This window comes from Camelus bactrianus, chromosome 2 (genome assembly GCF_048773025.1).
Source record: "Camelus bactrianus isolate YW-2024 breed Bactrian camel chromosome 2, ASM4877302v1, whole genome shotgun sequence".
NCBI classification, from domain to species: Eukaryota; Metazoa; Chordata; class Mammalia; order Artiodactyla; family Camelidae; genus Camelus; species Camelus bactrianus.
Genome location: NC_133540.1, coordinates 119,966,693 through 120,038,781, shown reverse-complemented (window position 1 = coordinate 120,038,781; position 72,089 = coordinate 119,966,693). Strand labels below are relative to the sequence as shown.

General features: G+C 37.9%; 1 long non-coding RNA gene across 1 annotated transcript; it reads right to left on the bottom strand.

The window, feature by feature from the left end:
• Positions 1–39,108: 39,108 nt before the first annotated feature.
• On the bottom strand, positions 39,109–56,104 carry LOC123619163 (uncharacterized). The gene is made up of 3 exons (XR_006727708.2): positions 56,026–56,104; positions 42,985–43,095; positions 39,109–39,982 (listed from the first exon to the last, which is right to left on the bottom strand). It is a non-coding gene; the product is annotated as an uncharacterized LOC123619163 (long non-coding RNA).
• Between the last annotated feature and the right edge of the window lie 15,985 nt (positions 56,105–72,089).

Here is a 72,089-nt window from a genome sequence, read left to right as displayed (position 1 = left end):
GGTTTTATATTTAAGCCTGTGGTCTATTTTTAATTTCTGTATATGGTGCAAACTATGGACTGAAGTTCATTTTGGGGTCATGTAAATATCCATGTCCAGCACAGCTTTTTTTAAAAAAGTATATTTTTCCCTTTTTGGGGAAATACATTGCCTATATATATGTAGACATATATATATGTCTATATCTGAACTTTCTATTTTGTTCCATTAATTTATCTTTATATCAATACTAAACTATCTCAATCACTATAGTTTTATAACAAATCTTGACACCTTCCCTTTCAAAGTTGTTTTGGCTATTTTAGGCCTTTTACATGGAGTCAGAACTTTAGAATTATCTCATCAATTTCTACAATATAGCCTGTTGAGATTTTGATTGAAATTATATTGACTCTATCATTCAATTCAGGGAAGATTGACATTGTAATAATATCGAGTCTTCAGAACCATGAGCATAGCAAATCTTTTATTTAGGTAACTGTATCTCACCAATGTTTTGCAACTACCATGTACAGTTACTGCATGTAATTTGCAGATTTTCTCCTATTTTCTCCTATGTAATATGTTTTCACATTATTCCAAATAGTATTCATTTTTAAATTTAAAGTTTTGATTGTGTATACATATATATATATATATATATATATATATATGCACAAATACAATTGTTGTTCTTGAATGTATATACTGCACCATGTTAAACTCACTTATTAGTTCTGCCATTTTGTGGTGGATTCAATAGTATTTTCTACATAGATCATCATGCCAACTGGGAGTAAAACTTCCTTTCCACTCTGAATGTTTCTATTTATTTATTTAGTCTTACCTTGCCATTATACTGGCTCAGACCACAGTAATACATTGAGTAGAAAGTGAATACCCTGCCTGTTCTAATCGTAGAGGTAAAAATCTCTAGTTTTTCAGTGTTTGTTGCGATGTTAACTAGAGATTTTTATTGGATGTCCATTAACAGATTCAAGAAGTCCCTTTCACGGTTGAAAGTTGTGTTGTTGTTCTTATTGTTTTAAATCAATAATGAATGGTGGAACCTATCAAATGATTTTTTTCCTGTATTGATATGATTGTGTGGTTTTAAATTTTTGCTTTGTTAAATGGTGATTTACACTGATTTTCAAATCATAAGCCAATCTTTGGATTTCTTGGGTAAGTCCCGCTTTGTGGTGATATAATATCCTTTTGATAATTTGTTGAATTCTATTTTTAAAAGAATTTTAAAGAATTTTTGCACCAATATTCACTGAAGATATTGGTCTCCAGTTTTGTTTTCCTCTAATGTCTTGTCTGGCTTTTGAACTAGGATAGAGTTCAAATCAGTTGGGAAGTATCCCCTCATCTTCAATTTTTGGAAGAGTTTATGGCAAACTGCTGGGTTTTTTCCTTCAATACTTAGAAGAATTCACCAGTGAAGCTATCTGGGCCAGGATTTCTTTTCATAACTACGAGTTTATAATTTAAGCAGATACAGCTTTGCTCAAGCTGTTTCTTCTTGACTGAGACTGGTAGTTTATATCTCTTAAATAATTTGCTCATTTTGCCTAAGTTAGTAAACTTATTGGTATAAAATTGTTCAAATCATTCATTGTAATTTTAATATCTGTTGAATCTGTAGTAATGTCATCTTATTTCTGATATAGTAGATTTAAGTTTTCTCTCTTTTATCCTGCTCAGTCTGCCTAAATGTTTATCCATTTTATCGGTCTCAAACAACCAGCTTTCGGTTTTATGATTTTGCTTTTATATATGCTGCATTTTTTATACCACAGTTAATTAATTCTTAAAAATAATGACTTTTAATAAGATATAAATCATAAAAATAATAACCTTATATATTTACCCAAGTGGCTACCATTTCTAGTGTTATTTTCTGGTGTAGATCTGTATTTCTATCTAGTCTCCTTTTTTTCTGCTTGAAGTACTTCCTTTAACATTTCTTACCAACAGGGCCTGCTTTTATTTCAGCTTTTGTATGACTGAAAATTTCTCTATTCTATATTTACTTTTCAAAGGTGTAGAATTTTAATTCTATTCTCTACTTATTTCTTAAAATGTAGAATTTTAGGTTGACATTAATATATTAAAGATTGTTTTCTGGTTCTCTCAATTACATTGTTTCTGGAAAAAATATCTGCCATTATTTTTATTTGTATACTTCTGTACATACTTTTTTTAAAAAAAGAAATTTTTTAAAATTTTATATTTACCAAAAAAAATGCTGAAATAGTACAAGAAGTTTCCACATACTGCGTGCATTCAGTTTCTTCTATTATTTACATCTTAGATTAGTATGGTACATTTGTTGCAGCTATTGAACTGATATTGAAACATTCTTGTTAACTAAAGTCAGTATTTTATTCAAAGTTCCTTAGTTTCACTTAATCTTTTAAATTTTTTTTCTGTTTGAGGATTCTGTCCAAGATACAGCATTGTATTTAGTTTTTATTTTTTCTTAGGTTGCTCTTGGCTCTGATACTTCACATGTATATTTTTCCCTCTCTAGCTGATTTTAAAATGTCTCTTTACTGCTGGTTTTGAGCAATTTGATTATTATGTGTTTTGGTGATGTTTTCTTCAAGTTTTTATTATTACAATTTTTTTTTAACTTAGGGGTGTGTTGAGCTTCATGGATATGTTGCTTTATAGTTATCTTTAAATTTGGAAAATTTGAAAAATCATTATTACCACAAATTATTTTTCTGTGCCCTCCTCCCTCTTTCAGTGAGGGTTCTTTCAAGTGAGAGCATATCTGGCTGATTAATGTTCATTTTTTCGTTCTTTTTTCTTTTTGTGTTTTCTTGAATAGTTTTTACTTATATATCTTTAAGTTCATTATTTTTTTCTTTTGCAAGATCTAATTTTCCATTAATTTCATAAAATATATTTTTAATCTCACATATTGTAGTTTTTATCTCTAGAGTTTAACATGGGTCTTTTAAAATATATATTCTATATCTCTGCTTAACATGTTCAGTTTTTCCTGTAGCTTTGTGAATATATGGAGTACAGTGATAACACTTGTTTTATTATCCTTCCCCACTAATTCTAACATCTGTGTCACATCTGTATCAGTTTCAATTGACCAGTTTTTCTCTTTATTAAGGTCATGTTTTTTCTGATTATTTACATGCTTTCTAATTTTTGATTGGGTGCCAGACATGACGGATTTTATTTTGATGGGTGCTGAATTTGTGTGTGTGTGTATTTCTATAAATATTCTTGAGCTCTGTATTAGGACACTATTTATTTGGAAGCACTATAACCCGTTAGTATTTCTTTTAAGTTTTTCCTAGGCAGGACCAGAGCGGCATTTGGTCCAAGACAAACTTCTGAGCACTCCACCCAATGCCCTGTGCATTATGTGTTTTTTTTTTTCTTTTCTCTTTCAATCTATTTGTTAGAAATAGGCACTATTTCCAGCCTCTTGAGAGTGCCAGGCGCTCTTCCTTCTAATTCTCTCAGATGGGTTCTTTCTTTAGACTTTGTTGGTTTCCTCATGAGTGTATTGTGATTATTTCCCTGTCGAACACCTGAGACTGCATGTGCCCTCTGCACATAACCAGAGTTTTCTCTCTGAAATGCTCTCCTCTTTGATATTCTTCAGTGTAAATTCTTGCCACCTGTTTTCTCTTTGAACTCTAAGCTATATCTTCTTAACTCAGGTTGTCCACCAAGGTGACCTGGGTTTCACTCCTTGTGCCATGGCCAGGAAACTCTCATTTACCATATTCGGGTCCCTTCATCTGCCTAATCTCTTAGTACTGGAGGAACCCAGAGATCTCTTCTCTTTTCTTTGCATGATTCACTTCCTTGTTGTTATCACTTGTTTTCATCTATATGCTAATAACTACTAAATTTATATCTCTAGCTTGGAGATCTTCTCTAAAATACATTTTTTAAATGTTTAACATACGGCTTAAATAGGTATCTTAAGCCTAATGTATTAAGATAATATATCCAAATCTGAGTCATGATCCTTTTTCCTCTTCTCAGAAACCTGCTTGAAGTCTTTCTCATCTCAATTAATGGTAACACCATCCTTCCAGTTTCTCATCATGAAAACCATAGAGAAATCTTTGAATCGGCGTTTTCTCTCGTACCCTCTAATGCTTCAACAAATATGCTGATTTTATCTTCAAACTATATCCATGAACTAACCATTTTTCACCGCTTCCTTTGCAATCAACATTGTCTCTTATCTAGATATTATCTGCCTGAAGTCTCAATGTTATCTGTGTATAATATAAGATTACTTTTTATAACTTCTTTAAACAGAAATGTTACAAATAAATTAATTTTAATGGTGAGCATGTGTAACAACAAAATCTGACAATTTTTAAAGCACAGAGCAGTCACAAGAACCACATATTGTAAGATCCAGAGACTTAACAAACTTTGTTTCCACAAGAATGTTTTCTTCAAACAGTTTGAATAAACTTTTTACTTTGGAATAATTTTAGATTTACAGAAAAGTTGCAAAGATAGTTTGAATTATACCTTTATACTACTTACCCAATTTTAGTTTCTTCTAATGTTATTTTACATTATCATCTTACATTTGTGAAAAGTAAGAAACCAACACTGATATATTACACTTTAACTAAACTCCGGGAGTTAAGAGTTTCACCGGTTTTTAACATTTTTCTCTTGTTTCTGTTCTAAGACCCAGTCCAGAATCCTGCCTGCATTTCGGTGTCATGTCTCCTGGTTTTATCTGCTCTGTGACATTCTCTCAGTCTTTCCTAGTTTTTCATGACCTTCACAGTTTTGAGCTCCACTGGTCGAATATTCTTCCTTAAATGTGGTTTATCTGATATAGTCTCATGATTAGAATGAGGTTATGGGTTTTGGGAAGAAACACCACAGAGGTGAGTGCCCTTCTTATGATACCACATCAGAGAGTACATGCCATCCGTATGAGATCATTGATAATATTGATTTGCCCACAGGTAGTGCTTGCTGGGATTCTCCACTCCAAAGTTATTATTTCTTTTTATACTCTGTAGGTTGGAAATAAGCCACTAAGTCCAATCTACACTGAAAACTTAGAGTGTATCAACATTCTGCAAGGAAGACTTGTCTATTCTCCTCCATTTATTTATTTGATCATTCATTTGTATCCATATGATATGTGTATATTTACACCTTGGGTTATAATTAAATACTATATCATTTATTTCATTGTTCAAATTATTCTTGCTTTGGTCATTGGGCGCTCTCTCAGGGTACCTTCTATGTCCATTTGATATGGCCCCTTACTTGTTATTTTGGCCACTTCCTATCGAGTATTTTCAAATTTTTTACTTTCCAAGAGTGAAAAAAAAAGTAATAACAGCTGAAAGATGTTTAGGTTTTTCTAACACTATGCCCTTTATGAAAGCAGAACATTTGTCATTGGTTTCAATTACTTACTACAGCAAAGACGCCTGGGGATAGCTATTTAATTGGGTTAAGATGCTCTGTTAAAGTGTTTCTTTTCAGTCTAGCTCAAGGCTGTCAGATGCTTCTGAATTTCCCAAGGCCAATCTACATAATTTCTTTGAATTCCTTATTCTATTATAGACACCACCGGTATCTGCTGCAAAACAAGCAGATGTATCTAAACATGCCCTCCCCTGCATGAATGTGCACATCTATCTTCGACTTTTTTTTTTTTTTTTTACATTTAGTTGTACTATTCTTTAGGGAAACTATAGTTCCTCGAAATATTTTCTTTTAGTCAATTATAGATGGGTAGAATATGAGGCACATATGAAGGATAAGTTGTCTGTTACAATGGATGATGGAAATCTTCAAAATGAATTAAACAGTAAAAGTATATATGGTCAATATTTGCACATTTGCATCCTCTCTAGTGTTCTCATGGTTCATAATAGATGAAGATGCCAAGCCATGAGCCTATGTATATATTTTCATATTATAAAGACCCATATATATATATATATACATATATATATATTTCTATATTTTTCTATATGTGGATCTTTGCAATGGATCTTCATAATATGGATTTTATATGAATAAGGTCTCTCACATATGTGACTCAAAAAATATGATTTAATATTTAAAATTAAACTAAGTTAAAAATCAAGATTGGTCACAATCATTGGTAACTATTGATTATTTTTTATACATACTTAGAAGGTTTTCCATTAAACTCTATAGTTAACCTATGTTAACATCAGACAATAAATTTTCAGAACGGACCTCTCTCCCATAACATTTTATTTAGTCAGATGCTTTGGTTAATATTAACATTAAGCAATTCCAGATGTCAACAATTAAGTTTAGCGCAACACAACATTTAGCCAGGCACTTTCCTCAGACTGAGAATCAGAAGACTTTACATAAACATGTGTAGTGGATTTTGAGTCTATCTTAAGATAAAATAGTTGTGTTTAGTGACTAAACATATCATTACACAGATGCCTGATCCCCTTTAGCAGCTGTTCTTGCTGTTTGGTTCTCCGTAGCCCCTCTGCCTGTCTTTCTTGCGGCTCTCACTTAGTGTTTGCACCACTGGGGGGGGGGGGGGGGGAATCTGCAGACGAGGGGTTCTGGCTGATTTTGTAATGTGCCTGCAGAAAGCTAAGCTTGCATTGTAATGAGGTCAGATTTCATTTCTAAGCAAGGTCACGCTCCAGGATTGGTAGAACTCCAAGGAAAATCAAAGTGCTGACAGAAACATCTAAAAGGTGGTGATTCAGTAGGTGGCACTCTTTCCTCCCTGCAAATCCTGTTATCAAAGCTCAGGTTCAGTCAGCCTTTCAGGGTAGATTGACAACATAGTCTCTTTCCGACCATTAGGGAATCTAGTACAAAATAGCCTGCTTGGGAGGTGTGTGTGTGTGTGTGTGTGTGTGTGTTGGGGTAGGGGGATGTTGGTGTGTAGTTTTTTTTTAGAAAACAAAGAAGTTACCTTTAATCCCAGTGTCCTATATATACATGAGCTCTGTATTTTTGTTTTCCTTTACCTAGAATTTCAACTTGATGAGCTGGGTTAACTCTACAGGCATATATGCTGCTGGAAAACTTTATTCTGCTTGGAAAACATTTTCTTATCTGTGTATGAGTTTTCTCCTTTCTGATTATTTATGAAATTCTCATTTAGTTTCCAGAGTTACACAGACCACAAAATTAGCCTGCCTTGTAGAAGCTTCAAATTTTAATGACTACCAAAAATTACAAATACTGATTTCTCTGATCTTTCTTCATGAGCTTGAGAAATAGTGCTTTTAACTTTTATTACACTGAATGGCAACTAAGATCCAGAAGATAGATTTATTAATGAATTAGACTTCCTTCCAAAACTCTCCTTTTCCTCAAATGGAAAAATAAAACAAATAATGGAGCTGGTACTTTATCATAACAAAAGTCAGAATGAGGCACTTATAAGGACCCTTTATAATGAAAACCCTAAAATTTCTTTAAGAAACCACTCATGATGTTTTATTTGGACTGAAGATCAGAGATGGAGAAATTGGAATTCCATCCCCACCCAATCACACAAAAGACAGTGCTAAACAAGTAAAAATAATCTAATGTTAGCTGAAAAATTGTAGTTTCTCCTATCAGATTATCACAATTTCTTACCAAAATTTTTTTTCTTTTTCTTTCTCTGCTTACATTAGACTTTCACTTATCATGTGACTTGGTTTTTGTTAAAGTGTATAAAGAATGTCAGGTGTGAGTGAACTCAGGACTTAAAAGGAATGTAAGTAAATTCATTTGAGGTTCCATTAGTTCAGCCTTAGAAGGTTGCCTGGATGTGGTGGTTTGACATTTACTCAGTACTCACAGAGTGTTGTGCAGAAAAAAAATTCACAGGCACATGTGTCCACACAGATACATGTGTGCACACACACACACACACACACACACACACGCTGCAGGGGTCCATTGAGTCAGATCAACTTGATCAGGTCCAAAGAGATATGAAAGATACAAATTTCCCAAGAATGTGATTAAATATACAAATCATTTCCTCCCTCGAGCAATGTTGTTTGAACCCCTTAAATAACTTCATCTGGACCCCCTCAAATCCTCCCGCTAATTAAGTTTTGACACACCAGCCAGTGCCAGCCATAAACTCTAGTCACAAAACTATATGATCTGCAAATCTCCCTAAACTCCTTTGGCTCCTATTCCTAGAACAATACTGTGCCATACATAGTATTAATTGCTTCTGATGACAGGGATAATTTTAGAGAGGACTTGGCTGGCTTCTCCGATCTCCTTATTTGCACTTCTTTGTGACAAGTTCTAGAAGAAGCCGGGCATAGACGCTGTGAATTCCCTATAAAGCTAACTCACAGTACTGAGGTAACATGCCTTCATGGGAATCCTGCATTCTTTTTTCTTATTTAAACAGGTCAGAAAATGGAAAGCAAGCTTAACTGGCATCGTTTTGTGCTTGACTTTATATAGCTTCAATCATCTTCTTTGGATCTTATGATATAGAGATTTCTGAACAAATCTTGACTGCAAATAAGAAATAGCCACAACTCTGGGGGGCTTGCAGAGATGAAAGCTCATGTGTATGCAGTGAGACCCATCATGTCAGAGTGTGTTGAGCCGTCTCCTCCATGTTCTCTTGAAATTTATATTCTAGCAAATCTTCACATATGTTTCAAGCTTTTATACATTCTTTCCTTTCTCACCAAAATGCTTTCCCCAAATCCTTCCCTAATCCACTTTGCCTACCAGCAAACTTTTATTCTTTTTTCAAAATCCAGTGCAGATATCAACTCATTGGAGAAGCTTAGTTTACTCCCCACCCATGCAACTGAGTTCATCTCTTTATTCCCTGATCAATGACTGGGCTTCATTAATTGAGTCTCCTGGGCCATAAAAATCCACATTACTAGAGGGTGATGATTAGCACTCTATTCTATACGGATGGGGCCTTTGAAGTTTGCAGAGAGGCAGACCTTGCCTAGGAACTATCGCAACGCCTGCCACGTAGAACCTCCTCAGTAGTTGTGGATCGAACTGAATTTGTCTAATGTAAAACCGAGAACTTCAGCCACGAATATGCTGCAATTGAAAAGGACTTTAGATGTAATCTGGTTCAAATCACTCAGTTTGTAGATAAGTGAATGACATTCAAAGCTATGAGTTGACGGACTCATTTCTGCACTGCTAGGTAGTGGCAGACTGACTTGGATTAGAACCCAGTTCTTATGTTTTCATCCTTTCCGCAGCAGCAGGCTGCCTCGCAAATTGCTGAAATGAAAAGGTACTATTCCAACGGGGAAATATTGATATTATAAAATCTTGCCCTTGGAAAGCATCCCCGCGGAGAGATTCATGTTTCTTCCAGTGTGTTGGATGACTGTGGTTCTAACTAAATTGAGCAATCGCCTCATCCATTTTTTGTTCTCAGGTTGGATAGTGCTTTGCACTCCTCTCCCTGTAAGATCACAGCGTTCTCTACAGGTACTAATTAGGCCACATGACACTCCCCTGTGGAAATGATCTTATTATTATGACTAAAACGGTACTGCAGATATTTAAAGTGTTTAGCCTACAAGTGAAAGAAAGGCATTAGCAGTCCAACCCCTGGCTCGTGGTGCTAAATCAGAGCACACCAATGCCAAGAGCCTGACATGCGGCCTGTCTGTTGGGCAAAACTTCAGAGGGACCATCGGTGTTACTAGTCATGGCCCTTCAGTGTAACAGAACCAACAGGTTATTAGGACGTACACGGATCCATATGTGTATATATGTGTGCGTGCGCGCATGTATGTATATTGCACATATACATGCATATACATACCTACTTAAACGTGTATGTATGTATACATATATATATTTTGAGAGAGAGAGATTTTGAGAAACTGGTTCATATAATTATGAAGACTGGGAAGTTCCACGATCTGCCTAGGGACCCAGGAATGCCAGTGACATAATTCAGTCTGAGTCTGAAAGCTTGAAAACCAAGGGAACCAACAGTGTAAATCCCAGTCCGAGTGCAGAAGAAGATGAGCTGAGAGGTCCCAGCTCCAACAGTGAGCGAAGGAAAAGGCAAACTCCTCTCTCCTCCACCTTTGGTCTGTTCAAGTCCTCAGTGCGTTGGAGGATGCCCACCCACCTTGGTGAGGTCAACCTGCTACTCTGTCTACCAATTCAAGTGCTAGTCTCATCTAGAAAAACCCTTCCAAGACAACCCAGAAATAATGTTTAACCTGGACACTGTGACCAGTCACGCTGTCACATAAAATTAAGCAGAGCACATTTCCCCTGCACCCAACCTTGTTTACCCCTTCCTCCCTTCACCACTGCAGGTTTACATTCTTTGGACATTCTTCCAGCTCCCCTTTTACTCTTTAAACCTCCAGTTTGGAAATTCCTTTGATAACCTGATGTCTAACCCTGACAATTGGCTGCTTAAGACTGCCATGCCTTAGGTAGGTATCCTTTCTTTAAACAACTGTTTTGTTTTGCCGTTTATTCAATGGCACAGGGTGAAAATATATATGCTGTATCTATCATTGAGCCAAACCAACTGTAATGTATTCTAAGCACCTATCCATCCATACTGCCTGGAAATTGATTCTGAATCATTTAGGGGTTTTTCTTTGCCACCCAGGGCACTGCATTAATGCAAAAGTTCTGTTGTGGAGGGGATGTTGCATGCAATTAAGAGGATTCAGAGAGAACCCTCAACTTTGATCCACTTTATCTTTGCTGATATGGTCATTGGCTAATTCCTCTGAGTTTCTTGAAGGTGGAGGACATCTTGCCTCTGAGCCTCCCTTGGACATGGTAGGACTTGCTAAGGTAGGGAAAGGAAGGCCTTGACCCTGCCTCCTGAGACACCCCACACAGCTCTTGGCCTCTGAGGTCATTTCGCCTCAGGAGGATGTTAGAAGTAACTCTGGGAATGTTCCCACGCATTGCCAAACCTGTGCCTTTTACAGTCTTTTGGGAACCCCTCCTCACCTTCTTCTAGAATTCAGTTGCTTCTGCCTTCCCAAACCAAGCCTTCCCCCCATTCCCTTTCCCTGGGCACACCCTGAACAAACCTCTCTGAATGTGCCTTTAAAAATAGAACTCAGTCCTTTTCTTCTTCTGGGAAGAGATGGAAAATAAGACCATCAATGAAAGTGTTTTCACTTATTCGCTATTTTCCTTCCTTCCTTCCTTCCTTCCTTCCTTCCTTCCTTCCTTCCTTCCTTCCTTCCTTTCTTTTCTTCTTTCCTTCCCTTCTGACATAGCTCCTCTTTATATCCTCCACTTAACTTTTATCAAACCTAGCTTCTGTATTGCTCTATGCAATTCTGTTTCAAACTTCTTTGTGTGTTTTCATTTTCCTAAACTTGCTTTTCTTACTATTTGATCAGCAAACTCCTATCACTGTGACAAAGCCCAGCTCAGAGGTCACTTCATTCAGTCTTAAAATAAGTATTTAGTATTTACAGAATGATTCCAAGCTCAACATATATTTTAGTGAAAACAAAAGGCAAGCTTCTGCTTTCACGTGGTTGTCTCGCTTGTGAGGCAAACTCTGGCGTCTCCCAGTGCTGACGTGTATCTTCTGGGTTGATTCTCAGCCCAGGTTTATCACTGCTATCATTGTGATGTATTTTAATGATTGGTTTTCATTAAGGCCCTTTCAAGGCCCTACTTGTAAGGGCCTTACTTGTATTATTTTGGTTTTGCCCCCTCCTCCCCATTGTTTAGTAAAGGGACTGGCCTACATTAGTTCATCATCAATTGCTTGTTGAATTTTGATGATTTCAAATCTCCTGACCATCCACTATACAAAAAGCACCATAATAGTCCCTTTAGCAATTGTAAAGTTTGATAAGACAGGCACTGCTACACTCAAAAAAACTAAGGGGGAAACAGAAAGACATTGTTTCATGGATACAGAGATTTAGTTTGCAAGAAGAAAAAGTTCTGGATATTGTTTGCACGATGATGTGAATATACTTAACACTACTCAAACACATTTAAAATGACTAAGATAGTAAATTTTAGGTTATCTGTATTTTACTATCATTTTGAAAGTCTAACAGCCCGGAAGAAATAGGTTTTGGCTGAAAATTCACTCCCAACAAGCCTGGACCCATGACAGTATATGATGATTAAGAAGGAAAAGGGGCAGGGGAAGGAAAGCAGAGAAAGCTGAGGACTGACCCTGTAGTGCAACTAAGGACACAAGAAGAAAGTGAAGTTTATGAAGGAGATGAAAAGGAAAGGTAAGAACAGATGTAATCATATTGGAATTTTTTTTTTAAGCTTCTGATAATTAACACTGACCTTTGCTGGTATTTTGTAGTTTTAAAGGAAACATTACAATATGTATTTTTAAAATTGAAGTATAATTAGTTACAATGTGTCAGTTTCTGGTGTACAGCATAATGTCCCAGTCATGGGTATATGTACATATATTCGTTTTCATATTCTTTTTCATTAAAGGTTATTATAAGATATTTAATATAGTTCCCTGTGTTATACAGAAGACGTTTGCTTTTTATCTATTTTATATATAGTGGCTAACATTTGCAAATCTCAAACTCCCAGATTTATCCCTTCCCACCCCTTTCCCCCTAGTAACCATAAGATTGTTTACTGTCTGAGAGTCTGTTTCTGTTTTGCAGATGAGTTCCTTAGTGTCCTCTTTTTCCTTTCTTTTAATTTTTTTAGATTCCACATATGAGTGATATCATATGATATTTTTCTTTCTCTTTCTGGCTTACTTCACTTAGAATGATGATCTCTAGGTCCATCCATGTTGCTGTAAATGACATTATTTTATTCTTCTTATGGCTGAGTAGTATTCCATTGTATATATAAATTCCATAACTTCTTTATTCAGTCATCTGTTGATGGACATTTGGTTGGCTTCTATGTCTTGGCAGTAAACAATGCTGCTACAGCATGTATGTTTTATTACCTGTTAATAAATAGTAACATTTGTGTCATGCTTTACAGTTTACAAAGTTGATCCTTACAAAGTTCCCCTTTCCTATGGGGAAAGAATCCATTCTTCCCATTTTGAGAAAGAATCAGTTTTATGTATTAAAGTATGTTTTGCTACCACATAGGCAAATAGCAGAAACCATGTTTTCTCACACAAATTCTGATTCTCATTTTAAACACCGTTTACTGACATCTTATTTTTAACTCTGATTCTCAATTTTTCCCTCCCTCATCCTTTTCCTAAAAAGTATTATTTTGTGTGGAAGGGTAAAATGGGTGATTTTACAATCATGGATGACTTTGAAGGGAGCAAATTGAGATGAAGGGCTGAGCCTTTTGCCTGTCCCCTAGAAGTGTGTGTTTACTGTGAACACAGAGGCAGAAAATGCACATTTCCCTCTGAAGCACTTTGATAGTAAAACAAAGCAGAATTAGGCTGTTTTCTCCAAAGGTGGTCGGATTGGAGAAGACATTTTTCTAACATATAAAAGATCTGAGAATTGTTAAGAAAATCATTATACAGTGAATTAGAAGGGATGGAAAAATGCAAGAAGGAAAAGGAAGAACAGTTGGAGGGGGTCCTTAAAGGGACAGGAGATGACAGAATCAAAAGGCGGTAGGATTAGCTTGAAAAAGGAGGAGGGGCACGTCTCACAGATACAGAAGAGAAGGTCAAAGTCTGCCTACAGGTAGAGAAAGATACAGAATGGCTATGCTGAGGTTGTTGACAAAAATTTTGAGATGGAGAGAAGTCACCTGCCCCAGATAACTTCAGTCTTTTCGGAAAATAAAAAAGCACCAAGAGTAAAGGAGAACAAAATCCATCCACACTGAATTACAGGAAAAGTTGAAAAGGAACTCTGTTGCAACTGTTATGTGGCACCAGAAGGCAGTGAATGAAACAAACTTAAACTTGAAAAATGGAATCTTGAAACAGTTGAGAATGAATATAACCCATTGGGCCCATTTCTTGTGAAAAGGAAATAGAGTTCCTTGGAGAAATGCCTAATTCCAGGGGTGGAGCAAAGAGAATACAAGATAAACTTGAATATCCTGTTGTGCCTGAAAATTAAAAGTGCTCAAAAAATGGACATGTAAACATTCAAACAAGCCAGATTGAAGTGGTTCCCAGAAGGCAAATTTGAAACAATTTGAGCATCAACATAAATGATGATGTTAATGTGTTGAGGAAAATAAGAATACACAAGCCCATACTGATAACAAATGAATAAACCAACATTTGGGGAGAGGGTAAAACAGAATGACAGCTAATATATGTAGGCAAACAATGAAACAGCAAAATCACCATTGTGCAGTCACCATAATAGTAATGGAATCATGCAGAACTCCATGAGATCTTAACACTAGGGTGTGAAAATTTCATGAGAAATATAACATTTACAAGGTCTTAATGTGTCTCCCCACAAATTATTTATTAATTACAGGGAAAGTAGTAACTACCTGGGGAAACATGACAGTCATCACTTTAACCAAGAAGTCAAAGTTACCCAAAATGGGACAAATCAATTGACCTTCCATGCCTCCCAAGGTGATCCTCTGTCACATAATTTTACCTGTGGCATTCCTGCCAAAACATGCATGCCTTAAATCTAATCATTAGAAACCATGAGACACACCATATGGAGGAAGAGTCTGCAACATAACTGGTCTGTGCTCTTCAAAAGCATTGATGGGATGAAAGACAAAGAAAGGAGAAACGGTTCCAGTTGAAAGGAGACCAAAGAAACATGACAAGTCGATTAAATAGATGAGCTTGCACTGAATCCTGACTCAGGAAAAAAAAACAAAAAAGAAATTCTATGGAGAACCAACTCGAGAAATTTGAATATTAGCTGTAAACAAGAGTATTTATTAATGTTTAATTTCCTGACTTTCATAACTTCACGATGATTACATAGAAAAATGCTTTTGTTCCCAGGAAATCTAAACTAAAGCTTTCAGCAGAGGCTTGATGAGTGGCATTTGCTCTCAGGTGGTTTGAAAAGAAAAAAAAAAGAATGCTTATACATAAAGAGAAAGAAAATGATTTAAAACAAATGTAGATAAATGCTAATAATTTGTGAATCAGGGAGCAGGGTGAGGTTCTCAATGCTAATTTTGACACTTTTCGGAAAGTATAAAATTATTTCGAAGTAAAAATGAGAAAATGATGAAATTTACCACCCAATTAGTATTTAATGAGCACCTCCTAGACATCAGGGCTGGGCGAGGTCCTGGAAATCCAGAACTAGAAGATAAATTCCTGCTTTCAAGTGGTTCCCAGTTTACAGCAGGAGGCAGAGAAACCAGCACCCACTGGAACCAGTTCAAGGTTGTGGAGAGGAATCAAGTGGGCTTATAACCAGCCCTTCAGCTGGAAAGGGAGGGCAGCAAGGTAGGTTAGTTCCTTTTACTTATCCCTTAAGACTTTCAAAAGCTTCCTATTTCTTACCAGCAAAACAAAACCAAACTTCAACTGTGTTAGCACAATAGGTTTTCTCTACTTGGCCAAACTCAGTTGAATCTTACTGGCTGCCAGGATGTTGCTCTAGGGAACATTCTGGAGTGATGAGAGGCACTGAGGTGCAGGAACAGTGCCTGGCACATCGCCGTGGGTTTGGGATCCCTGTGCGTCATTCGTTTGCCAGGGCTGCCTTAACAAAGCACCACAAACAGTGTGGCTCAAGAAGCAGAAACCGACAGCCTCACTGTTCCGGAGGCTGGTTGTCTGAAATCACCGTGTGGGTGGGGCTGGTTCCGTCTGAGAGCTGAGAAGCCGTCCCATGCAGGTCCCCTGACTCCTGGTGGTTTGCTGGCTGGCTGGCGTTGCTCGGCTTGTAGATCAAAGACCACACTGATCTCTGCCTTGATATTCACACGGCATTCTCCCTGTCTGTGTCTGTCTCTGGGTCCAAATTTCCCTTTTTATATGGATGCAGTTTGAATGAGGGCCCACCCTAATGACCTCATCTCCACTTGATCATCTGCACAGACACTATCTCCAAATAAGGTCACATTCACAGGTGCACGGGGGGCTAGGATTTTAACACCTTTTGAAGGGACATAAATTAACTCATAACACTGCCTCACCATGACATTTATGGGTCTCAAAGAATTTCTCCCAAACTGTCTCTTCAATCTTATTTCATATTCCTTCCTATAAAAAACTCTATTCCAGATAAGTTGCTATAAATGCCCTTGGAATACTTTGCCCCCACCTCCCCACCAAATCTGGTCACAGCTAACACATTCTTCTTCCATCTGTAGTTTGACTGTTACCCGTGGAGATACTCCTAACACGTGGCTTGATTCTCTTTGTAGAATTTATATTTTGGTCCTATTTATGTGTTTACTTGTTTATAGTTTGTCTCTTGCCACTAGGTTGTATGCTCCAGAAAGGTGTGCCTTCTGCCTGTCAGGGTGACTGCCAGAGCCTCCCCTCCAAGTTCAGTGTCTGCACGTAGCAGATGTTGAGTATATCTACAAGGGCAACGAGCTGTTTCAGTCTCTGTTATATATTTTCCTCTTATTTTGACCAGCCCTGCTTCACTGACCTAAAGTAAGCATTCTAGGTTTTAAGTAAATGTATACATTGGAGCAAACTAAATGACAGTAACAAGAGATTCATCAGAACAAACAAAATATCCAATGCTAAGCTATCACTTGAAAGCAAACCAAATGAGTGTCTTTCCGTGACTACAAATAACAGAGAAAAGAAAAAAACTGAGCCGGAAGTAAAGTAGAAATGTGAAGATAATAAAACATAGAAAAATAACAAGAACAACAAAAACTTTACCGTGGAAAAATATTTAAAAGCTCATGAAAGCTTATGAACCTACCTGGCAGTAAACTCATCTTGCCAACACTGGAAAAACCAGACAGAAAACATTTAATTTTGGAAGAATTGGTTGTTGTTGTCCAACATGCTTTTTGTACAAACTGCTTTTGTTCCAAGTGAATTCAGGCTCAGTGCTTTTGTATTTGTGTGTGTGGTTTTGGTGGGGGGTTTTTTTGTTTGTTTGTTTGTTTGCTAATTACCAAGAGCATACAAAAGCCACTCCTTAATCATTAAAGGATAGTAATTGTTACTATTATGATTACAGGTCTTCCCAATATATGTGCATGGGAGGTGGAAAAGAGACACCATTTTAAACATGAGAAAATGAATGCTTAATGGTCTTATGTGCCTAATCCAAGGTTAGGCAGGGCTGGAATGAGATTCCAAAGGGCGCCTTCTTTCCCTGGCTCACACTGTCTCTTTTGATGTTGTTTAGTCACAATCTGGAGCCAAACTCTTTGGGGACAGAGTGCCTAGGGTCCCGTTTCACCTGCCTTTCTCAGACTCCCGCAGCCAAGCTGCACAGTTAACCAGTGTGACTCAGCTGCCTGCTGGACTGCCAGTTGATAAAGTCACATGGCCAATCCCTCACAGGCAAGGAATGTCACCATTCCCAGGTTAGTCACCTATGTGCGGCATGGCAAGAGGGCCCCAAAGGTAAAACTGCAGTCACACTGACATAATTACTCACCTGTTCTGTCCAGGCACTTACAGCAAAAGACAGCGGGACATCAAAAACCAGAACTGACGTGACACAGAAAAGCAAGCACTGGTGGAAAATGCATCGTATGAGGACAACAGGGAGAAGAATGTCTTGAGTTTGATTTTCAAGCAGTGAATTCATCGGAAGTGGCCATATGAGTAGTCAGATAGTGTTGGGATATATTTTAGGGACAGTATGTTTCTGTCAAGTGCAGAAGGTGGACTCTCTCAAAGTTCACGGATGACAAACTTGAGAATATGCTAGGCTACCTTCTAGGGAAGATAGGGCAATGCACATGCCTTCAACCAAACAAGACATCCATGGTCAAGTATAAGCTACGTGTGCAACAACATATTTATTATCTTCTCCCTGCCATCCATTTGCATCTGTCTCCTTGCCTTCTTGGTGGCCTTTTGCATAATGGTGAGCAATGCATCACTTACACCCTTGAAACGGAAATATATACTTTTTTAATATGCAAGTCTAATGGTTCCACTTGACAAAAGAAATCCCAGTGATCTATATTGTCTCTTAAATTGATCCAACATATTGTGGTATTTGGGTCGAGTTACTCGCTAATAATTTCTTAACAGAAAATGGAAAGACAATAGCATTAGTAAATCAAACCAAAGGTGTGATTAAATGCCGCGTGAATATCAGGCATTCGTTTCAGTTCCACCGGCCTGACTCCATCGCAGCCCAGCCAGGAGAGGAGGTCGTGTCATTTGCATGCTACAGCAAGGTGCATTATACAAATCACCCTAAATTATCGATCGCTGCAAGGGAACTGGTTGCTAGAATATAGCGTTCATATATCAAAGGCAAACCTCCAGTGAGGACACACTTTGATTTCTCATTTAAGAGGATACACTTTGTTGCCTTACAATACTTGCCCTTCTCCAAATCCAATCATACCAGCTTCCCTTCAGATTTTTTGAGGTTGAGCATCATGGCAAACTGGCAATAACCTCTTGCTTGAAAACCTTTAAGTTGTCTGCATCTTTCTCAGCACTACAGATATTTCTCTCTAACCCACTTTGCCAGGGTTCCGGGTTTTTCAGCTGGTCTTGAATCTAATCTACAGTTTGAAATCACGCTAGATCTAGTCTCTTCTCATCTGTGCATACCAGCTCAGCTTCAACGATCATTCTACTTCTTTTCACTTTTGACTTTTGACCACTTGGGTCAAGGATGTATCTAGATTCCACAGTGGAACCTGAGTGGTGCTGTGCTCTATGGAACACTTTTCCATTAGTGATGTATCCATACATGACGTATCCAAAATCTCCGGACTGACATGAGAAATCCAGCCGCTGGTCTCAAAGGTTGAGAACGCATTGCATTATTTTATTCTGTGGCCGAGTGCCCTCCAAATCTTCGTGGGTTCCCTGTTTCAGAGTCTCATACAGAAAGCCCAGATTTAGGGGGGAAGTCACTTACCTAGTGGAGCAAAATATATTTACTTATTTATTTATTCACCATACAAATCATTGAGTATGAAAAATGTGCAGACATGTTTTAATGAATAGCACAAAAAATTGACTTAATTATAATCCTGGGTTTATGACACGTTCTTCAAGCATGAACTTCTCAATTTTTTATTTAATGATTTTAGTAGACAGTAGGAAGATAACCAGCACTCATGAACCCATCTCCCAATTCCTTACGTCTACCAATTTGCTTCTACCTAACCCTATCCTCTGGGCTTCCACAAGGTAATGATTATCTGAAGTTTTGTGTTTCCTTGTTTTAAAAAATTTTAAGCAAAGTACTGTTTAGTTTTATTTGTGTTTTTTTCTTTTAAAAAATTTTGTGGAAGTATGGTCAGTTTATAATGTTGTGTCAACTTCTGGTGTACAGCATAATATTTCAGTCATATATATACACACATACATTCATTTTCACATACTTTTTCATTATAGGTTACTACAAGATATTGAATATAGTTCCCTGTGCTATACAGTATAAACTTGTTGTTTATCTATTTTATATATAGTAGTTAGTATCTGCAAATCTCAAACTCTCAATTTATCCCTACCCACCCCCTTTTTCCCCTGGTAACGATAAATTTGTTTTCTATGTCTGTGAGTCTCTTTCTGTTTTGCAAATAAGTTCACTTTTTGTCTTTTTTTTTTAGATTCCACACATGAGTGATATCATTTGGTATTTTTCTCTCTCTTTCTGGCTTACTTCAATTAGAATGACGATCTCTAAGTGCATCTATGTTGCTGCTGCAAATGGCATTATTTAATTCTTTTTTATGGCTGAGTAGTATTCCATTATATAAATATATGACAGTTTTTTTTTTTTTTATTCTGTCATCTGTTGATGGACATTTAGGTTGCTTCCACATCTTGGCTATTGTGAATAGTGCTGTTATGAATATTGGGGTGTATGTAACTTTTCAAATTACAGTTCCCTCTGGATATATGCCCAGCAGTGGAATTGCTGTATCATATGGGAAGTCTATTTTTAGAGTTTCTATTCACAACATTTTTGTTAACTGATCAGTACCTAATCTTATTTTTCTATTTAAAGACACCTTATTTAACATATATTGCTGATTCATTAATATTGACCTCACAGCCAACAGGACTATAATTCACATGTGGATATAAGGATATAACACATCCTTTTTCTCTATGAGTCATACCATAGAGTCCAAGAGCCTTCTTGCTCTTAGGATCACTTGCAAGCACTTTAACACTATACTTGGAGGCCATTTAAACAGGAACATTATCAAGAAAATGCACAAAAGTGATAAAAGTATGGCAAGGAACAGACTGTGAAAAGGCTATTTGTTTACAGAATGAGAGCTTAAAGCAGTGTATCTTATGCGTTGCACGACTCAAATTTCCCACCACATGTGTCCATAAATGACCACAAAAGTGCCAAAAGAATTTGCTTTGGGGTAACAGGTAAAAATTTTAGCAAGTAGGGAATTTGCTACAACTGAATCAGAGAATGATGAGGATTAGCTGTAGTTAAGTTTCATTTATTTGTTTTGCTGTATAATATCTCATCATGTAAATAAAAATACCCCATTTGTAAAATCACCCTTCTGTTAATGAACATTTGAGATTTTACTCAGAATTTTTAAAAATAAATTTAAATTTTTCACTGTATATAAATTGATCCTGCCACTGACATGATTATGCAGGGGAGAAATGTTGTTTTCATGTAAATATAATGTTCTGTATTTACATGACAAAATGCCAAATCCTCTCTGCTATCAATCCAATCCCTTCCTAAACATGTTTAATACTTTGTAGCAGAAACAAAGATTCATCATATGCAGAGCAAACTGTATCACCATTTTTGAAGACAAGTGTGGATTCTATGCTAAAAATATATGTGTGTACTCTGATAGACCCTGAAGACACAGAGATAAAAGGATGATCATTGTTCTCTACAATTTCCAAGTCTAAAGACATGTAAACAGGTAACATAAAATCATAAACACTACCAAAGTGGTCTGAATGCTACAAAATCCAGTTCCAGGAATGCCAACCTCTGAATCAAGCTATCAGATAAAGCTTCCAGGAGGAGGTGGAGATGATGATGATATTTGAAACACAGTAATACCTACACCACGACCTTTTCATGGCACTTTCCAATGGAAAATTTGCAACTTTCCTGGACCTCATTATTACTTGCATTATTTGAAATACAGGGAGACCAGGCTTGGCCTTTGCACACGATCATTTCCCTCAATTTCAAGCAGTCCTCTCTGCTGACAGTAAATAAGGGCTTTGAATGCTGTGAGCTGGTTTTAGCTGCTGTAGGTTTTGATGAAACAGAGTTTATCCTCCTCTCTATTCCTTTAATCTTTGGTTACATGTGTATTGCATTTGTGCTATTCCTGAACTTGATGGTATCAAATATTATTGGCCACTCTTGTCCAAATACAGTCAGTTCCTCTTCATAGACACCCAGACCTTGTCAGTATAAGGCAATGCTTTCAACCTGTGGTTCTCAAACCAGCAGCACCAGCCCCTGTTAGAAACATTAATTTTTTGCCCTCATCCCAGACCTACTGAATCAGAACTTTCTGAGGTAAGGTCCTGGGGTCTGTGACTAAAGAAATCCTTCAGGTGATTCCATCACATGCTGAAGTTTGAAAACCAATGCAAAAGGAAATCTTTATTGATTAAAACCTGTCCCTACACATCTGGTTGTCAGGGCTGCGAATTGATTGAAGGATGTTTTCTGGCTCTGTCTTAACTAAGGAGTTAGGGTAAGAATTAAGAGAGTAAGTGATCAGAAGACTAAGTTGTAAATCACAAGCACTAGGGCACAAATGCTTTACACGGGTTGTAATTGAGAAAGCACTTAGAGAGATGAAGAAATATGCCATTGTAGCCAAACCCAGATGTCAGTACCTGGAAGAGCACTTAAGCCTGCTTCTTTAGACTCACCCAAATGCATTTATAGATCCGTGGTACAAGTGTCTATGCCCATTCTATACAAAATACAGTCCACTCTCCAGCAATATTGGCTTCATCTGGGAATTTTCAGAACTAAAGAATCTTGGCACTTCATCTCAGACTCATTGAATGGGACCTGCTTTCAAACAAATTCTCCAGGTGATCAACTGTACATAAAGTTTTGAGAAGCAGTAGTCTAATCTCTTGTGCATGGTACATGGTATACATTGCTTCTTAATTTTGAATGGATGAAAGAATGAATAAAACTTGCCATAAATCATTTAGCCTTTAGTCATTAGACAGAAACACATGTAATACAAGTAAACACTCCTCTAGCACCTACTATGTGCCCATCTTCATTTAAAAACGTCGCATATGTTGATTCATGTAAGCCTTATAACAACCCTATGAAGTAGGTACTGTTATTATCCAGACTTTACACAAAGGGGTTGAGTCACTTGATCAAGGACATTCAGTTAATAAAGGACAGAATTATGATCCAAATTTTACTGATTTGTCTCCTGATCCTGCAGTAACCTTAAGGCTCTCTCCCCGATTCTCCAAGGAGCAGAGAGTCACAATGCCCTTGATTTGATTAAAGAGTTGTGTTGGTCTTGTAGAACCTCATGACCAGACTTATGGAAAAGGGGGCCGATTATGTCCAACTAGCACCCTTTTTCCAGAGTCCTCATGATTTCTTTTAAAAGAATTTCACTAGAAAAACTCTGCTGGACTCTTAGGCCCCCTAAGTTACCTGACAGGTGAATCTGGGATAAAGAACAAGGTTCTTCTGGCTCAGCTCCTTCTGGATTCTCTGGGCCCTCTCTGTCTGTAGGGAAACCTGATCACTTTCAGAAAAACCCAGGGAAAACACCTGCCTCTGGTTGTGAGGCCTGTGGTTCTCCAGCCCTGCTTAGGATCGAGGGTTAAGCTCTGCCCTCTAAGGACACCTGTTGTTGCTGGGGATCTGAGCCACATTCTTCAGTCCACACCTCACCCCCATTATCAAAGATATTTTGGCCTATATTTCTTCACTGAAGATAGTCGATGTCTTGATAGGTTCTGGAATCAAGCATGTGTCTTTTCCCTCTTCAAAACCATTAAGATCCATACACCAAGGGAAGCGAGACTGCCTTTTCAGAATTTTCAGAGCAAAAATATGATCACCATAACAGCCATAGGTGAAATCTAATTCAATTGTTTCCATATAATGAGGAATTCAGGCTTCTGTGATGTTGGGCGATCTCTTTCCCCTACCTGGTCCATCTGGAAAGGTCCCGCTCCTCCTTTGAGATGAGGACACCTCTCCAGAAGGCTCCTTTTGTCATGAAGCTTTCCGTGGCCTCTCCAGGCCCACTGTGTGTTCCTTCTCTGGCCCCTCAATGGCCCGTATAGATACCTGTAGTTTGCATGCCCAGAAGAGAGGCCTTGAGGATGAGGGCTACTTACTCTTCTTTGAAAACAGCTAACACGGCTACGGCTGGGCACAAAGTGACCGTGAAATAGATACTCATTCAATGGATAAATGGATGCATAACTTGGACTTGCGAGGTGAACAGATTTTGAAATTAAATGTGGATTAGTGCAATCTTCGCACACAGGAAAAGAAATACCATAGAAATCCATGAAAGAGTAACTGCTCTGAGTTGGTTAAAAGCCCAACACCAAATTGAAATATAATTGTGTTACTTTAGAATAGTTACAGAAAATATGGTGATTTATAGCCTAGAATTTTGGAACAGCATCAGACTGATAAATTTAAGGCTTTTGGCCCAATTTACATACTCACAGGAGACAGAATATATGGTCACAGGAACAACTCAATCTAGTCTTGCTCTGCAGCTTAGTGGATGGCTTTAGGCAACTTCCTGAGATGTCCAGGTAACCTGGCCTACAAGTTGCTCAGTGGGAAAGTGCACACTGTTCCCTTGGGGAAAAAATGGTTCCCATAGGAAATTTGAGTAGTTTCTATGACTCCTCCTCCTTCTGATCTGATTTGCCTTGAACTTGCACAATCAAGGGAGGAAGGGCTGGTTATGCAACTCCCTGTCTGAATTATCACAAATTTGAAGTTGGCAGGATTTGAATTAATGACGTTTTTACCCAACTGCGTTCCATTTCAGCTCCTCCAGATAAAGTGCACTGTGGAAAATTTGGAGGTGGACCAGAAGTCAGCAACTAAAATGATTCAAGGTTTGACTAATATTCCTTCTGAGGAAAGGCTAAAGGAATGGAGTTTATTTAGCCTAGAGGGGAAAAGGCTAAATAAGAAATTAATACTAGTTCTCAGGTATATGAAGACGTGTGTGAGTGATAAGGAACAGATTCCCTTACTTCTAATGAGTCCAGAACAGGAGGAAAGCAGCTTAAGACACGGGAAAACTGTTTGTCATCCCTAGGAGACTTCCAGGCTTTACAAGACTCATAACACTGACACCTTAGGGATCGGTCCAGTGGATGTTTTATAAAAAAATCTAAACACTTACCTTCTTCCACGAGCTTTTCCATGGGCTTCTGTGAAGTCTGGTCTGGATGCAACTGGGCTGGACTGAAATGACCTCTCGGCTTCCCTTCCAACCTGGTGATTCCATGTGATGAAAGGTCATCGGGCTGAATTGATTAGAAAGTTAAAATTGCACTCCTGGATCAGTGAATTCATACTGCAAGAGAGAACCTTTCCGTTCTGAGTGGCCAGTTTGAATTTCATCCTGTTGGCAGCGACCCAGAGTTACACCCCATTGCCCGTGCAGCCGGGACACACGGCACCCTCCAAAGTAACAAGCCTCGTTGGCATTGCACTGAGAGTGTTCTATCTTCCCTTTGGAAAAAAAAAAAAAGTTTCAGGGCTGCATGAACAACCACACTGCAGCATCTTTTAGATTTATCTCAAGTGCTAAGACAGCAAAGCCTCCACAACAAAGCATCATGCCCCAGGAAGCAAGACAGTCAAGGCTTTAACCTCCAAGGATGCCAGAAGCCCGGAAATAAACATGATAGAATCAGAACAGGGATTCCTAGAGCATGAATGCTGAAGGTAAACATGAGGGGCTTGCGGTCTCTATACTGTCTTCTAAAAGACAGGACAGTTGCAAACCAGGGATCTGGAAGAGCTAGCCTAGTAAACGTAACACTGAAAAGTCTTCTTGAGAAATTCACGTTTTCCCCTGGACCTGAAATCAAGGTGGCATCCCTGACTCCTTCCTTTCTCTCCACAGCTTCCTCCCAAATCCATATCCGTTCCTCACCCAGCCTTCAGCTTCTTTGTTCTACCCAGCTCCTGAGCGTAGCCCCTTTTTGCATCCTTACTGCCACCCCGATCGATCTTCTTTTCAAGTATCAGTGGAACCCTTGAAGTAACTTCTTCACCAGTCAGCCTGCCTTTTCCACCCTTCAAACCACTCTGCAAACAGCAGCCGGAATTTCTAAATTGCATATCTAATCATATCACTTACCTGCTTGGGGATCCTCAGTTGATTTCTCCTGATTTCCAAAATAAAGGTCAAACTCCATTCCAAGAAGGCACGAAAGACTTTCATAGTCTTACTGGTGTCTACTTTCTTAGCCAGACTCATATCCCCTGTTGAAAAGAAATTTTCCTATTCTTCAGTGACTCCTGGTTTTTCACACCTTTACACCTTGACTCATGTTACTCCATTTGTGTTCAGTGTCTCTGGATCTCCCACCGCAACTCGCTGCTGCATACGTCACACAGACAATTTGTGTTCGTGTTTCTGTGAAGGTGCCACTTCCAACAGGAAGAAATCCTAAATCCCTCAGGGTGGTTCCAGGGCTAACATTATGGATTTCCACGTTCTCCTGACATAGAGCTATTTTAGTGGTCATTTCTATTTTTTCACCTGCTCAGAATCCATGCCCCTCTTTTCTAATTTTCTTTCCCCTGTGATGTGAATTCTTGGGTGCTTTGCCCTCCAGAGTGCCCTGCTTTCCCCTAGCCAACTGGTGAGCTGAGATAAAACTGGGCCAATTGAGCTTACTCTCTTGGAAACTGAGATCTTGAGTGGAGAGACATAAGGATGGAGAATGGTTAGTGCTGATTAATACCAGTGCTGGCAACCTGACAAAACCACTGATCGGTCCCTGACTTTTTATCATGGACTCCCTCTGGCTCCTATTCATTTGGAAGCCTTAGTTACTCAGATTCCCTTTTAGTACTGTGAGCAACTCCGTAGCCTTCAAATAAAATTTTAATTAAATTAACTAGAGCTGATTTCTATTGACTACAGCCAAAAAATCCTGACAGGTACAACTCTTGCAGGGCTTTTATTTGGCTCAAGTAATGGACTGTTTTCTCTTTAAGGGCAAGAACCAGGCACTTAACATCCTTTTATACTCATCATTTAATATAATGTCTGCCTTGTAATAGGTGCTCACAAATAACTGAATGAATGATTTACCTTGTGGAATGAACATGGGCAAGAAGCAGTGATTAATACCAGCCTAGTGGAAGGAGACTAATGTCTCTATTCTGGTTTACATTATTTGTCAATGACTGGGATAAAGATTTAGAAGGCATACAGATCACATTTGTAACTGGTATTAATTGGGAGGGCTAAAAAAATATATATATAAAATCACCAATCAAATCCAAAAAAGACATAAGCAAGTGAAAAGGATGAGATACATGTTTAAAAACTTTTATTGAGATATAATTCATATACCATAAAATTCACCTGTTTAAAGTAAACAATTCACAGGGTTTTTTAAGGGTAATCATAGACTTGTCAAAAACTAACTTTAGAACATTTTCACCACTCCAAAAACAAAACTCCATACTCATTAACTACCCCTCCCCATCCTCCACTGCAATCCTCAGCTCTCAGTAATCACTAATTTACTATCTGGCTCCATAAATGTGTCTTTTCTGGACATCTCATACACACAAAATCATACAACATGACACATCGATGACTGGCCTCTTTCACTTAGCATAATGTTTTCAGGGTTCATCCATGCTGTAGTATGCATTTACACTTCACTTCTCCCTTGCTGAGTTAAGTGTCTCTTTGTACAAATACACCGCGTTCTGTGTATCCATCCATCCGTCGACGGGCATTTGGGTCATTTCCCTTTTTTGACAGGTGTAAATAATACTGCCTTGAATACTCATCTACAATGTTGTGCTGCTGTATGTTTTTCTTTTCATTTGTGTGTATTAGAAGTGGAATCACTGAGTCATAGGGTAGCTTTATATTTAACTTAAAAAAAAAAAGCTACCAAATTATTTTGCAAAGTGGCTGTACCGTTTTACATTTCCACCAACAACGTACGATGGTTCCAATGTCTTGGAAAAATGTTTTGCCAATTTTTAAAATCAGGTTGTTATTTCATTATGAAATTGTAACAGTATTTTATACATTCTGGATAGAAGTCCCTTACTGGAAATATAATTTGCAAATATTTTTCTCTCATTCTGTGAATTGTCTTTTCACTTTCTTGGTGGTATCATTTGCAGCCTAATAGTTTATTAATTCAACTTTTTTTTTCCTTTCATCATTTGTTCTTTGGGTGCCACTTCCAACCTAAGGCTGTAAAGTCTTACTTTTATGTTTCCTTCTGTGAGTTTTACAGTTTTACCTCTCACATTTAGCTCTACGATCCATTTGGGGTTAATTTTTTGTATATAGAGTGAAGTATGTGTTCGACTTTACTCCTTTGCATGTGGGCATCTAGCTGTTCCACATCATTTGTTGAAAACACTATTCTTCTACCCTATTGAATTGTCTTGGTACCTCTGTCAAAAGTCAATCAAACAAATACGCATGGGTTTATTTCTGGGCTCTCAATTCTATTCCATTGAGCGATAGGTCTGTCTGTATGTCAGTACTGCACTACGTTTTGAAACTGGAAAGTGTGAATCCTTCAACTTTGGTCTTTTTCAAGATTGTTTTGGCTCTTCTTGGCCCTCTGCATTTCCATATGTATTTTAAGATCAGCTTGTAAACTTCTATAAAAATAAACAGTTGGGATTTGGATGAGTTATATTTTATATTATGAAATACAATCCATTTAAATACATAAAAGCATCATTAATGAGTAAGAATAGGGTAATTTAAGGTCCCTGTCAACTCTGGGATACCAGCGTTCTGAAAAAATAGCCATGTTAAAAGAGAATAAGTATCTACTTACACAAACACAAGTACTAAAAAATTATAATTTAATTTGTTTCTTAAAGTAAAAATTTCCTTTACCCTTTTGCTAGCACAAAGCTTCAAGCCTTTTTTTTTTTTAATTTGCCTATGGTTCATTATTGTTATCACCATCAAACATTAATATTTATAGCTATTTGTAATAGAGCCATTAGCTCATTATTGTGATTTTAGCTAACTTAAAAGGATAATAATAACAATTTCTTTTAGAGAGGCAGGAAAGCTTTCCAATCCTGAGAGAATGGAGACCAAGTTCTATTTCCCTTTATAGAATTAGCACCAAGGATGTAGTATCTAGCATCTAGCACTAGCAGACCTCAGACTCCCCGGGCTAAACCTGATGTATGAACAGGTTGGTTTGTAAGAGCCCCAAATGACATTCATTTCATTGTTCCCCTAGAGATGATTGCAATGCCTCTAAACATGTTTCTTAAGACCCCATCCCAATTCTTCACTGATCTTTTCTGAAAAGCCCAGGTCACCATCAGGATCCTCTTCTTGGTTATTAAGTACCATCTGTCATTTTCCTATTATTTAGCTCCAGCTCTATGGAGAGGTATATGAGGACAGCTCTGAGGACACTTCTATGCCATCAATCTGTGACGCTATTCCGTTCTCAAAGCTACTGTGCTACATTCTGTTGTGGCCTTTTGCTTCTCCAGGCGAGCAACCTTAATAATAATGAGAAAAGATTTTAATGCTACTGTTAATAATATTGATTTATTGATGTTCATTTCTATTCAATCCTTATTCACATCTTTTAACTATTTTTTAAAAATCAGTTATTTTTTCTTATCCTTTCTCCTTGACTTGCAGGAGTTTCTATTATATTCAGTACTAATCCAATATTGTCTTTTGATGTTGTGAATAATTTCCTCAGTCTGTTTGTTATCGTCAGCTTAATCAGTGGTTTTCTTAAGCAGATATCATTTATTTTTAAGTATTCATAATTACCGATTTTTCTTCTTATGTTTTAGCTTTGACCATCTTGTTTAAGAAGTTCTTCTCCACCCCTAGGGACAAATATGTCTCTTACTTTAATCTAAGAGCTTTATAGATTTTTCTTTCACGTTTAAGTGCTTAATCCCCCTGTGGAATAGGGTGGGGGCTCTTTTAATATGGTGTAAGATAGGGATCAAGATTTCTTTTTATTTTCTATAAATTGAGAAAATTTTCCTTCTTCAATGATTTAAACCAAATTGTGATATATAAATGAAACTTATTTTAAGCTCTTTTTCATAACCTTCCTTTGTTTATATCACACTGTTCATCTATTTTTTTCCTTTTTTTTCTTTTTTTTTTTTTTAGCGTTGACTTTGCAACATACCTTTCCAGAAGGAATTCTCTTTTGTTGCTCTTTTTAAAAACACCATATATAGTACTTTCGTTTCTTTTAAATTTTGGAATATATGTTTCAGCTCTGTCAAAATACTAAGTGGAAATATTGTTAGAGTAATAGCAAATCGATTGATAAAATTTGGAACCTGCCCCTTTATAAATTAATTTCAGTCATCTAATAACATATAGCAATCTTCCTCTTTGTCTTAGATTTTCTTTTATGTCAATTCATATAATTTAAACTTTTTCTTGTAAAAATATTTTGTATTCTTTGTCAGATTATTTCCTGGATACTTTATACATGGTTTTTATTGTTATTTAAATGTTATTTATTATATACTATTTTCTAGATAAATATTGTTAATAGGGAATGCAATTGATTTTTATAAATTGATCTTGTATCTGGTAACTCCACAGACTACTCAGGTAAGTCTAATATTTTACCTTAGGAGTAAGTTGGATTTCCTAAACAGATTGCTGTCTTACCTAAGTCCTAAACTGTGTTTGTACTCTTCTAGCCTTTACATTTCTTTCTCTTTTTTTTTCTTATAGCATTATTCAGGAAATTCAGTACTATATTAAATGAGTGGTTATAAAAATCATTATTTTATTTATAAATGTAAAGGAATTTTACTTAAATTTTTCATTAAATGAGTTGTGGATATTAATTATAGGACCTTTATAAGTTAGGGAAGTTTTATTCTGTGAGCGATTTTCTGAGTCTATGACAAAATAGACATTGAAATTTAGTAAATAAATTTTTGTACCTATTAAAGCAGTTGTATGATTAGTTCTTTATGTGATGAAAGATAAAATGGATCTATAAATGCCTTATTTTGTATTCTACTTATCCAGTTTTGAAATCAATATTATACTACCCTCATAAAAACTTGGGTGTCTTTCTTTTCTCAGTTTTCTGAAAATCTTTTATAAGATAGGAACCACCTGTCCCTTGAAAATATGGAAGAATTCAGCTATGAATCTATTCGGAACTTAGGCATCTTTGGAGGTGAGCCTGAAGTTACCATTTCAATTTCTCTAATGGTTATTGGTCTACCTGGGTTTTTATTCCCGTTGTTTTAACTCTGACTTTTTTATATTTTTATACAAATATCTCTCTTCTTTCTAGGTTTTCAAATATTTTAGTGTATAGCCATTACAATAATTTTTATTATTTCTAAAGCTTTTGCATATATATGTATATTTATTATATCTTTTTCATTCTGTTTTATTGATTTGTATATTTGCTTTTATTTTTTTCCCCTGGGCCACTCTTGCCAGAGATATCTTTACTCTAAGAATCCTTTAAAAAAATTTTTGTAAATATTCTCTCCATGTTGTTGTGGTTTATTTATTCATTCATTTATTAAATACATATTGAGTACCTGTAATGTGCTGGTCTTTGTTACAGGCACTTTGATATAACAGTGAATAAAGCAGACTAAAGCCCCTGCCTTCATGGTCGTTACATGCCTTGCTGTTCTCTAGATCCAGCTAAGGTTATAATTGGATCATTTAGCTTTGTTGGCTTTCTTCTTTTGTTTGTTTTACCCAACTTTTTACATAGGATGCATATGAATTTCCCTCTTAGAAATGCATTTACATTATCATTAAGGGCCAAGGACAGTATGTTTTAATTTCCTTTATGATTTTTTCCTTTACATACTTTTATTCTTAATCTTCAATTAATTATGCCTAACTTATAAATATCTACTAAAATATTATTTTAAACTTACTAATAGCTATGTCTTCCCCCATACAGAGTCCTTGCTTCTTAGGACATAAATGTAATTGAAGTCATTTACTCACCCACATGGTCATGGACATGCTATATCTATCTGTCTGTCTATCCCGTCTATGATTTCTCTTCTCATTTAAGTACTTTCTCCAAAAATATTCTCAAAGAGAGTGATGTGGGGTGAACCTTATGAAGACTGAAAATAGCTACAGTTGTTTATGTATATTTAAATAAGTTTTAGCTTATTAAAATTTTTAAGTTTGAAGTTCTCTTTCTCAACAGTTTGAAAATATTATTCCATTATCTTTCCTTGTTTTGCTATTGAAAAGCTTAATGTTTAATTGTTTTTGTCTGGGAGGTTTTAGCATATTTTATTTTTGCTATTTTTTAATTCTTGGCATTCACCACAAGTTGTCTATGTGTAGGGTTTTTGTTTGTTTTTTTTTTAATCTAACTGTTTGCCACTCTAGAATCCCTTTCAGATTGAGGTCTTTCATTATTTACTAGCTCTAGTAAATTCTCAGCCCTCGACTCTTAAAATATGTTTTCTCCATTTATGAGTTTTCTTACCTTTAAGGAATCATATAAAAATTAAAATTGCTAATTCTGTTCTTCATATCCTCCAACTGTTTACTTTTTCATCTCTCAGTTTCTTTCTGTGGTCTCATGGTGACATCCCAAAACTCTATATTCTAAGTCAGCAATCCCTTGTGGATGGATAGGTCTTGCTATTTATCCCTTATATTGAGTGTTTATTCTTAGCTCATATTTGTATTCTTTATGTGTGGATGGCATTGGGGTTTCCCCCACCCCGGTGTGCCATTTGCTCCCTTTATCAGTTAAAACTGCTTCTTGTGTCCCCCAAGATTTTTCACATTTTTAGAGTTGCTTTGTGTGTTTAAATCTTTCCCATGTGTTACCACCAGGACGTGCTTCAGGGGACAGAAGCATCAAATACTAATCCCCATTCTTGTTAAGAAGGAAAAATCAAGATTATTCTTTTGTATCAAGAGTAAAAAGCAGGAGGGGCTGTGAATTAAGGTGAATCCTAGTAGGATATCCCCTTAGCCAGGTGGGGTCTCTTCCAAGAACATCCCACCGTCCCGTCTTCCTGGGACTGCCTATACATTGACCACGTATGAAGCAGACGGAAGCCTGAGGAGAGTGACATAAATATCAAGCAAAGGGGAAATGAATTTCAACAACGAATAACATTTTAACTGAGAAACCATTATCACCTTCCAGTGGTCGATATTCTTATTTTATACCTACAAAGGCCGTGATTGAAAGATAAAGGAAAATATTCTCTGCTCTCACCCAGGCAGTCACCCTGGAGGGTTTCAGGAGGCATCAAGATTGATCCTTAGCAGTTGGAAGCCTTCAGAATTTGCTCTCTTTTTTCTTCTGTCTTCCTTCCTCTACTTGCCCTTATTTACACGCATGCGCACGCGCACGCGCACTCACACGCAAACACAGCACTTCTTTATTTCCCCCTGAATTCCACATTACTTGAAAGCGGATTACCTGTGAACAAGTCGTCACTACTGATTTTACTTTGTTTCCCACATTTTCTGCCATCTGTTGTTAAGAGCATCTCACTGTGCATTCCAAAAGAATACATAGTAAATATAGAGAAATGCGTATTTACTATATAACAGTAAAATATTAAATAATAGTATAGTATTAACATAATGCTATGCTATAATAAATTGTATACTAGGGTATATAATATGCTAACATATGTATATTAAAATAATAAAAGTAATATATTATAATAATGTAATATATAGTATAATATAGGAGCATCTGTCTTTCTTCCAATGCATATTCTAGGTGTGTTTGGGAACCTGTGTATTCATATTATAGGAAAACAAGGCGTGGAATTTTCAGTAGTTTTCCACTGTTGAAAGGGCTGTTGTTGAAAATCACCAGGCCCACATACTCGAAGCCCAAGCCAAGCACTTCTTCTGTCCTTTGAGGCATGTGGGAAGCACAGAGGGAGAGAAAATACGCAGAGCCAACCCATCAGCTACCAGTGGTCATGTGAATCTGACACAGGGTGTATTATGCTCTGCCCAAGTGATACATCTTTACTTTCCCTATGTTATGGGGGCAGGAGAAAAGGCAAAATACTAAATGGTACATGAGGCCAAGGGGTGATTGCTACCCTGGGTGCAGGCTAGTATTTCTGTGGTCTCTGTACAATCCAGATACTTTATAATCATTATTTTATTTTCTTTTCCCTACAACACTGTTAGATGCTGGTTATTATGAGACTTTTACAGACGGTGAGACTGAGCTTAATGACATTCAGTATCACCCCATTTTCACCAGTAACAATGGGGAGAGCAGATTTCCCAAGGAGCATGTCTGAACCTATTACTCAGTCCACTATTACACAAGAGCGAAGAGAGGATTTCTGCCCTAGAGCAGGGTTGGCACTTGATTAAATATGAAACAGCTTAAGAATACCTGTGATACCTCCCACCTGTAACTTTCCTATCTTATCTATTCCACGACCTTATCTTCCCCTTGGAGTACCCAGCCCCCTACCATTTAGGCATCTGATACTCTTAGCTTGTCTGAGTTTCCTCCAAGAGGACCATCTCACTTAGATGCTAGCCAAGAACTTGTTCTTTGTTGTTGTTGTTTTTTGCTTGTTTGCTGTTTAGATTGTTATTGTATTTGGTTTTTTGCCTTATCTAGAGGACCACAGATAAAGGATACATTATTTCTTTCCTATCTGATATTGTTTAATTCAAAGAAATGAATCTCTAAAAGTAGAGTTTCATTCTCTTGAACTGAAAACAGACCATGTAAACATTAAACTTCTTATCACCAAAATGAAGAGAAATCTTGCTAATTATCAATGCACCCGGGGTCCATTTGGCACCAGAAGCCCTAATATCGGAGATTATAAGAGAAAGTAAGTCAACTGGTCTTGAAAAAGAGTCCCTGGAGACAATCAAGGTAGAAATAAATCTCAAAAGTTTGGTGTGTGGATGTTTATCTTGCTAGATACCGTCAGTAGTTTTCTGTAGCTGCTTACTGAGCTGGCTTATGTTTAATTTGAGCAACCTTGTGGAGAGACCTGTTTAAGTGGCACTATCAAACAATAGCAGGAAGAGGAGAGATAAGAAGAAAGTATAAAAGGATTATTAAAGAGATGCTGGGGGTGGAATTTATCTCTCCAAACAAATCAGCGTGTTCTGGACTTAACAGAAGAATCCTGTAATAGGTGGACAGATAGGAAACTGTTATTTTCCAGAACTCAGTAGCATGTAAGTGGTTTTACTCTGATTTTTGGACAGCGAATTGGGGAAGGGAGATTGTGACTTTCAGATTACTATTTTTATAACATATTTTCTAAGATCCTAACATCCTAAATACTCTGATTTTTAAACAAAGGATGAAAGTGGAGGGAGGGGCAGGGGTTTGAGCATGTCTTCCCTAATTCTCCATCCATAATGTAGCTATATAGGAAAGAAATCTGTTGATCCCTTTTGCAACCCTAAGACATCTCACAGCAGCACTCAGATAAGCTTTGGCCAGTTACATCAATACAGTAGTTTTACTAAGCAGTCAGAGTATAAAAGAAAGAGAGTAGAGAGACTAATTATTAGTTAGAGGCTGAGTTTGGCTTTTATTGTCTCTGTTACCTGGCTAGACACAGTAAATTTTCAACATGTGTTCCTTGCATTTCTCTATCATGGAAGAGAATTAATAATGTGCATGTATTGATTTTTTATTTGTATAGCTGTTGAAACAAAGGGGCTGAAGTAAAGAATCCAGGATTCTATTTCACCAATCAGTTTATATTTGTTAAGAAATTAATACATAGCCACCTCTGTGGGGATCCGGAGAAGGACTATCAGAAACAGAGTGACCTTTCTTCAGGTACTTACAGAAGAGATGGGCTGACCAAACACACACACAACAATCAGGGCGTGGGGCAAGATGCTATAGCTTCGATTACTTTCATTTCCTTTTCTGTGTTAACTGGCATTACAAAATTATTGGAATCTTCCATAGAAATAAAGATCTAGCACAAAGGTTTGAACGACTAGCTATGTATCCAGTTACCTGTGAATTTCTAAAAATTTAGGTGGACCGGCTCCACTCTCGATGAAATAAATCAGAATCTCCCTGGATAAGTGTTACAGATGAAATATTTGAGCACCCCTCCAAAATTCATACATTGAAGCCCTGACTCCCAACGTGATGGTATTTGGAGATGAGATCTCTGGAAGTAGATGAGGTAATGAGGGTGGGGTCCTCATTATGGAATTAGTGCCCTTATAAGAAGAGACACCAGAGAGCTTGCTCTCACTGTCTATGCTCTCATGAAGAAGAGATCATGTGAGTCCATAGCAAGAAGGAGGCCGTCTGTAACTTAAGGGGAGCGTTCTCACCAGAACCCAACCACGAAGCACCCTGATCCTGAATCCCCAACGTCCAGAACTATAAGAAGATAAATGTCTGTTCTTTCAGCCACCCGGTCTGTGGTGTTTTGTCATGGCAGCCTGAGCTGACTAAGACAGTGAGCCTTGAACTTTGTGATGAACTGAGTTCCTAGTCTTCCTGCTTCTACTAAACTATTTTTATGAGACAATAATTAATTTTTTCAAAATTTTCCTCATTGTCTCATTTTCTCATTGTTTATCAACCACTCAGCTGTAGTCACTGCCTTAGTAGGAGAGTGAATATAGCCCAGGAAAAAAAACAGACTTAATCACGTTGTGGGTTAAACTGTGACCCACTGGGGGAAAAAAAAAAAAGGAGAGATAATGAAGTTCTAATGTCCAGGACTTCAGAATGCAACCTTATTTTGGGACAGGGTCTTTGCAGAGCTAACAAAGTTAAAATGAGGTCACTAAGGTGGGCCTTAATCTAAATGACTCATATCCTTCTAGAAAGGGGAAATCTGGACACAGAGACATAGGGAAAACACCATCGGAAGATGGAATTATGCTCTCCCAAGCCAAGGAACACCAAAGATTTCCAGCAAACCACCAGGAACTAGGAGAGAGTCATGGAACGGGTGCTTCCTCACAGCCCTCAGAAGGAGCCAACTCCACTGACACTGCAGTTTAGGACTTCCAGCCTCCAGAGCTGTGAGACAATAACTTTCCATTCTTTAAGCCACTTGGTTTGCAATACTTTGTTAATGGCAACTCGAGCAGATTAATACAAATCATCTGATAGCTAAAGCACTTATGATTTCCAAGAGCCAAGATTTTGAGGAAAGATTGCTTGCTTGCTTGCTTGTTTAGCATTTTTTTTTCCCTAGAATCTACCGTTGTATGTCAAGATTCAAAGTCCTGTTAACACTGAGATCAGTTATTCTCAAAATTTAATGTGCATCAAAATGGCAGGAAGGGTTTGCTAAAACACACGTTGATGGGCTCATCCTCAGAGTTTCTGAATCAATAGGCCTGAGATGGGGCCTACGGATCTGCCTTCCTAATAAGCTATTAGGTGATACTAATGATGCTAGTTCGAGGACAGAGATGAATGTTGGCTGACAAAAGAGCCCTTTTAATAACCACATGGTGATGAGAGCTGGAGCAGTTGGCAGAGGGAGGAATCAGTGAGTAAACACAGAAGCCACGCCCCCTGGGGGCAGAGAGCTGGTCCTGGAATCTGTAGAACAGGGCAGCTGACTCAGTAGTTTTCCAAAAGGAGGGTAACTGTAAGTCATGAGGAATTTCACAGGTTTAGTGGTTCAGATATTTTCCTACACATGGCCATGTTTTCCAAAACATCCTCACAATTCTGGGAGAGCTGGATTACTAGAGGTGGGGTTAGAAGGGAGTTTCAGGCAGAGTGGAAGAGCAAACAGCATGTGCAAAGCCCTCGTGAAAATATAACACACGTTCAAGTTGAAAGAATGCCGGAGGGGCTGGAATGTGGACGGTGGGGCAGCCCACCTCTGTAAGCCTGGAGGTGGGAGAGCACTTCTCAGAGACAAGACTGTAGATTGTAGACTGGGTGGGCACCCTAGGAGGTTAAAGCAGTTAACTCAGTTTGGCTGTTTCAGAGGTTAAAGAAACCCCTACCTGTCTACCAGATCTTCCGCATTTGTACTAAGCATAAAGGTGAAGACATGATAAGGATTCTTCATGAATTTCCTGCAATCCCCTGAGTCCAACCTTTACAGGCCAGTTGGTAGCCAGGTCAACAGAGCAGCATTGCATTTTTAATAGAGAGCATCTTAGGTCAGATTCTCCAGAAGCAGACTCTGAGACAAGATTCATGTGGATGTGACTTAGTAAGGAACTATCTTAGGAAAAACTGTCAAGAAGTGGAGGAAGCACAGGAAAGGAGAAGTCAGAACAGGGTGCTTTCCTGACCCCGTTGCTGAAGGGGAACTCTGGAGGATAAATCACACTGTAGGGTTATCTTGATCTGAATAGGGTCAGGAGAATTCCCAAGAGCTGTTCTCCAAGAGATGAGCTTCCTGATAGCCATTGGAAGCCAAAACATACCAAAACCAGGAGAAGAATGCAGAGAAATGGTAAAGAGTAGCTGTCTTAGTCTGCTTGGGCAGATGTAACCAAATAGACTGGGTGACTAAAACAACACAAATTCATTTTCTCATGGTTCTGGATGCTGAGAAGTTTAAGATTAAGGAGTCATCCAATTCAGTTTCTGGTGAAGTCTTTCTCCTTGGGTTGCAGACAAGGGATTTTCACTATGTCTTCAGTATCAATGCACGTAGGGAGAGAGAAAAAGGTATCTTTTTCTTCTTCTTAGAAGGACTCTAATTCCATCCTGTGGGCCCCACACTTGTAACCTAACCCCATTACTTCCCCAAAAGCCTATGTCCAAATACCACTACACTGGATGTTAGGACTTCAGTATATGAATTTGGGGAAGACACAAAGATTTAGTTCATAACAGAAGCCATGTGGATATGGTTGAAATGCGGTTAATAGCATCTGGTAGTACACCTTTCCTTGTCTGCTTCTAGTCTTTCCTGATGCTGGCCTCAATCAGGATCACTTCAACCCATCAAATGTGTTCTAAATGTTTGGAAACCCCTCCACTGATTTAGGGAACTCATTTCTGCAAAATTTCCCGCTTGCCCAGCTCTTGTGGTTGTGTGCTGGGGGGAGCACCAGAGGCTGACTCAGCCTGAGTTTGAGCCCTAATTGAGTCAAAAAGACATGCTACCTTTGGAAGATTAGATTTGGATTTGTTCTGCATTTATTTAAGTGAAAGGTCACAGGGATGACTCTCTCAGAACAATGGAAGCCTATTGTTAAGGAAGCATCTGAGTGTGCAGCTCCAGAAACAGACAACAGACAGCAATGTCCAGATGGTGATTCTCCAGCTTAACAAAACAAAGTCCCTTTCCTGGAAGTGCCGCCGTGCACCAAAGGTAACATCAAGCAGCCTTAGCTCAAAAGAGAAGGAAGAATATTCTTCTGGAAAAGTATTTCATTTTTTTCCCTTGCACTGTAGTTCAGTTCCTCCCTGAAGCCTATTCCAAGCCGAGGATGGAAAAGAATCACCCAAGAGATCAATATGAACATCATCCCTGGCATCTTCCCTTCTCACTGAGCTTGCTGACTTTGCAGTCTTCAATTTTACGTTGTTTCTGGTGTATGTGTGTGTATATGCACACACACATATACTAGATTTTTTTTTTTTTTTGCTTTAAAACCCTCTGTTGGTCTTCATGCTGACTGTAAGCATTTAAATAAAGAGTTGTAGAAGAAATACATTAGCGTTTGTGCTCTGGCATCACACGGAACTGGATTTGAGTCAGTTTCACCACTCTTGTTATAACACTAAGCGTTGCTGAGACCTAAACATCTCATCTGTAAAGTAGAGCTAATTATATCTTATCTCAATTAGTTGTCACAAGGAATATATCAGATTACATTTGTAACGCTTCCAATTCAGTGCCTGGCACACAGTCATAAGTAAGATAATTATTTACTATTGTCGAATAACAATATTTTTAAAAAGAATTTCAGGTAATATAGTAAATAAAGAAGGCTGAGAATATCGATGCACGTGCTTAAAGCAAAAAATAATCCATATTCTATTAACTCAACTACCCTCTAAACATATTTTTAATTGGGAGGAGTCAGTTTGACAATGAAATTTTTAGAATGAACAAACCTGAGTGCTGGAAGGAACCTTAGAATTAAGTATTCTTCACTTTTAGATGATCAAACTAAGGCACCAAAGATGCTCTGTCTTGCTCAAGGTCAAATAGCCCCCAGGCAGAGGTAGCACTGAAACACGGTGCTATCACTCTACCACAATCTATTAGACCTCAGTTCTTATTTGCTGAAGGAGTGCATCAGTTTCTTTTTAGAATTCATGGATGTACAAATTTATAAAGCTGACTCAGGACAAGCAATCCCATGTAACATGTCGCCCAAACAACTGAGCTTTGGTTTGACACACATCATTTCTATGTATCAGAAATGTTTACATCAATGCCTGAACACATTCCAAAGTCTTGGAAGTGGGAGAGAAGGGTTTAAAAAGCAAACAAACCTTAGTCATGTTATTAAAGGACACTTGCTTTGGAATGGAACTCTGGCGTGTTTAATTATCAACATGTGCCTTTCCATCCCCGGCCTATTAAATCATCTGGCCTGCTAATAATAGCCTGTTTAGCCATCAGGAGAAGATGGATGAGGTTTAGTTCCCATTTTCAAATCCGAGGGATCTGCCCTGTTTCTGAATTATCTGCAGATGAAGATTAGTCACTGAGGCATCTGTAGGTTGTGCAGAGGACATCCGAGTCTTGGCCGGCACATTTATCCTCACCAGCGTGCCCCTCCCTCTCCTCCAGGGCTTCCACTGGTGAACAGAGACGGAAAGAGCCAAGGTTAAATGTAGGGAAGGAAACCTTACCAATTAAAAGCTGCTTTTAGCATTTGTAAACTGGATGTCATTGCTTCCTGTTCTTAAACCATCTGTGAAGAGATCACCTATTTAGCTTGGCAAAGGACTGCTTTCGCAAAGACAGCTGTTTTTTTTTTTTTTTCCTCTTTGTTCTTTTTAATCCATATCTAGTGTTCCTGTTACCTGTTGATGTGTAACAAACTATCCCAAAATGTAGTGGTTTAAAACAAAAATTCATTTGGATCATGCTTCTGTGGTTGGGGAATTTAGGAAGAGCTCCCTTCACCAGGTGTCCCATCTCCTCTCCATGAGGTGTTACCTGGAGCAGCCTGACCAGTGTGAGGGGATCCACTTCCAAGATGGTTCACTCACAGGGCCAGCAAGTCGGTGCTGGTGTTGGCTGGGAGTTTGGCTTAGTCTTTTGTCAGGGTAATTTGGTTGTGATCCATGAGGTCTCATCCGCAGTCCAATCGTACTTCCTTACAGCAGGAGCCGCTGAGGGAGTTCCCGGATAAGTGTCCTTTCAGCCCCGTGAAAGCGGCAGGACACCTTTTGACTTAGTCTCAGAAGCCCCAGAGGCCATTTTTGCTGCATCCATTGGTCAGGCAAGTCACTTAAGGCAAAGTTCAGATTCCAAGGGTTGGAAAATAAACTCCCTCTCTTAAGGATAGAACAGCAAAGATTTTGCAGAAATCTTTTTTTTTTTTCAACTGATTACAATGTTGTGTCAGTTTCTCTTGTACAGCATAATGTTTCAGTCATACATATACACACGTATATTCTTTTTCCTTATAGGTTACTACAAGATATTGAATATAGTTCCCTGTGCGGTAGACATCTTTTAATATATTACATCAAGGAAAATCAAACTCTTAACTGTTAGATTTGAGCTAACCCCCCTCCACCACACAAATGAGCTGATGTTTCGCAGAAGCTTAGAAGTATTTTTAGTTTATCCATTAGGTCTCCCTCCAGTCATGATATTTAATATTTAATAAATTAGTCGATTTGTTTATTTAATATTTAATTTAATACATATTTTGTGATGTTTTCAAACTGATTTCAATATCAATCAATCAAATTTCATTAATTTTTTTGGTAATTATTCCTTTCCTTTCCCAGTCCATTCCCATATTGATTATAATACTCCAAATGCCAGTCTGGATTCTAAATAACAGTCAGTAACAAATAGTGGAAGCTTCAACACAACATTCTCTACGAAAGCAAGGCAGACAAGGGAAAAAATAATTAAAAAACATTTTCCAAGCTAAAGAAGAATCTTAACAATGGCAGAGCTTTTGAGATATTTAGGTGGCTTTCATGCCACCCTTTCTCTTTTATGTCCCCAAGGAGTAAGGGTACAAAAAAATCAGTTTTGCAGATCTTATCAGTAGATCCCAAAGTAGAAATTAACTAGTAGTAAAAAAATCTCATACATTGAGCCCCTTTTCATTTGCATATATTTGCATATGAATTCCCAACTAATTGTTGTGAAGTAACAATTAAGAGAACAATAGAAGAAAGGAAAGGGGCCCCAGGCTGCAACAGACACCTGGGAGACTGTATTTAAAAAGCTTTTTAAATATTTGAATTTTTTTCAATAAAGACAAAGGCACTGAATCATGCACACACAATGCTACCGAAAGAATCAAAGTGGGAAAAAGTTCGCGACCAACTGATTCCACTTTTTGACGGAGAGAACTAATTCTTCCCACTCCAATCTTGAATATCAAGGCACTGTAATATGTTTAGAACCAAAGGCACTGTCTAGACACAGTGCTGAAGCCAGTTCTGAGATCCCCCTGCCCAGCTTGTAAGTTTGCACAAGCCCATCTTCAAACTGCTATTTTAAAATAGTTGCTGAATGTTCCTTTAGCAGAGAGCTTGTTTCCTTGGGACAAGGTGGCGTTCCTTTTCCCCCTTTGTCATCCTGAACAATTCAGCTCTGGCCCCAAGGTGGCTTACTTCTCTTAGCAAAACCGGTGACTTGCACTGAACCCTTTTCCACTTTTCTTAAAAAGAAACTTAGCAAACATCTGTGCTGTCTTGAGCACAGTCTTTGAGTGATCTTCCCCGTGATAAATTTTTTTTTTAATTGGCCTGCCTAGCACCTATTCCCTCTTCTGACAATACAAATCTAATTTTTCTTCGTACAACTTTATCTCTTATTTTCAGTCTTTGTGGCTTCTCAGGGGCCTCTCACCCTCAGCTTTAAAAATAGAGTCAAAACAAAGGGGGCTACAGTTCAGTGATAGAGATGGACCAGAGTAAGATAAACATAAAGGGGAAAGACAGAAGGGAAGAGACAGACAGAAGATGCTGATGACATTAAGACCTTGAGTCCAACTCTGCCCCAAACTATATTTTCAAGCCAACTAATAGTCCTCCTCCAACACAGACACACACACACCCAGCACACATGTACACACAGAAACATTTCATTAAATGATATGATATTAATAATCATTGTTATTGTGCTTAAGCTAGTGTGATTTGCATTTCTGTCACTTGAAATCAGGCTTTATTCATACAACCCCTTACGAGCCCAAAGCAGAGTCTTCCTCCCAATTGTGTATAGTGCTGACCTTGAAAAGCACTGTCACACCTAGACTTGTGTGTTAAATTCACTCCATGGGCTTTCATATAAGTGCAAACACACCAATGGTAGCTTTTCCCAATTACTTATGTCTATTATGGGATTATTTAACATCACTAACTAAATTACCCAATATAAAATTATTTAATTTATCTAGACCAGACTGTCCTGTTAATATACATACACACACTCACCTAATCCTCTTGTGTAAGGGTAAAAGGCCGCAATACTCGTAATTCTCTAGGTGGGTACGTATCTAATTAGCGTCCCCATACGTGTGTGTATTCGGTAGCTTTGCTGGAGTGACAAACAACTCCAACATCGCAGTGTCGTATAACACAAAGGCTTATTTCTTGCTTACATTACATGAAGGCTTTGGTCCAGTAGAGTTCTTCTCCAGTGGTGGCTCTGTTCTGTCTTCTCAGTTAGACCTCCAGACTGTAGGAGCAACTTCTATCCGGAATGTGACATTCTGAGAGCAGAAAGCAGAGGCAAGAGACTAAACTGAACCAGGCAATCATATTTAACAGCTTCTGCTCCAACCTGGCGCACATCACGTTCACTCAGATTACACCGGACAAGTCTACCAAAGGGACAGGAAAGTAGATGCCACTTACACTGTGGCTTAGCAAGTTACACGACAAAGACAAGGACATATAAACTCCTTACAAAGATGGGAGTGAATTGCTTTGAACAATAATACAACCTGACACAATAGATACAATCTGATGCAGTAGATTTGTGTCAGATTATATTACTCCCTTTAGCTGGCTGCTCCCTAGGTACCGCTATGGCTTGAATCCAGAACCAGGATTTCATTGGAATTCTAGTGTCTCTAATGAGAAAATTCACACACACAGAAAAACCATGCATGCCTGCAGTGGGAACCCATGCCCTGGAGCTATGAAAACTTAGGGCTCTTGCATTCTGCAGGGGAAGAAGTTCCCCTTCTATGATGGGCACCCCCATGGTCATTGCTTCATATAGTCTTACTCAGAAAGCTATATGAAAACAAGCAAACCCTAATGTGTTGGTCTTAATTGCAATTAGCAAATATTTTGACTCTGCTATCCTACTCCTCTGACGCTAGATTTTTTTTTTTTTTACAAATACGTAAAATGTGAACTCCTCAAATATTGATGCTATTAAGATGTTGTGGTTCATATTGGTGAGATTTATATTCAATAAATTTATCCATACACTCATATATGCTAAGGCATTCTAGTCAATACAATTTTCTCCATTTTGTTATATTTCCAGTGATGTTTTAGGAATCCTTAAGTGGGCACTCTCTAGTAAGAGCAAATGTTTATCATCCGCCCCAAAGCTTAGAGACTTAAAACAACAATAATTATTTATGATCTTATAATTGATATGATCAGATATTTAAGAGCATCCTCAACTCTGTGGTTCTGAAGTTGTAGACGAATGCTGGCTAGGGCTAGTGTCATGAAGTCTTCCTCACTCATGTGTATGGAACTGCAGCTGGGAAGACTTGGGTATCTGGGAACAGCAGGGGCTCCTCAGGCATCTTTCTGTAACCTTATTTGGTGTCCTTTGTGATCTCCACCATGGCCTCTTCAGAACTACTCATGTTACCAGAGAGTTAGGTCCTTGTCTCCTCACAGAAAATTTTCAGAGACAATACATAGATGTCAAGAAAGCAAAGTAAGGATTTATTTAGTGATAGTATGCTCTCGAGGAGAGACTGAAAAGATTCAGGCTAGTAGCTGCACTGAGTTTCCTTGGCAAGCTGGTTATATGGGGCGTAAAAATGAATAGGCAGACGTTCATTGGATAGGGAGGCGTTTGGGGTCATACTTCCTGATTTTTATCCCAGCTCCACCTTTCCAAGGGGAGGATGGACTATTGTTCTTATTTAGTCTTGATGGGAAATGTCATGATGTCAGTTCATGATGGGTACTTCTTATCTGCAAGGCTAATCTTATTTTAATGAGGGCATAATGAGCCAAAGGTTACATCAGATGCTAGAGATTCCTGCCTTATCTCACCTTTCTCTGTCTACCTCCAAGAAATTTATCAAACCAAAATGTATGGTTTCTTATCAGTCTGGAGGTTCCTGCTTTTCTCTGTCTGCTCAAGGACCCCCATTGTTCACAAGGTATATGGTTTCCTGCCATTTGGCCCATGCCTCACTTTCTCTGCTCATATCTTGCTCTCTGCCTGCTCTAACACTTACATGGCCAATTAGATCTCCAAAGGTACAAGTGTATATATACACACACACATATATATATATATAGAGAGAGAGAGATAGAGAGAGAGAGAGAGAGGAGAGAGAAGGGCTCCAGGTGAAACTGTATTACATTTTATAACCTGGCATCAGAAGTCAGGCAACTATCAATTTTGCCATGTTCTCATAGTTGAAACAGTTACAAAGACATGTTTAGCTTTGAGCAGATGGACCAGAGACTTCATCTCTCAACAGAGGATTGTCAGCATAACTTTGTAAGAAGAGTGTGTGGTATGAGATTAATATCGGTATGATCATCATTGGAAAATCCAATTTGCCAAAAATACCCTGTCTTCCTTGCCCCTTAATCTAGTTCTGATGAGACACATTGGATTTGAATCAAAAAATGTTACAGCTAAAAGGAACAGACCATAAAATTATCTTATGCTACTTTTTCCAATTGCCAATTCAGGAATTTAAGTGATTGCCCAAGGTAAGACACATAATTAGATAAAAATATGCGAAAATTAGACTAGGAGTCCCTATTCTGAACCCTTTTCAGTGAATCACAGCAGCATGATCCATTTTATTGGTCTCCAATTTTACAGGTCATGGCCATGGTGTAGTTACAAAGATAAAAACTGAATCTCAAGTTCTATTGACTTGCAAGTCAACTGTTATTTGGTCTTGGATATTTATTTGTTCAGATTTGTTAGCTGATAGTGATGCATACTTAAATTACCGGTCAAAAAGGGAACTAATTTCACACCTATACAAAATTAACCCCAAATGCACTATAGATTTAAATGTCAATGTAAAACTGTAAAGCTTTTAGTAGAAAAAAACCACAGAATATAATACCAGATTACTAAAGAACATAAAATGACACTTGGTATGATTTTTCTTATATTCTTAATTCATATCTGTATGAAATAAGCAGTATTAACTGGTTTTATAAGGACTTCAAACTCAATCCCTTAGCAGTAGATTTCAAATTCCTTAATAGTTACAGGGCAATTGCAGTCATCTATTTCATAATCTATTTTATAGTAGGTATGTAGTGGTAGTTTGTGTTTTTGAATAAAGTGATTTATTTCATCTAAGTTGTCATATTTGTATGTGAAGAATTATTCATAATATTTCCATATTACATTTTAGTATACCTACAGAGTTTGTGGTGATATCCCTTACTTCATTTCAAATATTTGCAATTCTTTTCTTTTCTTTCTTTTTTTTTTTTCCCTCCCTCAGATTTGCTAGCTGTTTGTCAATTTTTTTAATCTTTTTGAAGAATAAGCTCTTGGTTTCATTGATTTTCTCTATTGTGTTTCTGTTTCCAAGTTCAAAATTTTTGCTCTTACTATTTCTTTTCTTCTGTTTGCTTTGGGCTTATTTTGTTCGTCTTTTTATAGGTTGAAGTGGAAGCTTGGATTATTGATTTGAGGAATTTCCTAATGTGTGAATTTAGCTGTATAACTTTCCTCCTCAGCACAGCTTTGTCTGTGTCTCACAAATTTTGATAATTGTATTTCTATTTTCATTCTATTAAATGAACATTTTAAAATTTCTCCTGAAACTATTCTATTGGCCCATGGATTATTTAAAATATGCTGCCTAGTTCCTAATGTTTGGAAATTTTTCTGTAAATTCTCTTATTGACCTCTAGTTTGATCCATTGTGGTCAGAAAACACAATTAGTAAAATTTCAATTAGTTTACATTTTTGAGGCATATTCTATGGCTTTCTACCTTATGATATGATTCATAGGTATTTTAAAATGATGTGGGTTCTGCTGTTGTTGAGTGTTCTAAAAATATTGAGTAGATATTGTTGGTTAAGTGGTGCTGTTGAGTTCTTCTATTCCTTGCTTATTTTCTGTCTGGTTTTTCAATAATTCACTGAGAGAGGGGTGTTGAGGTCTCCAAGTATAATGGGGGTGTATTGTTTTGTTTCAGTTTTATCAGTTTCTGCCTCACACATTTTGCAGATCTGTTGTTTGGTGTATACACATTTAGACATTCTGTGTCCATTTGTGTGTTTACTTTTTTATCATTATATGTTACTCATTCTTTTTTGTAATTTTTTTTTTGCTCTAAAATCTACTTTATCTGACATTGATTTATCTATTCGTGCTTTCCTTAGATTAATGTTTGCATTATATATCTTTTTTTTAATAGGTGGGTCATGTTTTATAAACCACTCTGCCAAACTCTGTCTTTTCATTGATGTATTTATGCCCTTTACATTTACTATAATTATTAATACTTTAGGATTAAGCCTACCATTTCATTTTCATTTTGTTTGTTCTCTCAGGTGTTTATTTTTGTTTTCTTTTTCCTGCCTTTCAATGGGTTACTTAAATTTTTCTAAGAATCCATTTTGACTTATCTATTTGTGTAGTTTTTTTAGTGGTTACTCTAGGTATTGCATTATTCATATGTATGTAGGTGAGATATATACAGATACATATACATATATCATCTCATATCACATACAATGGTATATTTATATATTTATAGGTACAAACTAAACCTATTATAAACCCAAAACTTCCCTCTCTTTAAGTTCCTTTGTACTCCTCTATTTATAATATAATTGTCTTAAATATTTCTTCAGCGTACATTTAGAACCATATCACACAACGCTAAAATTTTTGCTTCAATCATCAAAAAAATTAGAAAACTCAAGAGAAGAAGTAAAACCTATTGTATTTTTTTTCATATTTTCTTAATTTTGTTCTTTCCTCCTCTCCAGACTTTTAGGGTTTCTTATTTTAGTGTTCTTTCTGTTTAGAGAACTTTCTTTAGCTGTTCTTATAGAATAGCTCTGAGATTGAGAGATTATCTTAGTTTCTCTTCACCTAAGAATATCTTGATTTCCCTTTCATTCCTGAAGGACATTTTTTCTGAGTATAGCTTTCTAGGTTGACAGTTCTTTTCTTTCACCACTTGAAAAAAATATTGTGCCACTTTTTTCTGGTCTCCATCACTTTTGATGAGAAATCTGTTCTCATTCTACTTGTTTTTCCTCTACAGGTAATGGGTCATTTTTCTCTGACCACTTTCAAGATTTTTTCTTTGTCTTTAGTTTTTAAAAGTTTAATTGTAATGTTTGTTTGCATGGATTCCTCTGAACTTATCCTGTTTGAAGTTTACACAGCTTTCTGAATCTGGAGATTTATGTCTTTTGACAAGTTTGGGAAATTGTTGGCCATTATTTCCATGTGTAACTTTTCCATCATTGTCTTCTTTTTCTTGAAATCCAATGGCAAGGATGTTAGGTGTTTAAGAGAAATATATTCAATTTTTTGTAATAAGCTATAATGGAAAAGAATCTGAATGTGTGTATATATATATATGTATATATGTGTGTGTGTGTGTGTATAGATATAGATATATATATATAACTGAATCATTTTGCCATACACTGAAACCAACATTGTAAATCAACTACACTTTAATAAAAACTGAAACAAAAAAATGAGAAAAAAAATGTTAGGTCTTTGATTACAGTTCCACAGATCCCAAAGACTGCTGATTTTTTTCAATCCATTTTATCTTTGCTATTCAGATTGGATAAGTTCTATTTTTCTATCTATATTCCATTCACTGATGATTTCCCCTGTCCCTTCCATTCTGTAATTGAAACTATTCAGAGAGCTGTCTTATTTCAGTAATTTTATTTTTCAGTTCTAAAATTTTTGTTTGATTCTTCTTCCATTATTTTCCATTTCCCTGCTGAGACTTTCTTTGCTGAGACTTTTTTATATTTTCATTTGTCAAAAGCACTTTGATAATTGGTCATTAAAACATTTTTTCTCTTGCTGCTTTAAAATCTTTGTTTGATAATTTTAGTATCTTTGTCATGTCAGCATTGGCATTTCTTGCTTATATTTTTATTTAGTTTAAGATCTTCCTGATTCTTAATATGATATGCAATTTTTCCTTGAAACCTGGACATTTTTGAATTATGTTAGGTAATTCTTGATATTAATAAACTTCACTTTTAATTGGATTTTTGAGGGCATAACCTGTTGAGGGGAAAGGGGAAGGTACCATTTCCTTTACCAGCACATAGAAATTGAATTCCAGGTTTGCCATTTAGCCTCTATTGACACTCAAGTTGGGCAAGTCTCCTCATTACTGCTGGGCAGAGGTGGAAGTTCTGATTCATTATGTTGCCTCCACTGACAGCAGTGGGGATGGCCTCGTTACCCCTGGGTGATGATGGAAGATATTATTCTCCATTAGCCTTCCTGAGTGGAGATTGGGAGCATTACTGCCAAGTATGAGTAGAAATCCATGCTCCCATGTGGTCTGTTCTGACACTGGGTGAGAGGACAGTAGGTATTAAAATTCTAGCTCCTTACCTAACCTTCTCCAACTCCATCCCAGGAGGGGTGTTATATTTCCTTGTTGTATCCTCAAGTGGATTCCCACTCAGCCTTTGCTGATTTTTTCTGTGTTGGTTAGCTGGAATGGAGAAGTTAGTGTCTAAAGGTTTTCTGTCTTGTTAGGCTTCCATTTTTCCTGTCCTTTGGCTAGAAAGAGCAGGCTTTCATTAGGGCCATTTTTGTCTGTGCTGGCTGGTATACCCAGGTTGCTGGCTTCATCAGATCTGAGTCAGGAGGCAAAAAGGAAACCTGGGTAACTAACTGCCATATCATTCCTTAGCTCCTAAGTTTCCTTGACAGTCTGCTTTCTTCTTCCTGTATTTCAGAGTCTTCTTATATTAGTTTTAAATATATATATATATAAAAATTAGGTATGAAGCCTCCCACTTTTACTAGAGGCACATGTATTGTTTCAAATCCAAAGGGGGAAAATCATATCTCTCTCTCTATATATATAAATGAACTATATATACATATAGTTCAGTATTCCTAATTATACTTAGTGTGGTGATAAGGAAAGTATGCCTACTCCATCTCTTAGAAGCAGAAGTCTCATTAATAAAGCTTTTAAAAATAATAATTTAATTCATATTGTTTTTAAATTAAAAAAGAAATCCAGAGTCTAGTTTATCTGAGAGATTGCCCCACAAAAATTATACTTAGTATTGTGATCAGCCTATCCTATGCAAATAGTATTTAAAATATTGTTTTCCATGCCATCTTTAGCTCCCAAAGAGCCGGAAGACCAGTAATGAATGTTTGCCTTCAGGTAATATATTGAGACAGTACTTGAACCAGTCATATCGAGCAGAAACTTGGGGTAGATCAAAGACCAAACAAGAAATCATGGTCGCAGGTAGGTAGACAGACCTGGGAGAACAGGATTGCGAATAGTCTCGTACTATCATGTCATCTCACTGCATCGTGACAACAGCCCTGGGAAGTAGGTACTATTATTGATTTTCATTTTACAAAAGAGGAAAGAGACACTCAGGGACTAAATAATTCTCCCAAGTTTTCACAGCAAGAAACTGGAGGATCCGTTCTTCAAAACTCATCTGTCTGAATCTAGAATCTAGGCTTTTAACTGTTAATAGATCAGAGATGCTCAGACGAAGTGGTTCTAATATTAGCGTTCCAGATAAGAGATCACAACAATGATATCCAAGGGTCAGAATAAACTCTAATCTCAGACAAAATGATCTGCTAAGACAGTGATCCGAAAAGTAGCTGGAGGTTTCCAACAGATGAGCTGAGCTTCAGTAAATGGAATTCCAGTGCAAATGCTCTGTTGTTGCTGGAAGAGAAGTAAATGGGTAGCATCAGAAGAATAAGGAGAAGGAAGCCTGATTTGTGGATCCAGGTCAGGGTGAAGATTTCTGGACCTGTTTGAAGGGACTTGACAGAAATATAAGTAACTCACAAGGAGAGGGGAGGACTGTCTAGATGATTAGAACATTGACTCATAATCAGTCATCACACTGATAATACCAATTATTGAGTACAAGTTGACTACCAGTTATTGAGTGTGTGCCATATACCATAGGCTGAGCTCGATACTGAAATAAGTTTCAATAATTGGAACATGCAGCCAAGACTCAGACTAGAACTGAGTGTGCCAGATTCCCTTTATCGCAATGGAGCACCCTAAAAGGATGCACTTGGGGCCCCAGCATTCAGCACTGAGGTATTTAGAGTCCTTATTAGGAAAGATAACTTAGTAATAAACTTATGAATAAAAAAATGTGAATTCTTAAGCACCTCCTGCCTCAAATCATGACTGGTCTAGAACACAGGATGCAACAAAGTCTGCAGTTGAATAGATCAATCATCTATGAGGTTGGAAAAAAAAAATTAGGTATGAAGTCTCCCACTTTTACTAGGGGCACATGTATTGTTTCAAATCCAAAGGGGGAAAAATCAATACAAGATAACATCCCTACAACACATCACCCATCAAACATTCACTCATTCATTCATTCAATGACTAAGTACTGAACATTTGTTCTGTGCTTGGAATCACAAGTCCTCTGGATACAGAAAAGGACAAAACATGCCTGATTCTGCCTTTGTCGGGCTCACTGCCTAACACCGGAGGACACTTAACACAATGGATCGATTGATGAATCACAGACAGCACATGAAACAGTGAGCTAGCTGTTTAAATACAGATGTTTCCCAGTTACAAAAGATGTAACAAAAGTGTACAGCAGAGATACACAACCTCGCCCAGAAGAAGGGAAGAGTGTTTAAGCTGAGGCCTTGATTTTGAGTAAGCTGAGGAAAGTGAGGATTAAGAAGGTCCTAGTCAGAGTGAATGGCGATGGAAAAGCCCTGATCCTGGAAGTTATCCCACATGCTAAAGGATCCAAAAAAGGGCCAGAGAGGCTGGAATCTGGGTAGGGCAGAGTTCACCTCTGTGCCTGTGGAGGCAGGAGGGAGTTCCTTGGAGGTAAAATGCAGCACAGAGTGGGTGGGCGCCCTAGGAAGTGACTCCAGTGCAGGCTCAGTCTGGTCACTTTCTGGGTGGCAGGAGCCTCGCTCTACGGCTCTGCCCCCTTTGCCGTCTTTGTACTAAGCACAATGAGTGAAGATGTGAAAGCAGCTCTTCTTAGGACTTAAAACCTCATCTTCTCCTCAGCAAGAGCTCTCAAGTGGCCCGGAGTTGGTGTCTGGAGAGCAGTACCAGCCCTGCCCTTGTGAAGAGTCACCTATGAGCAGTGGAGCAGCTCCTCGGATCAGAGGCAGCGGGCAGCCAGGATCCACGTGACCTGGTCCAGATCACCATGGAGCTAATGAAAAGGGGTTGGGACTCTGCCAGCTACAAGATCTAGTACGGAGGAGCCAAACGATGTGTTTTAAACTACTTCGAAATCTGTGGATGTTTCCTCCACCTTTGAAGATCATTACAGCCCTGAGCTAACCACCAGTAACCCCACGGAAGCCTAATATCAAAAATCAGTAGAGAAGCATAATTTCCCAGCCAATTCTGGCATCCCGCTCCGCTGAAACCCATCTCACTGTAAAACTACAGGATAGTGTATGTCACGTATTTCTTCCCCATGTGTATTTGGAGTTATTTTGGCAGGATTTCATGAGTTTCTTGATTCATGTAAAGGATGGTAGCCATAATGTTGATAGAGTGACTACCGACCCCATGTAGATATAATTAAATGCCTGGGCTTATCCTAGCCATTCAGTAAATATTTACTGATTCCAGCTATCTGTGCGGCACCCTTCTACATAACAGAGATCGATGGGAGATACGCAAAGTTCTTGTTCAGTGAGGTTCGTTGTCTAAAAAGCTGAGACAGTAGCCATATAATCAAGAAGAAAGAAGAAAGGAGAGAAAGAGAAGGAGGGAGAAAAGTAAAAGGAAGGAAGGGAAGGAGAGAGTAAAGGAAGAAGGAAGGACATTTCTGGCCGTGTTAACTAGCAGGAAAATTAAAAAGGGCAACGTGATTGACCATACTCAGCATGTGTCTGCCTGACTAGTGCTGTGTCACACACCACTCAGATACTTAGCGACTGAAAACGATGTTGTGTTTTGTTTACAGGTTTTGTGATTGAGAATTCTGGAGGGGTTCAGCTGGGTGGTTTGTCTGTGATCCATACAGTGGCAGCCAGGACAGGAACATCCTCTTTCAAAAACAGCTTTTTCAGGCACAGGTCGAGGATGCAGGCTCCCTCCCTCCCTCCTTAACCTCTTCCTCCTTTCCTCTTTCCACGTGGCATTTCGCCATTTCATCCTGTCTCTCAGCATGGCTTCATTTCCTTACAGTGTGGCAGTCAGAGAGCAGTCACACTGATTACATGGTAACTTGCTTCTCTAACTGTGAGTGACAGTTGCCAATCCCTAAAGGCCGGGGCCCAGAAGAGTCTAGCAACTTCTCTATATGTGAGCCGTCACAGAGCCCACCTAGACTCAAGGAGATGTTCCGTGGGCCCCCAGCCCTCGATGGAGAAGTGCCAAGGCACACAGGCCATCTTTAACCTAGCACAGGGTCTCTGACATAATGTTGAGTGACTGAAGATAGCTTCCCTCGGGAGGTGACATTTGAACTGACTCCTGAGTGACAAGAAGAAACTAAAATGATAACTTCTAAGAGCAGACCACGCTAGGCAGAGGGAACAGCACACAAAAACCCTGAGGCATAAATGATTGCTGTGTTTGAGAGAAGAGTGAAGGCTAGTGCAGCCGGAGCTTGAAGACTAGAGGGAGAGACTGTGAGGATGTGAGATAGTAAAAGTAGAGTCAGTTGGCCATGGGTGGGATTGGGATACTATTCTTAGTGTAAGGGAAGGCATAGGAAGCTTTTGAAATTAGCATGAAGTAATTTACATGTTTAAAGGATTACAGAAGTACCAGAATAGCAGTTGGAAGAACAGTTAGGAGACTATCACAGCAATTCAAGTATGCGATGATGATGATTTAGACTCACTTGATTCCACTGAGGACAGATTTAAGATGAACGTGGATATAGGTATAGGTACAGGTTTAGGAATAAGTGTAGGTATAGGTACACACATAGATGTAGATGCAGGGACAGATTTAGAGGTGGACCTATATACATATGTATTTAAATAGAGACTTAGATATACATATGCACATAAAAATCAATATGGAAATCATTATAGAATGAGATAGAGATAGAAATACAGAGAGAGACACTGACATAGAAATAGAAAGATAATAGATTTAAGGATAAGGTATATAGAGACAAAGATATGCAGATATATTTAGATACAGATAGAGATAGATATAAATGTTTAAGTAGAGTTTAGACAGAGATAGAGACACAAACAGAGGTAGATAGACATTTGAGATGGACACAGCAGAGTTTGTTAGGGGATTAGGTAAGACAGCAAGGATGCAAAAGAATTCAAGGATGCACCTGGATGCAGAGTAAGGCTGGTGACTGAGTTGGAGGAGACTGGTTTATGGAAATTATTCCACTAAAGAGGTAAAATCGGCTCAAGAACTCCTCTGAAATCAGAAGTACTAGAGGGGGTCATGTCACACTGATTTGTGTCCCCTTCCCTCTCACATGAACGCTCTTCTCTGCCTCTGTCTTTCAACCTAGCGTTTCTCACCTCTGGAATATTATGATTGGGAGAGTGTCACAGGCTTTGGAGCAATAGAGGTCTGTATTCAAACCAGGTGGCTGCCATTTACAAGCTATGGACCACAGGCAAATTAGCTCACTTCTTTAAGCTTCAGGATCTTCTACTTCAAACTGGAAATAACTTTACTTACCTCCCAGGGCTGCTATGAGAATTAAAAATTTTTTAAAAATATGTAAGATGCATTTAGTGCTGTGTCCAGAACCGAATAGGACTCAAGAAATGTTCATCTTCTTTTCCTTATTTTCTCAAGCCTTTCAAAATCCTACTTGTTTGCTAAGAATCAACCTTTCTTAGTTGCTTTGTGAAACTTTTTAAATCATTGCCACTCCTCAATGTATCATTCCATAATTATTCCCATTGAGCTAATGCAACTCCCTGATTAAACTGTAATTTCCTTAAAGGCAGCAATTGACTATTACACAACCTCTTTTTTCCACAACATCCAGCACAATGCTGAAAACTCCATAAGTATATAAAATAAAAACCTATTTATTAAATTCTCTTTTTTTCTTTTGGTATATTAAATAATTCTCCAATATTGAAGTTCCAATGAGAATTGAATCTAAAAATGATTTAATACATAGAGTTTCATGGATTTTCCTAATTAAATAAGCAAAGGACTTCAGGAAGGTTTTGTTTTTCTTATTCTTTTCAAGTGGTCTCATATTTAATAGAACGTTATAGATATGAAAATAGAAGTCTCTGTAATGGATGGTTTTTTCCCCATCAAGGTCTCTGAAAGTTAGTCAACGTCTTCAAATTGCATAGATGTGTCATTGTCTTAAATGACTTATATTATACGAGAACATTTGTGAATGCTAATCACTCTGTATTCTTGGGGTAAAATTTACCTTTGAAAATATAGCTTCCTGAGACAGATATTGTATATTATATTTTAAAGTGTATTTGTTACAAGTAATTTTTTTAAATTCAAAATGTGACTTCTAGATAAAGTTTCACATTACAATAATATCTTTCTCTTCTTTCTGTCTCTACCTGTTTTCTTTCTTGCACAGAGTATGAAAGTATCCTCCCAAAAGCTGGAACTGTTCTTACCACTGCAAAAACTACGCCCCTTCAGAAGCTTTGTCTCCAATTTTGATCAAATACAAGCATAGCTATCTTTGTCAAACCTTATTAATATGAAGAGAATTTCTCTTTTGGATTCTTAACCATGTGTTCATAAAATTATTTCTCTATGACTTGAGGATTTTTATTGTCAAGGAATATCTCTCATTTTACACTATTATTGCTTATTGGTCTTAGTATCCATTGATTTTCCACATTGACTTTTTTTCATAAAATAATAATTCCTATCTTAATAACTAGTCCCATATAAGATATGTTAAATCACATGTAGACAAACAATCTTTTTGTACTATACAAATACCATTGGTGGTATATCCTTTTTAATCAGAGTTGCAAATTGAGTATTCCATAACAAATGCTGCATACAACCATAATAAAAAACAAAGAAAATTATGAAATAAGAAATATTAAGCAAAAAGTTTCTTTCCTTGGTACAGTTATAAAAAGGATTCCTCTATGGATAACCTTTTAATGAATGCTGGAGTGCGGGCTATCCCACTATTGAAACATTGGCACAAATATCTATGCCCCAAATGGATAATCCAGAGTGTAGCATAGTCAAAAATGCACCAAATCCTTTGATAATTTTTCATCTGTACCTGGTGATGTGGATGATCTGACCCTTCTCTTCTTTCCACCCTCATGTCAGATTACTCTTTGCTTTGCTCAGGATGATCCAGACACACTGATTCCAATTCCTTGAACACACATAACTCTCTTAGCTCAGAGATTTTGACCCTGACATTTCCTCCATGACCCTGACATTTCCCCCACCTCCAACATTTTCCAAATGGCTCTTCACATGGCAGTATCTTTTAATCCTTTGGTTTAGATATCACCTCCTCAGTGAGTTTTTTGGCTACTTGAAGTATGTCTCCCTATATTGATAGAGCACCTAGATTCATAAATTTCATTTCATTGGGCATTTCACAGGCATCTTCTTTCTTGCAAAATACTCACTGCAATGTGTAATTATCATCACAATTATTCAGAGGTTTATTTTCTGTCTTCTTCACTAGAATAGGATCTCCATAAGGACAGGAAATGTGTCTGTATTGATCATCACTCTCTTTCTAGTGCTTATGGAATAACCGGCACATAGTGGGTATTAACACGTTTTCTGCACGTATGAATGAATCATACACTTACGCCACAGAAATAAAGTGAGTGATAGGTCTAAATGTCCCCACCCACCACCAGCTTCCGAGGATTTGACACTAAATTCTCCTTCTCTAATGTAGTCTACTTTTACTCTTTTGTTATTCTGTATGATGTGTAATAAAATCATGACCTTTGGAGTCAGACAACAGATTAGGTTTATGCTCATTTGGCAAAATAATATGATGTTAGATGTTGGTGAGCTAAATATTGATAGCATGTAAAGTAAATATTGGGCAGCTATCAGACTAGAAATGGACTTATATGTTATTATTTCTCAAATTTGTCTGTTTAATAAGATCTGGGGCTTGTTAAAAAGTAGAGATTCACAACAACCCACTCCTCTCTCAGATGGCCTGTTAGATTGACTCTGGACATTTTACAAGAATGCATTTGCTTCTGATGACTAAACATGTTTAGGGAACATGAGTAGATTTCATGCTAAAAATTTTATCCTGAAGATGTGGGAAAACAGTTAAGAAGTTTAAGCATTTTCTAGTGGCTGAATGTAGCAGTCAGAATGGAGTAGAGGCAATGATTTGTACAATATTAGATGGGAAAAATGGAGTTGAAATTTGACCAGTGCTTAGATTTATGAGTTGTAAATTTGGGGGAGAAAAAATCAGGTGGATAATGGTATCTTCCATTAAAACTGAATTTAGAGAAAGAAGATAGACTTCAGAGTAGAGCGGTGTGTGCACATATGAGTGTGTGTGTGTACCTGTGATTGGTGGTGCTTGGGGGTGGGAGGTTGGTCTATGGAAGGATAGAGTTTAGTTTGGGATACGTAGATTTGAAGTGCCTGTGGAGCATTCAGTGCCAGAAAGCAGCTGGAAACATGGGTCAGGGTTCTGGGGTGGGATCTCAGTTGGAGGGGTTGATAAGAGAATGGTCAGTATAGAGACAATTACTGAAGTCATTAGAGTAAATGAGACTGGGGAGGAAGAGTGTACAGAGAAAGAGAGAGAAGAGGGATGAGGACAGACCCTCATGGAATCCTAATATTTAAAGGAAAGTTGAAGGGAGAAGGATCCAGAAAGGAAACTGACCAATGACCAATGATGTAGGAGGAAATGCAGGGATGAATGATGACAGGGGAAGAAATTGGAGAGGATTTTCAAAAAAAAAAAGTAATCACAGTGTTAAATTTTGCCAAGGTTAGGTAAGGCTAGAACGCAAAATGCTCATTGCGTTTATAAATAGAGGATCACTAATAACATTTGCTGGTGAACTTTCAATAGACAACAGCAGAATCTGATGACAATGAGTTGCAATGTGTGTGAATAAGGATACAGAGGTCTATGATACTCAGTTTCTCATCTATGAAGTGGATACAGTAATACCTTCCCTGAAGGGCTGATGTGAGGATTAAATGAAATCACAGGTTTCTGACACGCTGTTTAGAACAAAACAGCTATCCCAAAATATTTTGAAGAAATATTTTTATTCAACATTATCAATACAAGGTGAGGGATTTCATATTAATTCAGTAAAATTCTGTTCAATTTATATGAGTTAAAAGCAAAGACTCCATTAATTAATGAAGAGAGTGACTCATTTTCATAATTGTTTATTAATGAAGAGGACACGAGATGATGCTTTTGAACACATAGAATTTATAAAATTAATCTAAATAAAATATGCTAAAATCCTATCAAGAAATAATAATTTCAGTTACTTTGATATTCTGCGGGGCAAAATAATGCCCTGAAAACAAAATTGTATGTATGCAAAACTGATATAATGTAATCAATTTATATTCATGAGTCAATTCTGTACTGCAATCCAGCATTACAATGATGTTTATTATACTGTATTGCCAGGGAGAAAAAACTGTAGGACAAGTTATCATTTATTAGGTAGTTAATTCATTTTTTAATTCATAGCTTTAGTGAGTTCTATGAGTGAAACGTGTCCTTAGGAAGGTTATATGTCTTCTTACTTAAACTCAACGACAACTGAGGCAGACGGGGCTCAGTCCTCTTTTGCAGATGACAAAATGGGCACTCAGAGAGAGTAAGAGTGCTGCCCAGGACACCCAGCTATTTAAAGGTAGTACTTGTACTTGGCCTTTGACAGTGTAACTCTTAAGCAAACTAGTATATCTATTTCCTTTATTCTCAACATTTGTACTCTAAGAAGCAAGGCACTGGGGTTAACATCTTGTTTCAGCCTCCATAAACAAATATCTGTTGATGATAAAATATGAGCAGAGGACTCTTGAATCTGAGCACGTTGATGGGTATGAGACATCATCCTTTGCTTAATCAAAGACAAATGAGACAATTATATACAACCACAAAGGACTTACTATTATTAGCTACTACATATCAGTCGAAGTGCATATACATACTAGGGAATGAAGGTTGTATCTATGTTTAACTTGAAAAACTTGAAGGCTGGAGATTTTATCCATATTTGGGTCCAGCTTTGTTTATAGGAAATAAGAAATCTGTAAAGATGATGAATTGCTAATACCCTGATAATAGGCAACCATGGAGCCAAGAGTGCAAAAAATAACTGGTCAATTCCAAAGTGGCAAAAACTGTGTGCTGTTGGTGAGATGAATAAAATTTACTTTAAAATGTTTCAGTGTAGCCCTCTAGATTATGCTATTATAGGTTTGTTAAGTGGTTAAGCAATAAGCATGTGCAGATGGCTGCTCTAATCAGGAATTCACACTCCGAGGGAATCTAGCTAGCATTTTTAATTTAAAAACTCTTACTCTAGAATTGGCTTCTACCTGTGCTTCTGCTATCCCATTTAGATTAATAACAATGCTTTACTAAGTAGCCTGGTGATTGTCAGAAAAAAAAAAGTTGTCAAAATTAGTATCCTATTAAATATCATGGTTAATATTAGAAATGAGTTCTCATTGGTAAAGTATTCAAAAATATTTTTAGAGAAATTCTAACCCTTGGATTAACAGGGTGTACACATCTAGGCTGCATTTCAAGAACTGGTTCGTAAGGATGAGGTGCCAGCCCATTAGTTGGGGAGAATTCCGGTTGCCATACATAGACCATTAAGACCCCCAGCCTCTACCTCTGACCCATTGTTACACTCAACTTGAGTGAATGTTTCGTGTAAGTGATGGTCAGAATACCTAGTAGGACAGAAGGCTGAACTTATCAAATTTACAGAACCAGTCATGTGGGCTTTCAAAGACTGCTTCCAAATAAATGTTTAAAAAAGAAACAAACTCAATAGTTTGTGTGAAAGATATTGATTTGAAACTTACTGTTATTATAACCAAGTAGCATGCTTCTAGAGGATTAGCCAGCCCTGACCCTCTTCAAACGTCTTGGTTGGCCCGTTTTCTACCAGTAAGAATTTACAAGTTATACATGTCTAAATCAGTTTAAGACCATGTGCATGATAGCAATGCACATGGACCAAAACATAGTGGGGAGAGGTATTTTTGATTATTGAGAAATGGTCATAGTTTTGGATAATAAGCTTCATCATCCAAGAGTGGAAAAATCTCATGGAGACAAGCCTGTCTCCATGACCCTACTCTTAGTCTCCTCTCTGTTTCATCAAGGATGCCTTTACCCCTCCCACTAAGACAAGTATCTTTTCTCATAGTCCAGGTTCCCAGAAAACATTACCAACCACTGGTACTCTTTCTGATAGAAAAGCACTGATTAAAAATATTCCACATAAAACCACCTGTTTTTCAAAAGCTTTTCAAAAGCAACTTGCATTCTAATGTACACATTAAAATATGTATCTCTAAATATTTTTATGCTAATTTTCCAAATTAATGTGTAACTCTAAAGCACTTTATTATGCGTTAGATAGAGTTTATTGATGGATTTCAACAAGAAAGATGGCCACATATGTTATGGTACCTCATATCTATTTAATACTACATTCACAGGCCAGTTTGGAAAATTTAATAGAGTTCTCAAAAAAAAAAATACACCATTTGGATCAGCACAAAGTTTTGCCTTAACATAGTAGGAATATATTTATATAATATTTAGACAATAGCTCCATTCCATCTATTGGGAATATGATCATAACTTAGAAAGAATATTTGTAGACAAATAGCTTATTCCATAATATTTAGAGGAGAAACATAATGGAATGTGGTCCATTATTAAATTCATTCTAAAAACGTTTGATTAGAGCACCTGTTAATTCTCTGTCCTTAATTTTGCATATGGATTAGCACATTGGGTGCCAAGGAATTCAAAGTTTCATTTTTGCTAGGGAATCAATATTAGTGATTGAATGGGACAAGTTCATCTGTCTACCCCGTATTGAAATATGACTGATGTGGTGAAACTACATCTAGTTGGAGGGAGCAGAGATATTTGATAGCAAAATAAATGGGATCTTGCCAAAGACCTTCTCCCCCGCTTCTCTTTCTCAGTGACACCTGGACCGGAACCAACGCAAGAACTATCATGTTTCTGAAATGTTCCAAGGTCACCCTTCTGGGAGTTCTTTCTGCTATCTTCTGTGGACACATGTTTACTCTCATTTTTAAATGAGGTTTATCTGTGGAATAAGTTTTTAATAGGAATTGCGCATTTTGAATCAAACTAATGTAATTTAAAGGGGTGGGGGGAGTGATAGTTTTTCACAAGGCACTATTTCCAAATTCCTCTAGTCCTACAAACTACATCTTCCTCATTTTAGCTGTATTCTTGACAGAGCCTGAGGTTAACCCCCAGGCATAAATGCACATTTTTAGGAAAAAAGTTTGCATCCTCTGGTGCAGATTTGCATCAAGATTTGTGGAGGGAGGGGGTTTGTTGTGGTTTTGTTTTTACTTGCAAAAGGAACATTTCTTAAAATACTGCATTAAAAGTCCTTGGCATGGCAGCAGGCAAAAATGGTGAATGCAGGCATGGTCACTGTGGATAGCTAAATATATCTCACCTCAGTGGACTCTTTGATATTTAGGTTTTCAGTGATCTGTTAAATGCTCTGCACATTTTAAAAGCTGTTTACAGGCAATTCATGTAAGATGGCATAACAGGCAATGGATTGGATTTGCAAAACATGTTTATTTAACAAATTCAGTTTTGCTTCAGTTTGATACTTTGGCGTATTATATTTTTATCTCTTTAAGATTTAGAAAACTTTCTTTAGGAGCCTTCCAGTTTTTCCTACAAAAGTGTAACAAATACCATCTTTCTTGGTAATCTTCTGAATGGTTTTCACAAAACAGGATTATCAGAATTCTTTTTCCTACTATAGAATCCTGAATCAGCAAAATTTGCAGCTCTGCTGCATACTTAAAATAGGTTGGCATCAATCTAGTATGGTATTGCCGGCATGGGTCATTTTTTTTTTAATCTGTAAGGTCGTCAGAATATGACCAGTGCATGGAAAGAAAGAATCTATCCTCGTGAACCACTCTAGCGCCGGCTGCTTTTCTATTGCTTTGCCTCTGTGCTTCCAGAAGACATGGCTAATGATTTTGAATTACAGTGGCCTGGTGACTTGTCAGTGACAGATAGAAATGACAGGCTCCTGAAGTAGCCCAGTCTTCACAACTCCCCAGTATTGGTTTCTCAGCCATTCACAGTCAACATTCAACGTTCTTTTAGGTACGTCTTAAACCGCTATATATCCCCTTTAAGATACAGAGCAGTTGGAAATTGGGAAAGGATATTGCCATTTGGTGGAAAGTACAATTTCTTTAATACATGAAGGCTTGGCTTCATTTCATCTGGGAAAAACAATTCAAACAAAAAAGGAAACAAGAACTAACCCGGAAGAGCCGTCCTTTGTTTCATTTCTGAAATCCACTCTTTTGCCGAAGTGGTACAATTCACCTCTTTGTAGAACTTGCTCTATGAGTCCTCGTGTTGCGTGTGTTTGTGGTGGGGCGAGGGGAGGTGTTTGATGTCTCATTTTGTCTCTCACTCATGGTCTCACTTTGGGCTGCTTTCACAGTTTTTGATCTCTGAAGATGGGAAAAAATCAACTGGAGAAGGTGCTTTCTAAAAGCCCTTGTACCTCCCTTCATGGGGTTAACTCTTCTCCATTGATACCAGCTTGATGGGGCTGTCAATCATTTATTCTCTCCACTCTAGAAGCTGAGGGAGTCCCTGGAGACACGATTAGCTCCTTTAACGAGACCTTTTCTCTCCAGCTCACTACAGCCAACAAGTTAGTTACATAATCCTTAAGTTCAACCAATCAGACTCTTTCTGCTGGAAATCTGAATCTCAGCAAGGGAGTTTCAAGATCTGAAAACATGGCTGGTGTGGATTTATTCTAACTGTGGCACCCTGATATTCTGGCTGAAGAGTTTTCCTGCCCTGATTGTTCTTATTCTGTTTGAAAATATGTGTGGGTATGTGTGTGTGTATGTGTGTTTTAGTTTTCTGGTCTATATACTAATTTTGTAAGCTACTAATATCTTTCCAGTAAATTTATTTTTGTTTAAATCACTCACAATAGATTTTTATTATTTGTTGCAAAAAAGCAAGCAAACAAAATAAAACAAAACAATAAAACAAAAACCTCTAAAAGATATATCCATCACAAACCCTTTTTGCGACAAGGTAGGATAGAAATAAATGTAATAATTAGGTAGAAAAGCAAGCTTTGGGCATAAGAATTCAAGTACTGTGGCTGCTATTAGTTCTAGACATCCCTTTATAGGGATGATATGAAGAAAGTTTCAAACAGTATGTAGTTTTGTTGTGGGCAAGAGATTCTTGTCTTGTTGCAGAAAGAATTCAGAGACAAGAAGCAGAGGTTAAGAAGGCAAAGCAAGGATTTATTAAGGGGTAGGTAGTACGCTCTCAAGGAAAGAGCGGGCAGACCCAGGTGGGTGGCCACCCCCAGTTTCCTTGGCAAGCTCATCATATGAGTGTACAAATGAACGGGCAGAATATTCATTGGCAGAGAGGGGTTTGGGGTCTTCTTTCCTGATCTTCATCCCAGCTCCACCTTCCCAGGTAGGGAGGAGGGATTTTTCATCCTTACTTAGTCTTGATTGGGAAGTTGGATCAGGTCATAAAGAACAAAGGGTTACATTGGGATGGGGGTACCCTAAACAAAAGGTTACTTTTGGACGGAGGTCATGATGATCAAGAGGTTACATTTGGATGGTGCGGATTCCTGTCCTGTCCCACCCTTCTGCCTCCAGGACACTTATCAACTCAGAAGGTGTGTGTGTGTGTGTTTTTTTTTTTTTTAATCAGTCCAGAGGATCTTGTTTTTCTTGGTCTGTCCAAAGACCCTCATTGTTCACAAGATGTATGGTTTTCTGCCATTTGCCCATGTTCCCCATTCTCTGTTCATATCTACCTACCTGTCTGCTCTAACAGTTTCAAACAGTAAGAAAATTTCAAACTAAATGTAGTAAGCACCTACTCTATATCACAATTCATATGAGAATAGATATGAGAGATAAAATAATGAAGTGATTCTCAAGCAGCTTATAATCCAGCTTAAAAAACAAGCATGAATAGATGATTTCAAAGTCATACTATAACCCAGCTATAGGGCATTCTCATAGGAATCACTGTTTCTCAACTCTGACCTCGTATATCTCATCACCGAGATAGAATCTAGTCACATCAATGTGTTCATCACCAATACAGATTTTTCTCAAAGACGTGTTAGGGAGGAATATGGATATGGGGTGTTTTACATTGCACAGCCAAACATCCGCCTCACTTACATGATTTTTGCATGTCTCCTTTCTCAAGCTTCTTTTTTTGTCCTTTCCCTGGGCAATTTTTGTCCTTTTCTTTCTCTTGCCAGCAAATGTCTTCCTTGACACTTCCTTTCCTCTCACTGACACATTTTTTCCCCTACTAAATGATTAGTCCTTCAAATTTGCTCTACCCCAACCATCACCCTTCTCAACTAGCCAAGGATCTTCTCGTAACAGGACTTATCAGCCTATTCAACAGCCAATTCTGCAGACAATTACAGAGTACAAATGAAGGTTTTTTGGTGAAGATAGTAAGGTAATTTCTAATCTGGGTTTCAGTCTGTACTTAAAATCTGCTAATGAGCATGGATCTGTGCAAGTCTCATACCCTCTCTAAGTTTTATTTTTCCCAGCTTCGCCCAGAACTACCTCCTTCAAGGGTCTGTTGTGACAGTAAACTATGTTCTTTGTAGACTGTACCATAGTATAGATATGTAAGAAAATAACATGCCATCTAGGTGGTATTTTGGCAAGATCACCTTTATGTCACCTTGTCCCAAGATGCCATGAGTTACATGAATTATTAAATAGAAGAAACCCAACTGAAGGTATGCAAATGACAAGGAGGGTATCTCAGCTGTCATCGCCAAAAGTTCCCAAGCAATAATCTTTGCCTTGTGAAGTTTGGTACTTTTATAGCTCTGCCAGCTAACCTGATATTCTCATTTAATAAGTGTTCACTTGGATCCTGTGAGGCTATAATCAAAGACTCTTTATCCATGGTCAACTTTCCCTGTCTGTGGAACTCGTTAGAGAGGGATGAGATCAGGGAAAGAGGTGCAAACACATTAAATACTGAAAATACTCCATCACAACAAGCACTCACCCAAACAACACCCCCCCCCACATAAACACCACCCCTTTAGTGCCAGAATACCTACTTCCTGGTGGGTCTTTTTCCAGGAGTTAATTGTCATGAAAAGGGTTGTTTCTCCTCTTTCTGAAGATTCACCCTCTTCCAAAACCTGTTGGCTTTCTCAAGAACCAGTCAAACCTCAGCACGAGAAATACTTAAAATCCAGTTGGAGATTGACTACACTTACAGTATTGAGCTACGTCTGGGGCAACAAGTCTTCCTTTCACTCTTAGAATTTTCTAAGTATCTGTGATATCAGATCCTATTCAAAATTACGTATAGGACAAAAGCCTTGTGATTTCCCTGGCACCGGGTTTGGTGGCAGGAGAGAAGAGCTTCTGCAGCTGACGGACACGTGGGCTTCAGCCACAGTTCAGTCCATTGCTTTCTCGTGGGGCGTGTGTACTAATGAGCACCCCTGAGCAATCAATTTCATCCAACGTGGGCTCAATGGAGTGCTACTGGCATTATTGTATTGAAAATAGGCACAACGCCCCTCGTATCTGTAGTGACATAAGACAGTGAAAGGGAGGCATTTATAAACCTCTAAGGTAAAAATTCTGGGAACCAGTTGCTTTATAAGAAGTAATGATTATGGTAACCTGACCTCACATGGGGAATAAAACAGGAAGCGTTGGTTAAACGTAATTCTACATAGAGCTTAATCGAAGACACACCTAAATATGTTTTTTTCAATTATTCTGCCCCAACCTGACAGGTGCAACCTTGCCCCACATAGCAGGTCCCACATGGCAGGTCTGTGTAACACACACAACTCTGCCTTTTGCTCATAGTTAACTCTGGTGGCCACACAGACATCTATCATCTGTCCAAACAAGACTGGCCGTGCAGGATCCCAGGGAATCGTGGGAGGACAGGCCTGACTGCTTCCTCCGGCTGAACGACCTACCACCCTGGAGCCAGCAGAAGCCCCAGGGTGTTGTCAGTGCTTATTGAATGAAAGCCAAAGACAAAAAGGTGCCTCCCACAGTGTGACTTGAAATTCAAGCAAATATGTAGAGTTGAACTTGAAGCAAGTAGATAGATATTGTCGACTGAAATAAATGCGCAGCTTAAAAGTTGAGAGTTATGTTTTATTTGGCAGGAGGATTCGAGCCAGGATGACAGCCTCCCAGATCGCTCTGAGGGACTGCTCCGAAGAGGTAGGGGAGGAGCTAAGGTATACAGCAGCTTTACAACAAAGACCAGGTAGTTGGAACAATAAAAGATTACTTGTTAACTAAAGAAAACCAGGCATCTCAATTTGAAGGACTGAGAGCTTTTCTTTGTATGGGAGGAAGCAAACATTTGGGCTCATTGAATTCATTCCTTTGACAAGCACCTTGCTATCTAGGGCCAGTATCCTGTCCTTTCTTATTCTGAGTCCCCTCAGGGTGCACCATGGTGAGTGCCTGCAGAGGCTTGGCTGCACACCTGTCCTCACTGGGGGGGGGGGGGGAGGGAGGGGGAGCAACGGCTGATGACTCGATGGCTTCAGCATTCTTTGTTTACTGATATGGTTTGCAGTATTTTTTTTGTTCACAATAAATACAGTTTGGCCAAATATTATAGCTTTCTAATTTCATCACAGATTCTGATGATTCAGAGAGGGAGAGAGTCACTCCCAAGCTTACAAGCAGCAAATGTCTTTTAAACTAGAGCTAATGCTATTACAACAGATTTTATTAGCTAACATGTAACGTGTACCTGGGTGGCATGGGCTTTGTGGGAAAGCATACGTACACAGGTTGAGGAACTATGAACATGTACCCTTAAATGCGCTAGAAAAGACAATAGCATGCTTTTCTGTTGCTTCCTGAATTAACTCTGAATTGGAAAACAAAGTTTCATGTTACAGCGTGAGTAACGCATGCAGAGTCCTACTCTTCCCACCCCTCCTCTGCCAGAAGGATGTGCTGGCAAGAGCAGAATTAACTTAACAGGTTAACTTGGCCAATTCAGCCTGAGGATTAGATACAAAAGTGATGGTTACATGCAAATGATGGTGTTGGCACAAGTAGGACTTTCTCTCTTTATTTATTTTTAGGCTTAGAACTGGGTTTACTGAAAGAAAGCTTCATAGGCATCCTGTATCTGATATATTTTAATCTCCCTGGGAAACATTGCCCAGTCTCACTTTTCAGTTTTCCGGTGGGGCGGTGGGATGGACTTTCTCTGGTTTATTGTTCCCTATAGTCAGCCCTTCTGGGGTCTCTGACTGCAAACCAGGCTTGAATGCAGTTGCTGTGGAATGCACTAATTAATTACATTTATTTTACATAATTGGCATTAGAGCTTTCTGAACAAAAATGCAAATTTATGGAAATTGGTTGAAATCCTTATGCAAAATAATATAAAAATGGACCTCTAAATTATTGGGAAAAATAGGTAATTTTAATTGAACAGCTAAAAGATTTGTAGTTTGCTACAAGATTATATCTAGTAAACTCAATTTAAAAAGTAAGTTCATTTGCTTTTATCTAACCCTTCCATATCTTGCTCAGTATTGTTGGTATAATTATCACCAATAAAGGCCCAATCTTATTTTCTATCTCTTTTTGCATCAAGCGTTCGTTCTGTAAACAGAAATGGAATATGTTATTCTTTTGAACAGAGCTTTGTGCATTACAAATTAGGAAGCATCAGGCCAAAGGGTTGCAAAGCAACCAATTATTGCTTAAAGGGGACATAATGCAGCACCCTGCTTATTGCTGTTCTGCAGGGGGAATGACTTTGCTGTAGAGCAAGACTTTTCACAAAAGATCAGTGCAAGGCAGTTGTAAGGTACAGGGCCTTGCAATCAATAGAATCCATCTGGCAAAGGTGGCAAGGAATGTGTAATGCAGATAGATATGCAGTTAGTGGGGTCATCAAAAGAGTATTAAGATGCTTGTGACATAGGAGTGAATACCTGAATACCAATAAATGAGCACTTAATGAAAAAATTGTGTCAAGAAATGTGGAATATGGGTGGGTAAACACTAAATGAAAGGAGTGAGAAATAAAACACTTCCAAGCTAGAGGACGTAGACATTTACATACAATTAACAAGCTGTTAATTATTGATGGACAACTCCCCAAATTCAAAGAGATTCAATTTACTATACATTCAGCTAATCAAGAAATTAGACTGACCTCCAGACTCCAAGGGTGTGGAAGTGGTTTCACAAGGTTTAAATAATCGTGCTAATGAATCAACTTCCTTATTCACTATTTTTTCCTTTTGGGGGCGGGGGAGATGGTTTTGATACAGGAAAAATGGCTGTAGGGTATGAGGAGGGCCCGTCCCAGGCTTCAGTTGAGCCCCTGGGGCGTGCCCCGCCAAGTGAGGGTTCTTGGCTTCATGCAGGAAAGAATTCAAGAGCGAGCCACAGTTGAGTGAAGGTAGATTTATTTAGACAGATACAGTGAAAGGCAAGAGAAAGGCCACAAGGTGTGGGAGCTGGGTGCTGAGATTAGAGTAAAAGCAGGTACACACTCCATAGACAGATTGTGGGCCGTCTCTAAAGGGGGAGAGAGAGAGAGGGCAGCCGTGAGGTGCCGGGTTACCAGTTTTTATGGCCTCTGTGGCTTCATATGCTGATAAGTGGAAGGACCAGTCTAACTAGCCTGGGGAAGGGGCTGGGATTCCCAGGAAGTTGGCCATTTCCCATGCTTTGACCTTTCGTGGCTAGCCTTGGGACTGCCATGGTGCCTGTGGGCATGTAATTCACCATGTTAATATATTACAATAGATATATAACGAAACTCAAGTTCTGCTAGAAGTCAAATCTCCCAACATCTTGAGCCACAAGGCCTACTGGGGGTTGAATTTTCCAGCATTTTGATGTTAATTGCTGTGGCATTCCTTGAATGGCTGTGCCCTGCCCCCTTCCTGTCTCAGTTTGGAACAGACTGAGGGTGGGCTTACTTTTCTGGTGCTTTTTTAGTATCTCCACTTGTATAATTATTTCTTAAAACATCCTCAGGATTCAATTGAATACTTTATTTTCATGAGGTCCCTACCATAAAATGTAATGGGAGGTCGCCTGAGACTGTTTAAAGCTTGTCAACCTCTCATCAAGAAATGGTAGGTGAACTGATCTTTATAAATAGAGGGCTTCATTCTCACACCTCGTTCCTCTGCAGTGATAAGCAGCTGAACGACAAAGCTCTAGTAACCTAAAGTGGAGACATGAAATTAGTAAGACTTAAACACAGTTACCTGAAATATTCAGATTTTAAAAGCCAAGATGGGGCTGTGATCTTATGATTCTCATCAGACATTTCCTGTGTGATGATACATCATTTCGTCCATTTTCCTGTTTTGTTTCACAGTTTGCTGTGCTGCATGCTCATTTTGCTCCTACTATGTGCAAAATTGTTACAATACATCCTGAAAAGAAATAAAGAAATATAATTCATTCACAGTTCTTGCTCTTCTAAGACACACACAAAATACAAAACATCAGGCAGCGTGTGAAAGGGCTACAACAAATGTAGTAAAGGATGAAGTTTAAAGAAAATTAATTGTTCCTAGATGAGATATATAACAAATTGGACTTAAAAGTGCATGTCTCATTGTAGTTTTGATTTGCATTTCCTGACGAGTAGTGATATTGAACATATTTATTCATGTGTCTATTGGCCTTTTGTATGTCTTCATTGGAGAATTGCTTGTTTGGGTCTTCTGCCCATTTTTGGATTGGGTTGTTTGTTTCTTTATTATTAAGTTGTATGAGCTGTTTATATTTTCTGGAATATGACTCAGCCGTAAAAAATCGTAAAATAATGCCATTTGCAGCAACATAGATGGACCTGGAGATTGTCATTTTACGTGAAGTAAGCCAGAAAGAGAAAGAAAAATCCCATATAATATCAATTATATATGGAATCTAAAAAAAACACACACAAAAATGAACTTATTTACAAAACAGAAATAGACTCACAGACATAGAAAGCAAACTTATGGTTGGAGGGGTAGGGTGTGGGAAGGGATAAATCAGGAGTTTGAGATTTACAGATACTAAGTAACATATATATAATAGATAAATAATAAGTTTATACTGTATAGCACAGGGAACTATATTGAAGATCTTGTAGTAACTTATGGTGAAAAAGAATATGAAAATGAATACGTGTATGTTAATGTTTGACTGAAACATTATGCTGTACACCAGAAACTGACACATTGTTAACTGACTATACCTCAAAAAATATAGGTATGAAATTTTTAAAAAATGCCTAGGGTTTCTCTAAGCCCTTATTAAAAAGGATTTCCAAATTAAAAAAAAAATGCACGTCTCCTTTACTAGTCATTAACATCATATGTCTCATTTTAATATTATAGAAAGCACTGAAATAATTGCACAATCTTTCCCTCCCTCTTTCTTGTCTTTTATTCACTCTTTATTTATTCTTAAATTAAAGCATGCAAGATTTTTAGGAGAACTGCCTGCTGCCAAAATTGTGGGGGTTCAAACTAGAAAGATACCATAAAAGTCACAGAATTGTTCAGGTCAAATGGGTGAATGATACAGTAGATTTCAGGAGAGCTGCTAGAAAACCAGCAAAAATACTGGGTTAACTAGTAAATTTGTTGTTGAATGCAAGTTTGTGTGCCCGAAGCACAGTGAGGCCAAACAAACCATAATGTAAGAGTTTGGAGCAGAGAAAGGTTTATCTGAGGGCCAAGCAGGAGAATGGACAGCTTATGCTCAAGAAACCGAAACTTCCTGATGGTTTTTGGAGAAGAATTTTTAAAGGGCAAATATGGGGTGAAGGCTACAGGGTGTGTGACTTTCTTCTGATTGACTGGTGATGAGGTAACAGGGAATCTCAATCATCAGCCTTCTGGGTCTAGCCAGGCTGGGGTCTCGGCATGTAGTTACCATCCTCTACCTGGGTGGGGGCCTTAGCTCCTGTAGAATAACTCAAAGTTACACTGTTTCATATATTCCTTGAGGAGGAACAAGGACTCTGTTGTACTATTTTTTCTTGACTGCTTTTCCTTTGTTTCTGCATTTGTTCACTTTCCAGATTAGTAACTGTTTGACTCTGCCCGTATCAGACTCAGGGAAGGTCTAGGAGGCTGAAGCCTTTTTCCTATGAACAAGACAAGGGGACACAGAAAGGCTTTTGTACCCAGGAGGGTCCCACAGGGTCCTGCTCAGTTTCAAATTCATGCAGATAAAAACTATCAGAACGATTAGCGTCAGAGCCCACTCACTCATTCACAAATTCATTGAGTATTGTTCATCAAATATTTGGTACAATGTTGGAATTATACCAATGAATGCAAATCAGTGCCTAGCCCCTGTCTTTAGTGCAGGAAGAAAGACAGATGTGCAAAAACACCATCGACCATTTAGTGTAAGGAGGTAAGTTAAACAAAAAGAGCAGTTTCAAAGATGTGAGACTGGAGAGTTTGAGGAGGAAGGATGAGATCACCAGGATGGTCAGCAGTGTGAAGGGAAGATTCTTGGGTAAGGTGAGTGCAGAGCTGGGTTTTGACAGATAAATAGGCATTTTTGGAGTAAAACGTATGTACATATGAATTGGGAGATTCTACATCATACAGAAAGATGACAACAAATGTAAAGGATGGAAAAACTATATTAAGTTACTGAGGTGTCAATTATATTAGAAAAACTCAAAAATGTTAAATATTTCTAGCATGTAAAGTTCTAAGATATGATCTACTGGAGACAGTGGTCAAATCATAAACAATTTTGTATGCCAGAGCAGAGAGTTCTTAACCTGTTAGCAGGTTCTCCCAAAAGACTCCTTCAGGTTTTCTTTTAAATGTTTCATAAACCCACACAGTGGGCTTTGCCAGAACTTGCTAGTGAACAGAAGACAAGGTCCTTTTTCAACCAAATATTCCCATAGTATAAGGTTTGTCGTCCTTTTCTTTTCCTGAAAGAGTTAAAAAAAAAAAAAAAAAGCTTAGATTATAGTTTCTTTTTCTCTTATCA